General features: G+C 40.5%; 2 protein-coding genes and 1 long non-coding RNA gene across 11 annotated transcripts; 1 reads left to right on the top strand and 2 right to left on the bottom strand.

Annotated features, from left to right (window-relative positions):
• Positions 1 to 9,673: 9,673 nt before the first annotated feature.
• Positions 9,674 to 11,754, bottom strand: LOC141363177 (uncharacterized). The gene is made up of 4 exons (XR_012368648.1): positions 11,606 to 11,754; positions 11,429 to 11,529; positions 11,003 to 11,152; positions 9,674 to 9,958 (listed from the first exon to the last, which is right to left on the bottom strand). It is a non-coding gene; the product is annotated as an uncharacterized lncRNA (long non-coding RNA).
• Positions 11,755 to 17,677: 5,923 nt separating this feature from the next.
• On the bottom strand, positions 17,678 to 33,340 carry LOC129438722 (uncharacterized). 8 transcript variants are annotated; one of them, XM_055197589.2, is made up of 20 exons: positions 33,242 to 33,340; positions 32,719 to 32,777; positions 32,438 to 32,542; positions 32,214 to 32,273; positions 28,717 to 28,792; positions 25,943 to 26,019; positions 25,503 to 25,631; positions 25,315 to 25,428; positions 25,113 to 25,232; positions 23,746 to 23,781; positions 23,444 to 23,504; positions 23,242 to 23,351; positions 23,073 to 23,150; positions 22,891 to 22,995; positions 20,533 to 20,631; positions 20,341 to 20,448; positions 19,923 to 20,012; positions 19,764 to 19,841; positions 19,577 to 19,618; positions 17,678 to 18,258 (listed from the first exon to the last, which is right to left on the bottom strand). In XM_055197589.2, exons 1-20 carry the CDS (start codon positions 33,261 to 33,263, stop codon positions 17,947 to 17,949), a joined length of 1,881 nt encoding a protein of 626 aa, XP_055053564.2. In that variant the 5' UTR covers positions 33,264 to 33,340; the 3' UTR covers positions 17,678 to 17,946. The 8 variants fall into 8 exon arrangements, with proteins under 8 accessions (XP_055053564.2, XP_073721892.1, XP_055053565.2 ...); XM_073865791.1 differs by having other exon boundaries at positions 17,678 to 18,255; XM_055197590.2 differs by having other exon boundaries at positions 19,577 to 19,620; positions 19,769 to 19,841.
• Positions 33,341 to 35,707: 2,367 nt separating this feature from the next.
• On the top strand, positions 35,708 to 43,441 carry LOC129447318 (uncharacterized). Of its 2 annotated transcripts, none has more exons than XM_073865761.1 (2): positions 35,708 to 35,910; positions 36,235 to 43,441. In XM_073865761.1, exon 2 carries the CDS (start codon positions 36,703 to 36,705, stop codon positions 42,529 to 42,531), a length of 5,829 nt encoding a protein of 1,942 aa, XP_073721862.1. In that variant the 5' UTR covers positions 35,708 to 35,910; positions 36,235 to 36,702; the 3' UTR covers positions 42,532 to 43,441. The 2 variants fall into 2 exon arrangements, 1 of the variants encoding a protein (XP_073721862.1); XR_012368649.1 differs by lacking the exon at positions 35,708 to 35,910 and having other exon boundaries at positions 35,917 to 42,787; positions 43,112 to 43,441.
• Positions 43,442 to 65,340: the final 21,899 nt, after the last annotated feature.

Here is a 65,340-nt window from a genome sequence, read left to right as displayed (position 1 = left end):
TTGAACCGACAAGACTCCGACTTAAGCCAAGTCAAGACTGTGGTTGAGTCAGTCCATAAAGTAATGTGCTGAATGGGTAAGGTAAACTCAGTTTTAACAACTCTGGCAAGTTGAGCACCGGTAAGAGATGCACAAAGTTCTAGACGGGGGATGGACTGCTGCTTTTTGGGAGACACTTTCGATCTTGCTGTAATGAACGCTACTTCCACGTTTCCTTGCTGATCTTCTGTCCTTAAATAAGCAACCGAGCCATATGCTCGTTCAGAGGCATCACAAAAAATGTGTATGTCTCGCTTACTGGTTTCCTTGTCTTTTGCAGGACTTGTGTAAGATCTCGGAAGGGCAATGTGCGGTAGAGCTGACAACTCTGTCTCCCACTCTTTCCAAGTTTGCAGTAGTTCTGGGGGAAGGTTTGGATCATCCCAATCCCTTTTCTTATCCCACAAGCGCTGAACTATGAGCTTAGCTCTAGTGGTATATGGGATGAGGTAGCCAAGGGGATCGTATTGCCTTGCCAGGATTCTGTAAATGTTCCGCATGGTAGTCTCGGTATTGCCTGTGGGATGATGCTTGTAGGAAAGCGTGTCCTTTTGAGGGTTCCATAGCAGTCCCAAAGCAAATTCTGGCATCTCTGCCTGTCCATGAGTAATCCAGAGCTCAGTGCTTGCTGATTTCAACTCTGAGGGTAGATGATTGATGGTTGACAGCTGATTACTAGACCATTGTCTTAAGTCAAATCCTCCTTCTGCCAGTAAGGCTCTAAGCTTGTCAACGAAAGCTTTAGCTTCCTCTGTTGTCATGAAGCTTTGTAGGCAGTTGTCGACGTAAAAGCATTTCAGGACAGAATGCCTAACATCTTCCCCGGGTTGGCTGTGATCAAGGACATGCTTTTGAAGGGCGTACACAGCGCAACAGGGACTACAGGTGGTCCCAAAGGGCAGGACTTGCCACTCAAACACACTGGGTGTTTCCTGCACCTTGAGGTCTCTCCAGAGAAATCTCAGAAGTGGTCTGTCTTCGGGAAGCAATCGAATCTGGTGGAACATTCCACGTATATCACTGCTGACTGCAACTGAGTGTTCCCGAAATCTTAGCAGAACAGCGAGTAAAGATGGTCCCAAGACTGGCCCAGAGAGCAAGAGCTTGTTGAGGTTTTGGCCCTGATGTTGAAATGAGCAATTAAAAACCACTCTATTTTTGCCATTATGTTGGACCATGTGATGTGGGATGAACCATGAGTAAGTAGAGTCCTGTTCAACATGATGATCTACTTTAGTAACATACCCCGATCGTTCTAATTTATGAATCTCTTCTGTGTAGGCAGCTGCTTGGTCTGGATTTTAAGCCAATCTCTTTTCTGTAGATCTCAGCTGTGATATCACTGCTTCTTTATTTGCATGAAGCCGTGGCATGGTTTTGATCCGCAGCAGAGGGGTTGCATATCTTTTCACTCCATCTACTTCGACCCTGACTGTCTTGGTATCAAGGAGCTCAATTGCCTCATGATCTTGTCTGGATCTAGTGCTTGCCTTTTCACTGCGCCAAGGGAGCACATCCATCTGCCACAATCGTTCTACGTGCTTGAACAGATCTACATCAGAAGGTGAAGCTAAGGTAAAGTAACATGACTGTTCATTGAACTCATGCTGTAGATTCTGCACAGGGCCCTGTAATGTCCACCCAAGGCGTGTTTTGACAGCAGCAGGTCCCCCTGGGGGACCAAGGCGGACCGGCTCAACTGGAGTTATGAGATGGGGGTAGTCAGAGCCAATTAGCAATACAGGACATACAGTCTCTAGTTGCCGAAGTGGAAGTCCCCTTAGGTGTTGGTATTTCTCTTTCAACGCTTTGACTGGGTGTGTGTGCTCAGCCAGGCTTAGTTGTTGGGCCGTAAATGCTCCTTTAATGTGAAACACCTTTTTGGGTTGTGACAGTGGAGAGATGGAGAAGGACACTGTTGCACCACTTAGAACCTGAAGCTCTTGTCTGACAGTGCGGAGCGGTAAGTCCTCAGGTTTGCCTTTAAGCCCAAGCTGCTGAGCAGCACTGTGTAAAAGAATGGTTCTCTCTGATCCGTCATCTTGGATGGCATATGCAGTCATGTGGTGCTTTCCATTCCTAAGAATCACCTTGCTGATCTTCAAAAGAACCTTACGGCTGGCAGGAGGCTTCCGAATGAGAAGATGCTCCTTGGTAGTATTAAGAAGACAGGAGTTCGTTGTAGTAACAGCAGCTTCATTTGACACGGTCCGTGAGTTCTCAGATACTTTCACTGTAATGTCATGAAGAACTAGTAAATGACGGCTATTACACTGCTTGCAGCGCATTTTTAAGCTGCATTCTGCTGCTTGATGGTTCCTGCCACAGCGCCAACACCGGTTGTTCTCTTTGATCCAGCTACGTTTCTGATCTGTAGTAAGCTGCTTGAAATTGGCACAGTTATTCAAGGAGTGTTTAGTGTGATCGCAGTAAGGGCAGTACGGCTTTGGAGCAGCTTTCTCTGTAGAAGATGGTGTTGTTGTGTCAACCATTGCCTTTTCAGTGTTAAGTAGGATGTTAGCATTCTTGCTCGACAACTTGTGGTCTTTGAACACTTGTTGTGTCCGTTGAGCAGGCCCTCTGCGCTGATTGATTACAAACCTTGAAGTGTCATCCTGTACCTGGATCTCATACTCCAGCCATTCAGATAAATCCAAGAGGGTTGGAATGGGCACATGTTGGGGATGTATAAATCGACGGAAACTGGATCTGAAATCATGAGGTAATTTTCCCAACAGTCTGGAGACATGTGAGCCACACTGCAGTTCATTAGTACCTGTACTTCCAAGTTGGGTTAGCATACCAACGAGAGACCGGACTTTTAGCGCAAACATTCTGAAGGCTTTAATGTCCCCGCTGTTAATATTTGGGCCATCCATTAGTTCTGCTATTCTTTGTAATGCAAGCTGGTGGGGCTGACCATACTGCTGATCTAGCGCAGCCATTGTTCTGGTGAAGGGGTACTGAGAGTGGCAATATGAATCAGCGATCAGTAATGCCTCTTCTAGTTTGAGATGATCTGTTAAAATCTGAAATTTAAACATCTCTGTGGCATTTGCAGGAAGGGTGTTCTCTAGAGCAATCTTCAGCCTTGAAATTCTCGTGGATTTGGATGTACTAAGTCGGGTATGGTTGGCGTAGGACCTTTGTACATTGACACCTGTTCGACAGGAGGTACTTGACTCTGTGAGCTTTGAGTCACTTGGCGGCGCCACGTAGAAGTGTAAGGACCATATGTAGAATGCTCTGGCTGATATGGGGAATAATTGCGCCCATGACAGAAGCTTTCCTCCTCTTTAGGAACATCCCAACCGGTAAGATGAGCCTCTGGGGTTTGATAGACCAAGTCATCTTTTTCTTTAGCGCCCAATGGAGAATACGCAGAAGAGAGTCTGAAACGTGGTGCTGGCACAGGCCTGAATTCTCTTCCAGCAGTCTGTGTATTGCGTGGAGCAGGAATAGGTTGGTGTGCAGATGTAGCAGATAAAGGAGGTTGGGCTACGGGCCTCTGTTGTTCGACCTGAATCTGTAGTTGTTGCATCTGACGCTTTAGTTGAGAGAGCTCTTCAGCATACTGCCTATTTGTCTGTTGCAATATTTCTTTTTCCTGCTGAATCTTCTGCATAGAGTGAGACATGTACTCATTTGACTGACGAATATCCTTATTCCATTGTTTAAGTATGCCTGTTTCAGACCTACTTTGCTCAGTGTCAGACCACTCATCTGAACTAAGATGCTTTCCGCCTGGAGTCTGCAGTACACTGAATGCTGTTGCACCCTTCTGTTCGTCTTCATCATCTGGACGATTGGAAGGTATCTGAGTGTGTGATGACACGGGTACAGAATTTAACGTAGGCATGACGAAGCCTGTGAGATCATAATCTTCATATCGGACGGGAAGGGCTTTCTTCCTTCTGACACGCCCGGCTGGCTCTTTCTCTGCATGTATTGACATCTTAACCTGCAGTAAGTCTCTATCCGGCTCGAAGGACCATGAAATAATGTTTGGATAGATGTTCACTTTTAGAATAATATCTGGTTTAATTGAAACCCACCACAGGGTGTCTGGTAAGAGACTTAGTCGATTGATGTCTTATTTGGGAGTAACCCGTTTAATTGTCACCACACAACTCAAGCTTTGGATGAGCATCCATACACGTGTGTATATGTGTGATTTTTTTTGCATTTACGCACAAACACACATAATATGAAAGAATCGTCCTTAAAGCAACAGCAAAAAGTTAGAGTCTGTATAAGCGATCTGGCTCAACTCAACCCTGAGTTCTGTGGGCGGGATGCTCGCCTGCACGTAGATCGCGGATGCTGATTGGCTGCTGTGCTGTATGCTGTGCGTCAGTCAATCTCGGCAAGAAAAAGAGATCTTATTAGCGAACTTTTATTATAACTATATAACAAGTAACAGCCCTTTTAACATTGCCCGTTAAATTTACCCGAAATGAATTTTATCCACAGTTTAAACACTACATTGACGTCACAGCCAGCGGAGATTTTCAGAGACTGGCCGAGGTGAGGCGACGTTGACCGGTATATTTACGCGCGGAGCGCCGGCAGATTATCTGGAGCTCCCATCGCCACAAAACTCGAAGGAAATGTTTAAATAGGCGATATCTTTATGAACCTACTGCAGATTCTTGTTTAAAAAACATACATTCTCGACTGAAATGCTTTCAAAACTTTGAATGTTGGCACAATAACAGAAATATTTCCTAAATCCGTCTGCTCAGCGCTCACGACCTGCAATACAACCCGGAATGGTTTTTGATTTAAAACAGCTGATTAATATTACGTTGGATTTATTCAGTATTCGCTACATGCGCAGATACACAATAAGAATAGCTAAATCCTTCACAAAAACAATAAGTTGTTTTTATTCCAGTCATTTTTAAAGAATTTTAACACAAAAATAATAACAAACTACATGAAATTAATTTTATTAAATAAAGTTTACATATTCAATTTCATAAAATCTACAAGCCTGCAGAATGACTTTTTACAGTGTACTGAGACTGAACTTGACAAAATAGAGCATGACAGCTACGAAGCCAACACACACAAAAATACAGAATGGGCATTAAAACTTCTCAAAGACTGGCTAAAAGAGAAAAAATGGAGACAGACAAGTATGAAGCAGCGGATCTTAATAAGGTATTACGATCATTTTTATGCATCTGTGCAAAGTTTCGCGGAAGGATAAAAATGTTAATTGAAAACAAATATGCCAATAAAATGTTTAAAATTCATATTCATGTCCAGTTTTTTTTCTTATGTGGCAAGTAGCCGTGTAATAAGCGGGATAATGTAGAGGCAGCCGGTAGTTATTGGGAAATAAGCCCCTTCAGTGTGATACAAGACCCTCCGCTTCGCGTCGGGTCCTGATCACATTGTCGGGGCTTTTTTCCCAATAACTACCGGCTGCCTCTACATTATCCCTTACATAGATTTGCCCATCCTATCGAGTATATGGTAATCTCAGGGACTACTATGTCCCAAAACTATAATGAAACACACACAAATCTCTGTATACAGTTATACTGATTGACTTTAATATCAAACAGCCATTACACATTGCGCTATGATTTAGTTTTAATTTAAAGTGGTCAGAATGATAAATAAACGGATCAATAAACCAGTTTGTTGACTTAAATGACACACGCACACGCACACACACAGGCACACACACACACACACACACGCACACACACACACACGCACACGCACACGCACACACACACACACACACACACACACACACACACACACACACACACACACACACACACACACACACACACACACACACACACACACACACACACACACAGCTTTCGAGTTTTCTGCTGATGTTCAGATTTGTGATCAGACTTTTTCTCCTGATTAAACTTTCAGCATGTTCAGTACTCTGTTTGATGAAATATGCATGCTGAAGATTGACAGGGTGTGGCCGGAAAGAAGCGCAACATGGCTCTTTGCATTTTTCCTGCGGGCGTTTGGCACAGAATGAGAGAAAAGGATGTGTTACAGTCTGACGGACAGAGAGAGATTCACTTTAATTCGCCTCTGGGCAACGACCGGTCCGTTCTCATATCTCTGCCACACAGTTTGTTCTCAGCAAAGCAACAGAGATCCAAAACACAGCTTCAGGCACGTGCACACATAGACATCAAAGGGGGCTTGAGCACCTGCCCTTTTTATTCCTGGAGAGAAAGTGCCCTTTTTTTCTGGGGTGCTTTAAAAAAAAAAAATAACTTTATTCATATAACAACTGATGTCTGTCTGTTTCTTGTGTTTCTTACTTGTTGCTTATTTAATTTAACATGAATTTATTCAGGAATCATTTAAATGAGATTTAAATTCTTATATAAAGAAAAATAGCGCTATTTGTGGCACACAAACGGTTAACAGATGAGTCCCGCCTCCAAAATTCACATCGCTAATGTGATTGGCTATACCTTTCCTTAGTCCTGCCTCTCTAACTTACTTCGCTTTATGATTGGCTTGTCTACACTCGTGCTGCATCATTCGCGCTTCAAGCGCCAAAGCTCAGCCTGAACGAGACGCGATCATGTGCATGATTATGCAGGGCAGGCAGCTACCGGTAAGTGTGTGAGGAAGAAAGCATTCTTATATTAACAGTTTTATGCACAAAATATGGGACACGTTGTTACACATAACGATTCAGGGACATTGTTTTCCACGACAATCCCATATTAACCTGAAGAGTTGCAAACTTGTAACAGTGTAGTGTAGTTTAAACAGACTGCTCATAATAAAGCACAAACAATAAAATAATTGCTAACTGCCGTAGTAAGCTTTTTTGTTTGCGTTTTTTGTAATGTCTGTTAAATAAGTATAATGTGTTATACTGGAGTGCTGGAGTAGATTGGGAAGAAATCTGATGGTTCAGTATTTTACTTGCCCAGTCTGAATTTTCACTGACATCACAAAAAAGTAAAATATAAAATACAAATAAAATAGGCCTAATCTATATTTGTTGTTTCTGACATGTGTAACCCTAATAAATATGAAACCTAAGATTAAAGGTGCCATAGGATGTGTTGTCATAATATGTTAAATTGTTCTTTGACAATTACATAGAAGGTATGTTGCTTTATTAAGTGCAAAAATTATCCAGAAACGTTTTTACATGTCTATTTACAACCCTAGAATTTGTCATTTTATTTAAATGGTCTATTTTTGCCCTATTTGAAAGGGTCATGAATAATAATGTTGAGCTCTGCTCTGATTGGCTCTGCTCTGAGGCTCATGCCAGCAGCTCACATTAGTAAACAGACCTTATATTTTGAGCCGTTGTCTGACAAAAATACATTTTGAGTAACAACTAATCAGCTAAACGCTAGCATATGATATAGCATTTATTGGCATGTAGCGCTAACTCTGCAGTCACAACTTTGTTTTTAGCATTTTAACAAATTTGTAATTAATGTGTAATTTAATGTTTTCAAAACATGCACATTGTGTAATGGCTTCCTTTGCTGCTCTATAAACCTAGACTACTAAGGAGACCATGGTGTCTGTGTGAACTGATTATTTTGTAGACATCTTTTGAAAATTAAACAATTGCGTGAGTTTGAGGAAGATAAAATGAATTAACTTTTTTAATAATTTTTTAAAAAAGGAAGTCAGAATTGTGTTTATATATACTTTTTGTTTAAAAAAAAAGAAAAAATATACATAATTATGAAAGGTGCCCTTTATTTCACTTGAGCCCCTGCCCCTCAAAATGTCTGTGCACGTCCCTGCACAGCTTGTAAACTGAAGCTCTGTTGTTTAGAGGAATTATCAATGCGGTTCACAAACATTAACTTAAAACCCATACGAATTGTCCTCAAATAAGACAGATCTCTGTTGAAACCTCCAAAATGAAGCAGAAAAGCACTGTGTCAGATGAGGATAGTGTCGAGTCCACCGTTTTTGAATCTTCTTTGCTAAGGCGTGCACTTTAATTCAAACTCCTCACACAAATATTAAACTTCTGTTGCCATCAGAGGTATTTGAACTGTGGGATTGTGAGATCTCCAATCAACTTTTTTACATTATGTGGTGGTTTCGTGGACAGGGTTTAGGTTAATCCAGGACTAGGCCTTATTTATATTAAGAAGTTGTTACCTTACCAATAAAACTAACGTTACATGTGTACATCTTGACACAAATCAATGTCACTGATATATGTTAAAAAAAGGACTATAAGCCCTGTCCGGGAAACCGACCATATGTGTTTGTGTGTTTCTGTCTGCACTATAACTGCATTCAAAACCAAAAATTACTTGTACATAAAGTAAAACAAATAATCTTTATCTTATTTTTTTTTTTAGATATATTATCTTAAATGTAAACAGCACAGGACACAAATAAAGAAATATTCAGTACTATGGTATACAAAACAATCTGATATCATTTGTGTATTATGGAAGTGCCATCTTTATGTAAGGTAGCAATTCACAGCTTTTAAGATGTAAAATAAATCTATGGTGTCCCCAGAGTACGTATGTGAAGCTGTAGCTCAATATACCACATAGATAATTTATTATAACATGTTAAAATTGCCACTTTGTAGGTGTGAGCAAAAATGTACCGTTTTGGGTGTGTCTTTTAAATGCAATGAGTTGATAAAACAAACACTGATCACCATAATGGTGGTTTGTTGAGATTGAAACTCAATTGTGCTCTCAATTTTTTCTCAGCACTAAATGGCAGTGCCGTGTTGGGATAATACAGCCACTTAATCTGCACTATTATAATAAAATCCCCTTCTGACATCACAAGGGGAGCCAAATTTCAAAAAACATTTTTTTTCACATGCTCGCAGAGAATGATTTAATGATTTAAGTTACTATAGTTCCCATTTTCTAGGTTGATAAAATCACTGGGGACCCAATTACAGCACTTAAATATAGAAAGAGTCACATTTTCATAATATTTAATTTTTATATTTGCAGGCATCTAGTCAGCATGAATGATATTGACAATCTGGAGCTTCATAATTTCTTTATGTCAGAGGATAGAGAGCTTCACCAAACTGACTGCAGTGGTCACACACACACATACACAACTGATATCTGGTTATTAAATAAATTAACCCCCCCCTCCCACACACACACACTTACTTTATCAAAAGTGACATTAAGCAATGAGATAATGCTCAGTCATGCTGACTATAGACTTTACGTGTTGTGGGACACATGTTTGCTTTCTGTTACATTATTTATGCTTTGCATGACAAAAGAGAGGACAAACTCTGCTGTGTCATGCTGTCACAGCGGTTGTGTGTTTCCAAATGAACGGTTTTTAACCTCAACAAACTTCTGAACAGAAACTGAGCCCAGCGGTCTTGTGCCAGAAATTCGAGATGCTACGCTGAAAGTCAACAACTGAATACAATCCGTATTATTTTTATAATGTGATGTATACAACAAAACATAATGCACGGGACTTGATTTGATTGCAAAAAGTTAAGCAAGCACAAACTAAGGTCAATTCTGCATGCAGACAGTAAGTCTTTGAAGAAATCAATCAAAGGTAAGCTATATTCACATATTAAACCTCAACTGATCAGCTAGTTAAACTAAACTTTAAAGAAAACATAATGGATCCATTAGATTTAAGGAGTCATGTTTATTAAAGCAGGAAGCAGGTTTTACAGAAAATAATGATCTACCATTGGATCTTCAAAGAAGTTTGAGACAATGAAATTTTCACGTGTGAGCACCGCCATCTTGTGGAAGGTTTTTGAAGTGCATCCCATGACTTCATTCAAGGGTTCAATCAACTTCTACATCCTTTCTGCATTACCAAGATGTTGAGATCGTGTTCACTATATAACTTGCATTACAAAGCATTAATAATTTATTGTGTAAATGTCCTCAGTCTTGCTTCAGTCCTAGAAAAAAGATCAAAAGAGAGAGAAAGACAATGTCAACTTTCACGAAGTCAACAGCATTTTATATATAGAACTCAAACTATATTTGGAGGACCCCAAGTAACACCATCACGGCCCCCTGTTGAAGACCAATGCTGAATACAGCTCGGTCATTGCTTCTGCGGTCGGCAATGACAGACAGACACATGATTTTATTATTGGCACACCTGTCTGCTGTAATACTCTACATTAGTTCACTATAAATCATCCAAAATGCTGCGGATCACGCATTGACTGCTGAAAGAGCAAAAACTAAAACCAGTCTGAGATGGTGATAAATTTACAATTGATTTTAAAACTCTGACATTTGCATTTCTCCAAGTGACCTTGCACGTACATACACATTTAATATGCTGTGGAGGTTTATGCCAAATATATTCCTATTGATTTTTTTGTCTTTTGCAAAAGTGGTACACAGCAAGGTTGTTCAGGACACTTCGTTGTCACCTAATGTTCGTTTGTAGCTTATTAAAACACAGCTCTTTAACTCAAAATAATAAGCCTTTCCACTTTCTCTGTTTAGAAAACCAGCATGTCAACATTACCAGCGGTGAGACTCGACCATCGACTTCTGTCCTGTAACAAACTTTGCATACTCACAAAACAGGTTACTGTCCTGTTGACAAAGCTTTCTGAATCATTATTTAGCAGATTTGCATAAAGAACTGATCTGGATCTGTTAATCTAAATTAAGTGCAGTTATTTTGTTTCGGGTGTGTTTCAGAAATATATGGAATTTGTGTGATATGTAAACTCATCCAAAACACGTTATACGCCGTACCACACCTCCAAAGATCGGCCTGCACTATCATGTTGTTTTTATTGAGCCCAACCCAGGTGACTATAGGTTTCTACCTGCAGTCCATTATTTAGCATCTTACATGTGATTAGTGCTTATAAATGTAACACAAACTTTGAGCTGTCTTAGCATAGCTGCGACACAACTCTCTTTCTGATGCACTAATGACATCGAAATATTAACGTGTGTGTGCATGTGTGTATTACATCATCACTGGAGGAAGAGGAACTGTGGCCGCCCTTCTTCTTCTTCTTGTGCTCTTTATCTTTCTTCTTGTCCTTGTCTTTATGCTCCTTATGTTTGTCTTTGTCCTTCCCTTTGTCCTTGTCTTTATGCTCCTTGTCTTTGGAATCACTCTAACAATATTGATATAAATAATATATTTAATAAAAAAATACATAAGCTTTATAAATATATAAAACCCCTCCTTCTATTGACCATTGAGGTCTGACAAGCTAATACGATTATAAATAACTCTCACATTATCACATTCATGCCAACATGTCACAGCTTATATGACATAAAATGGAAGTATGACATATCTACCATTGTCTCTTGTTATTGCAGTGTTTATTTTTTTTCATTCTTTCTGATTTATTATTTTGATTAATTATAAAAATAAACATTCTCACCTTATCTTTGCTTTTGTCTTTGTCTTTATCCTTTTTTCCAAACCCAAATATCCCCTGCACCTCGTTGGCTTCAGCCTTCTTCACCTCATCTCCTCCAGCAGCTGCAGAGAAACTCAAAGTCAATCACATCATTCTAGTCAAAAATCAATCGATTAAAACACTGAATCATTAACTTACCTGCACTCAGATCGAAGGACATGATGAAAGCTTTCTGACTCAAACCTGATCGCTTGTAGCTCAGTATTTTTTCAGCTTGTGTTTTTCACTCGGATCCGCCCGTGACGTCACGGGAGCTCCTCCTCCCTCTACCTGCGCCGGTAGGCGTTCCGCTCATTAATATTCATTACGCAACGCTTTTTTGTTTGTTTGCTTAGCCACGTGATTGGCTAATGGCTAAAATGCGATGTCAAGTCAATCGGTTTATAAATTGTAAGCGCTTGATTAGATGGAATACTTGCATATTTATGAGCTGAGCTGCAATATAAACGTTTTTAAATCCTCTTTTATCTTGTGTGACGGTTTTTGATCTAGGAAATATCACAGGCTGTGCAAAGCAGAATTACACATTTACAAAATACAGTTTCTCTATAAAAGTCCTTACAAAGTCTTAAATAATAAAAAAAATTTTTCAAAATATTGTTAAAATAAAACATGCACCTCAAAAAATAATTTTGAAGAAAAAATGTTCTTAGTATTTTTGTCTTGTTTTCAGAAAAATATCTAAAAATAATTCTAGTTTTTGACCAAAAATAACAAATTTAAGTGGTTTTGTGCATAAAACAAGCAAAAAATCTGCCAATGGGTTAAGCAAAAAAATCTTGAACATTTTTCTTAAACACTGAATTCAAGAAAATTTCGATTTTTTTGCTTGTTTTATGCACAAAATCACTAAAATTTGATATTTGAGGTCTAGAAACTAAACTTATTTTCTTGGGTCGTTTTGCTCATCAAGAAAAAGCATCTTAATATAAGAATTTTTAGATATTTTTACTGAAAACAAGAAAAAATTACTAAGACTTTTTTTTGCAGTGTGGTCAGTGTTTATAGATATTTATGTTACAGTGGAACAAACTATATATCTCAGAAAGTTATTTAATCATTACATACATGCATCCTCACATGAGATACTGACAAAAACACAAATATGACTGAATTCTGTGTCATTAGATGTACATTATTCTGTCATTTCCTTATACTTCATGTTGAATAACATATCAACAGTTAACAATAAAAATGGTTTTAAAGATATAAACAAGCTGTGCAAAACTATAACATGAGCAATGTTTAAAGGACATCACTTATGATGTTCAGATTCTCCTCCACTGAGATTTAAGGTCTTTTCATTACAAATGTGCACAGAAGTACACATTTTCATAGTTTCATATTCTGCAAATGTAATCATCAAGCATTTTATATGTATTTTATATTATATATTTATGTGGTGTATATAAAAAACAAGAGAGACTGTGGCTAGTTGTCACACTTTTTATTCCAGGTATAATGCTTCTCAGAATAGATTTAAAAGTCAGTTTCTGTACAAACACAAAGTTAAAAAAAGCGTACATGTACTGAACATTTCACATTCACGGTTTTAACACGGTGACATGTGTGAGACATTGACCCATAGCAGTGCACGAGGTAAGTTGTCAAAATGGAAACCTACTGACCCGACCTGTTTAAAATTTTAAACATATGATGTACACACTTCCTCAACATATCTGTATTTTATATAAAGGCTTAATTAAATCCTAGTTAGAGAGTAACTTCCCCACGTGAGATGAGTTCAGTCTTGATTTAATCCTGTAGAAAAAGAGAAAGAGAGAAAATGTAAGTCATCGTTTTTTCTCACGTAGATAATCATGCATTTGTCTGCGTGGTTTCCTTACAGATTTATCAGCATAATCTGTTTTTTTCTCTCTCACAGATGTATGTTTGTTTCCTACTATAGACAACTTATTCAGAAGAAACCAGTTGTTCAGCATTATAGGGGCGAGTCCACAACAGGTTTACTAAACCGTACCAGGTAGTAACTAGATTTAGATTTAAACTATTTTAAAATCTATTCAAGTGATATACTGTAACACCACATAATTAAATCAACAAAAAACAACATTTAGCATCTTCCTTCATGGTGCATGTCACTGAGATATGCTAATATTTGTGTTATTATTATTATTTTTATGTTTAATACAGATATTGAATAAAGATGCATTACAGGCATTGGATTAAATGCATGCTAACAAACATGTTATGATTTTTTTCTCTCTCTCTTCTGTTGTATGTGTGACATTTCTGTAGGACTGGGCCTTATCGATTGTATGCAACAGACATAGAAGTATATGAAGAATTTATTAACAGGCCTAATGCAAGGTGAAGATGTTTATTGTTGCAAATGTTTTCACTTTCTGCAGTGTCACAGGTGTGTATATTATAGTATCTTCACACTATATCTTGACCTAAAACTCGTCCTACCAACCCTATCATTATGCTGGAATGTTGTGTGATAAGGAAACCCCTGTCCTAAAATACATGTCCTAGCGTATCTGAAATACTTTCGCCCTGTATGTTTGGACCACACCTCAGTTACCAGACAACATTATCAAACTATACATGAAGCCCAACCAACGTCCTTTTAGTAATAAAAGAAGAATCACCAATTAAGATAAACTTTACATCAGATCATGACTCACATAAACCCAGAGACATTGGTTCAGGTAATGAATCACAATGAAGTACAAGATTTACCCCATCACTGGATGAAGATGAAGATCTACGTCCCCTACCACGGCCGTGTCCATGCCCATGCCCATGTCCATGTCCGTGTCCATGCCCATGCCCATGCCCATGCCCATGTTCATGACCCTTTTTGTGTTCTTTGTCTTTCTTCTTGTCTTTGCACTTGTCTTTGTCTTTACACTTCTCCTTGTCTTTACACTTCTCTTTGTCTTTATCTTTGCAATCACCCTGAAGAAACATGCATAACAACAGCATTTATGTAAGCGGATGGTATTTCAGAAGCACGGTCACCTGCTCATAGTCAATTTTTTTGAGTTCTGACTGACAGCAAATGTTGGTGATAAGACAAAGTTAAGCAAAATCATTTATGCAAATAAACCAGCAGTTCTTAATTATACAAACAATGAATCGTAAATAGCTCAATGATTTTGTTATAGAAATAAGCTTTGTTTCTTAATTCAGTTTTTTTTAAAGATAAAAATGTATCTATGTGTTATTAGTTCATTTTGTTGACTAGTATGAGTTGCATACAGATCACCTCGTAGCTAACAGATGAATCAGTTTTAATATAATGGGGTCTTTAGAAAACACATTAATAACATTTGACATGAAAATGATGTTGATGTAATGTGACGAGAATTATGAAATCCTATCTGATGTTTTCAGCTCTGTTCATGTTATTATCTCTCATCACCACTGAACCTCTGTGTGAAATCTGATACTTTCATAGATTATTACAACGACTGATGCTATTATAATAGAAACATATTCTCACCTTGTCTTTGCACTCTTTGTCTTTGCTCTCTTTATCTTTATCTTCTTTTTCTTTGTCTTTCTTTCCAAAACCAAAGATGCCTTCCACCTCGTTCCCCTCCGCCTTTTTCAGCTCTCCTTCACCTCCAACAGCTGAAAAAAAAAACAGAAAATAAAAAAAGAGTAAAAATCTGTTTGACATTGAAATCAATTTATACAAAGATCATGTCACATATATGTTAAATCTGTTTACCTGCGCCCAGATCAAAGTCCATTATGAACAATTTCGCAATGCAATCTGATCTGTTTTACCACAGTACAGTATATAACAGTGTGCACCGTGTGTTTTTACTGAATCCACACCCGACTTCCTCCACCCATCTGTGTGTAAAAACATCCACACCCAGATACACCTGGGCAAGTAAATGAGGAAAGGCATAGAGTAGATCATGAAGTATTGTGACACTCATCGAGGTGATTGGCTGAAAGGAGGACATAGATTTACACTGTACTGTACTGTACTTTATAAAACCTTACAACAAACATGATGATCACTTAACTTCTTCCACCCTGAAGCTATTTTGGGGATTTTCGCCTGGATTTGGCCTACCCAATTTCAAAAGCTTCCCATACCCACATGCAGAGGTTTACATACAAATGTTTGGTATCATTTTACAGGAAACCCTTTGAAATTACATATAACACTGTTGAAAGTGCTAAACATGGTTGTATGTGATGTCAGTCCTCTAATAAACACAAAAATAAATAGGCGCTTTTTGATGTTTTTTTTCTAAAGTTTTTTTTTAAAAGTGTATAACTCTGGCCCTGAGTGCCTCAGCTCCCTGCAGACAGTTTTGTTTGATTCCAGCAATTGCCAGCTTACAGAGGAAAAAAGATTTTTTTCTCTATCATAATCTATGCAAAAGTTATTTTACTCCAACTGATGGGAGGAATAATACCCTTTTTGTATACAATTTCTGCCTAAAAACATTTGAAGTGCTCCCATAACCACATACAGTGGAATAAATGCAATTGCTTTATATCATTTTAAAGAAAACCCTTTGAAGTTACATAAAAAGCTGCTGTTTGTGACAAATATTGTTATTTATGTGGTTTTTCATATGATGAAACACCAAATTTTCTTTTTATATGTTGTAAATACTGCCTCTGATAGTGTATAACTCTGGTTCTGGGTGCTCTAGCAGACTGCAGAGAGTTCTGGTTGTTACCAGCAGCAGACAGTAAACACCCAAAAAAAGAATGATCTCTTTAGCATGTCGCATTCAAAAGTTATTTTCATTTTACTGAAGTGTGCGAAAATACATTTTTCATATAAATATTAATTTTTTGTTTTGGACATATAATAAATAACAAGGGATTATTCATGCACACAACCTAAGAAAATGCTGTGAATGGACTCATTTTTTAGAGTAGGACCTAAGAGAAAAGATGGTGTATCATTTGTGGCTATATGTGCTATCTGAGGCAGTCCACACTCAATTTTCCCATATGTTTACAAAAGACGATTTTTTACCTTATTATTCATTCAACTATTGTTGGATATGTGTTAATAATAGAACAAAAATAACGCTGTAGCCTTATTCCTGAGAATGAGAGCTTTCATTTGATATAAGACTTGCCCATGTTTGTCATACTTGAAAAATATGAAATATGTGAATATTAAATCATATAAAAAATTATGGGGGGGGTGATAGTGTAAATTAAGTGTAAATAACTTTCTTACAGTAAAAGATTTCTCAAAGTGATGCATATCTGGAGAAAGTAGAGAGTCTAAGCTTTCAAACAGTATCTCATATGTGTTACTGGGGTCCATGATGGACCATTAAAGATTAAAAGAATATTTTATTTGAGTCAAAATACGAAATTTTGTACCCGGGACTGGGTCCTCAGGGTTTAAGAGGTTAAATTATATACTCTTGCAAACACTACAAGTGCAGAGATGAACAAGTTTATACTCACAAAATATAAAACTCTTTCACAAAACTGGATTAACCAACAAAACCAGTTTATTTCCTTACTCCCCCATCAGCACAGTTCAGGTATCATTATGACATCTTTACACGTAAAAAGGGCTTGGGTGTGTCAAACGCTGCTTTTGTACAAACACTCTTTTAGTCAGAAAACTGTCTGATATCTGACAGGATTAACCAGTCACAGAGTTTCTATCAGACCTTACACCGTCTGTGATTTATCTGAAGATACAATCATTGTTCTAATAATGTCAAAGATTATGGGGGTCCCCCAGCTAAGAATTTAATTCATGTAGTATTTTAATTTGAATAAAACCAGGGGACCCCCTAATTTATATTTGTGTGTTTAATAGGGGTCCCCTCAATGCTTATATGTGGTCTGGGAACACCCCCCTACTCTCAATTCGAACACTGGATACAATACATAAGATTTAGATTGAACTAATTCATATTAAGTGACAATAATGTAACATCAGAAATGAGGTTTGTCTTAAACATTTACTGTAAAAACAGATTACATACTGTACTGTATATAACTACAGTAAGGTTTTAATGCAAATATTTATTATTTCTATTTCAGAAAACTCTTATGATTTTACCAGTCATATAGCTCTGTTAATCATTTATAAAAACTGCATATAGTTTACACTTTATATTTGAATGGTTTCTTCTACACAGAAAATGTTTTCTGAATAAAAACAGACATGCTGGCTTATTTTTTTCATAATGTTTTAATCTGCAATTTTTTCAAACACAAACAGATGTCAGGTTAAAATCGGGCTTGGATTTATTTTATTTGTGTTGCATCCAGAAATCTCATAAAAACACACAAATAAAAGATAGTTGTCAAAAACTTTCAGCGAATGATCTAAAAACAAATGCTTTGTGTTTTCTATTTAAACATACAGTTTAAATGGCACGTTTTGCAAGCTCACAAAACATCATTTGTTATGTTAATATGATCTTTCTTAAGGAATGAACAGGTGTGTCCAAACCTTTGACCTCTGGTGCAATACTATGTTATTTTGGTATGTATCTCTAAGATCTGTAAGGTTTAGGACCTCTGAGTATGTCATTAGATCTGTGTGAAGTATATCTGGAGGTGACAACAACAGGCACTCGCTCCGTCTCCAGTGTGATTCTCTGTGGATGACCCATCAGGCTTTCAATGGGTGTAAGATGCCTGGAGGAGGCGCTGCTGTTCTCCCGTTGAACTTCAGAGGACACAACCGGAGATCCTTGACTCTTATCTGTTGTACTGAGGGAGCCACCAAATCCTCCTCCATCCACTGAGAGCGACTGACCTCCATCAACCCCCAATGCAGATTTCTCTTCTTCATTTGATTTCTTCTAAAGTGAAATAAATGAACGAACAAGATAAATATACAGCCATCTATTAATGAGGGAAATCAGCAACTTTTAAATAGCTCAATATTTTACAATAAATGAGCAACACTGAAAGATTATGGACCCTATTTTAACGATCTAAAGCGCATGGTGCATGGTCTAAATTGGCGTGTCCGACGCCACTTTGCTAATTTAACAACGGGAAAAATGGTTTGTCCACCCGGTGCACGGTCAAAAAGGGTTTTCCTATTTTCCTAATGAGTAATGGGAGTGTTTTGGGTGTAATGTGCAATAAACCAATGAGAATCTCAGCTCTTTTCCCCTTTAAAAGCCAGTTGCGCTGGCGCTATGTCTAATCCCTATTTAGATGGCGAAATTTGTAAACTGAAAAACTAAGCGAAGGAAGAAGACACCAGTTTAAGATTAATGTTAAAAAATTGTGTTGTTTTCACTTTTATTGAAATTTTTATTTTTTAGATTAAAACCTTTAAAAGACGTTTTTTTTCCAGTCATAGAAGTAAAAACAGCAGGCTTTTAATTGCTGTAAATGTATTGATATCCCACATAATCATTGTAATCTCATAAAATAATTTTCAAATATGCAAGAAAAGGTTTGTACTCTAAAAATACTTTGTATATATTTGTAACAAACAGGAGATAAAGAATTTACAAACGTGCAGAGAGCCGAAGCATTTCAGCACTTGGACAGCGCCATGGGATTTTTAAAAAGCATTACTTAAAAACGTTTCCCATCTCATCATATCCACAGGTACAGAGTCATCATATACAATAAATCTGTAGGGTAGCATTTAAAAAACATTTAAAAACAGATGCATTTGTTTAAAGCAAAGCATTTTATACTTTACAGGCTACAGATGAAGCAGCTTTTTGCGCCTTCTAACGTCTCATAATTGGTCCTCATTTATGTCCATAAGACTCAATAATAATAATCTTTTACATTTGAATCCTTTAATTTTTCATATTTAAAAACAGTTGTGTGCTGCTGCGCATTCATGTGTGTGATAAGCAAATGCGTGGGGGCCCGGTTTATAGGCGCATATTACTAACACGCTCATTAAATAACAAAAACACTATTGCGTAGTCTATTTTGGTTGCAAACACACCTCGATTTCAGACCAGAACGCCCATGGGCGCAAAATTGGGCGCAAATGCATTTGCTATTTAAACAATGTGGCGCTAAACGTGAAAATGATCATTGCGCCGTATTGAAACTACCAAAAGACTCTTGCGTCTCGCATCGCACTGCCGGTTGTATAATAGAGCCCATAAGGTGTAAGTATAAGCTTAGATTGGTTTGTACCTGTTTGACATCATCATTATCTGAAGCTGATGGTTTAGAGTCCTGAATATAAACAAAAGCAGGAAGATTGAATTAAAACGGTATTATTATTATTATTAATAGAATAAAGGTACATGGATATTTTACTGTGAAATATTAGACATTGCTGTCTTATCCCTAAACCATCGGGGTTAATACTGATCATCACCTTCTTTTTCTTCTTCTTCTTGTCTTTCTTTTTATCCTTTTTCTTCTTGTCTTTGTCATTGTCAGATGAGCTGGAGTCCTGATGCACACACAAACATTTATGATTGACAGAACAAGAAAAAAATATTGCACAAATAAAAGGATCTTTATAGTAATTCACCTTCTTTTTCTTCTTCTTCTTCTTCTTCTTCTTCTCTTTATCACTGTCTGAGGACGAGCTGCTGTCGGATGATGAAGATGAGCTAGAATCCTGAGGTGAAAAGTCAAGAGGTCATGCCAATGAAAATAATTTTGGCATCTTTGGTATCTTACTAGGCATAATTCTGCTCGTCTCCTTTGGGAGAGGCTTATTTCAGGAACACATCAATGTTTCTGACTCAAACATACAGCAACTCAGTAAGATCTCAGTAAAAGCACAAATCTGTTTCATAAACACCAGCAAATCTCAGTCTGCGTCTCATTGTTAATGACATATGACACACTTCTCTTTAATTAGTACTTACTGTACTGTAAACAAATAACAACAATTACTTTTGGCCATGACCCTGCAGAGGATAATTAATGAATGGCATAATTACTTTTGCTGCCTTCTTCTTTTTCTTCTTCTTCTTTTTCTTCTTCTTCTTCTTCTTGTCCTTCTCGCTGTCAGATGACGAAGAGTCGCTGTCTGATGATGAAGATGAATCCTGCCAGGAATAAGAATATATACCCGTGTAAAATCTCAGGTAACGTAAATAAATTCAATAAATGAATAAATAAATAATTCTTACCTTTACTTTCTTTTTCTTCTTTTTCTTCTTCTTCTTTTTCTTCTTGTCCTCCTCACTGTCAGAGGATGAAGAGGATGTGTCTGATGATGACGATGAATGCTGTCAGGAACAAGAAAAGATTTCAGTCCAAGTTTTAAAATCAGCGGAGGCCGGTGACTTCTCTTGTGAGTGGCACAAATTCAAAATATTTGTTTGTTGCGTCATGTTAACCATGTGCATCAATGCATCATGTCAAAATACAAAAGGGTTCACGTTCAAAAAATACTCGCAACACTTAACACTACACTCTGATTACACATGAGATTAAAGGCGGGGTGCATGATCTCTGAAAGTCAATGTTGACATTTGAAATCACCTAAACAAACACGTCCCTACCCCAATAGAATCTGGACCATCTTTTGATAGACCCGCCCCCCATATACGCAACCCAGACAACAATGTTGGTTAGTAGACACACCCCTTAGTGCTGATTGGCTACAAGGGTGTTTTGGTACCCGGTCCAACGTTTTCCAAAGTGATTTTCAAAAATCATGCACCCCGCTTTTAAGTGAGTATCTGCCGTCTCTTTTATCATAAACCCCTCGAAACGTCTACAGCAGGCTCGTATTTTGACATCACACGTTTTGCACATAAGGTTACTTGGCGCGCCGAACACATATTTTGACATGACGAGCCACACACATGACGGGCTAAATACATGTTGTAAGGAGCCTCACACTGCGTGCCCTCAAAAAAGAAGTCATCGGCCGCCATCTTATTAAAATACAAGGTCTCATTCATGCGCGAAGTTGACAGAGCGTCACCCCAATCGGCCTATGGGGGGCGCTATAGCAATGGCAAACGCGTTGATGCTTCTAACTTTCACAGTTCTTGTCCAAATGTCAATTGTCTTATATCCCTGAATTCCTTGCATCAAGACGAACAAAATGCATATCTCCGATTTAATTTCCGTCATGAAACATTTTCCGCTACTTTCGATTTTGTCAAAAAAACAAAAACTAAAAAAACTAGTCCTAGGTTTTTTGCCCGATCGGAATCATTCCAGTGCTAAAATGTTCCTTGGAGTTCGAATATCAATAATTATTAAAAAAAAGTCGACTCACGGTAAACATGCCACGCCCCAAAGTCTGAAGTGTGCGCAGCCACTAGGATTTTATTGGCTATAACTGTGGACAGGAATGAAGTATCAACACGACACTTGGTACTTGTGATGAGAGTCATGGCCTGAGGTTGCATGCATCATTTCGTCACAGTGCCATCTAGTGGTCAGACAAATAATTTAAATGCTTATAACTTAGGCTGAGTTTGAAGTATTTTCATGCAATTTTTTTCCTTGGAGTCCTGAATTGTTGCCGAGTCCAACGATACCAAACATGCCAGGTTTCGCCTTACGGTTGGCTCTGCACAGGAAAATAGCGCTTAAAAAACACATACGAATAACTCCGTGGAGTTATTCCGATTGACTCGAAACTACCATAGGAAGAACATTACATTACCTTCTGAACAAAAAACGTTATTGCCTTTATGTTAAAATTTCCATCAGAAATGGTGGAAAATTGAAAAAAAAAAAAATTACATTCATTTTTTGTGTTTTTACACATAAATGGTTATAACTCCGCAACGACATGACATTTTTTCACCAGATTTGATACGCTGATGTCTGAGCAGAGTCTGAGGCAATAAAAAAAATAGTATGCCTGCACAACTAGTTGGCCTCATAATTGAACAAAACCTTTGACATTAAGTAAGCCCAATGGTCATACAACTGTTTTTTACTCAACTAAAGTGTATAGCCATGATACTAGCGACATGTAACAAAGTCATGACCTGAGGTTGCATGCATGAGTTTGTCATAGCACCACCTAGTGGTTTTTTGTTATTTTCACTTAAAAATACTGCAACCTTACATCTAAAATTATGGAATATTCCTTTCATGGCTTTGAGTATAATCATTGGTGGATTGCAATTCACTCCCTAGCAACCAATGAGAATACCCTAGCAACCATTTTGCAAGAGCTATATCTGTTTCAGAACATCGTAGAGATATGGGGTTCGGCTCTTTTGACTCATTAAGACTACTCTAAAATTTTGTCACCTGAGTTTTGCCACGGCAAGCACCACTCACATTTCATTCAGTGTTCTATTTGTCAATGCTCCGTGAAAAGAGAGGGAGACATTTCACTGAATGAGAGCAGGTTTTTTGCTGATAACTTTGAAAACATGTTTGTCTGGTAGCTTATTTTTCATCATGTGTTTTGTACAATGCAGAATATCTACAGGGGCATGTCCTTAAAGGTCTTGTGGTCCAAATCGCTTGAACCCCGGTAATCGCTGATTGCAGCTATATTTATTATTTACTTTCTTCTTCTTTGTTTTCTTTTTCTTCTTCTTTTTCTTCTTCTTCTTCTTGTCGTCTTCGCTATCAGAAGAGGAAGATGAGCTGTCTGATGATGAAGATGAATCCTGTCAAAAACAAGAATACAGGTTTGAAATCCTATGAATATGTAAATAAATACAACAAATAAGTAAATAATTCTTACCTTGACTTTCTTCTTTTTCTTTTTCTTCTTTTTCTTGTCATCCTCGCTGTCAGAAGAGAAGCTATCTGATGATGAATCCTACATGTCCACAAATGTACGTGAATAACAACATTCACAATCAGGTAGAATACATGAAATATTCTCGATAAATAAAGTAAATACAACACACCTTATCTTTCTTCTTTTCCTTCAGTTTCTTCTTTTTGTCTTTCTGTTTGTCTTTGACATCCTCTGTATTCTCATCAAACACGTGACCACTCGCAGACTCAACAGGAAGTGCTTGAAAAGACAGGAAGTAGATTTTTAATGATCATGATTATCCATTTTTAAAATAAAGAAACTTAAATATGAGATAAAAACACTGGGCTCACCAGATGAGGATGAAAAAGTTTCCAAACCGTCCCCTGATAGTTTCCCAGTTTCTTCATGTTTCTGTAACAGACAGAAAGTAAATCAATTAAATCATGTCTTATATTCTGACTCGAATTCGATACGATTTTATTTCTTAAAAGCTACAGCGCATCATTCAGTGGCTTTTTATTAAATCCATGAGCTATAGAGGAGTAACTCCTCAGCAATAACATCTCGTCTGAGAGTTTTCAGATGTTTTCTGTCTGCTGTTGCATGCTGGGATTGAAACTGTAAAGTTGTGTCAAAGCACTAATGTTCTTACCTTTTCATCTTTATCTCCATCACTGCCCTCCGAGTCCTGTGTAAAACAGCGATGTGTTAGAAAGACTTGTGAATTTGATTTTAACACTTTAGCACTAAAGCAGAGCCGAGCCATCAAGAGATGTGAGTCACACACACGATGAATGTTATAAAGACTTCAGCTCAGTCATTACTGTACAACACATCCAGATATAATAACTCTCTATAAAGAGAAAAATTTAATTTTTTTCCTTCCCTCGTTTCTGTAGGAATATTACTGGAAAACTTGTGCCTATTCCATGCTTATTTACTTTGATTATATTCATGGACAGGGCAACAACTCATTACTCCTGTCCTGGACTATATTTCTATAAAAATAATTTGTTTCACTTTGGAAATGAATGTCATTTCATATCAACTTTAAGTAACAAACAAAGATTTTTCATGCATCTAACCAGTGTTGGAATAATGTCAAAGCTTAAAGCGGTCCTTGTGCAAAGACTTTGATATTTCGAGATCATTTTGTGTTTGCAAGCTTTTTGAAAGCACCTCTCCGTGCGTACGTTTATGAGTGTGTGTGTTAATTTAAAAATGTATATGCATCTATGTGCACAGCTCAACATCTTGCACTCAAATTGTTTAAAAAAAAAAAACGATTGCATGTAAATGTTTGCAAGGTTTAGAAACATATGCAAATGATAAACTTTCTATAAATAGCTATTTATTTCTGAATGATGCATATTTCAGCGGTTAGTATTAAAGAGATTATAATTTATGCATGATTTCTTCTGCTTTCCCAATAAAATATTTTGTGTCTCTTCTGATTTGGTGGACTGGTGTGAAATAATACTAATTTTTTTTAAAGCCCCTAACCCTAAAGATTCTTGCTGTAAACGAGGTGAAAATAATCCATATGCCCACTGCACTACTTCCTGAACTTCAGCCAGCTCCTAGTTTCCTGTCTGCCAGTATTGGACAAACTGATTAATCCAGGTGTATCTGATTATTGTTGTTGTGACTACTGAGGTCAGGCACACCTGAATTAATCAGTTTGTCCAATAATGGCAGACAGGAAACAAGGAGCTGGCTGAAGTTCAGTAAGAAGTGCAGCTGGGCTTAAAGCCTATTCCTCCAGAACACAGCGTGAGGTGCACTTGAGAGTTTAATTTAATTTTAGACCGAAATATTTTGGACAAACAATGGACACTATGGCTTTGTACCAGGGCAGCACGAGAATTTTAAAGTCTTGTAGTATTTTAATTTTAATAAAAACCAGCGGACCCTCAATTTATATTTTTGTGCTTTATAGGGGGTCCGGAAACCCCGGCCCCCTCAATTCGACCATCCATCTAACCAAATCTTAATGAAATATAAATAACTACACTTCACCTTTTTGTCCTTTTTCTTCTTCTTGTCCTTCTTCTTTTTCTTCTTCTTGTCTTTCTTCTTTTTCTTCTTCTTCTTTTTCTCATCTTCACTCGAGCTGTCAGATGAACTGCTGCTGGAATCCTGACAGATAAACAAACAGATGAGGATGTTCAGCTTTCATGAATCAGCAGCAACATACAACAAATACTTTCTCTACATGAACCTTCTTCTTCTTCTTCTTGGTCTTCTTCTTTTTCTTCTTCTTCTTCTTTTTATCATCATCATCACTGTCAGAGGATGAAGATGAGCTATCAGAAGAGGAAGATGAGCTGGACTCCTGAAATACACACAAATGATGCTTTACAATCAGAGGAGATAAATATACTCTTTTATTCTTCTGTGGTTCCATACCTTCTTCTTTTTCTTCTTCTTTTCTTTCTTCTTCTTTTTCTTTTTATCTTTCTTTTTCTTATCTTTTTTCTTTTTCTTTTCTTTCATCTTCTGGTCATCTTCATTGTCTGATAGAGACGCTCCTGAATCCTGTGAGGATAAAGCAGGTTCATTTACCTATTAAAGCAAATTATTCAAGCCCAAATTTGGGTACATTATGTATTCAATGTCCACAGTATTATACAGTATCTTCATGTCTATCTGTCCTGTGGAGAATAACCGACTGTGTTCTGTATTTTGTGTCATAAGTGCTGCATTATCTTCCTAATGTATTTACAAACAAACATCTGACAACTACCATATCTTAAGACGAATAATATCTGCTAAATATTAAGGAATATTTAAGGGATATCACGCAAACGCTCTTTATTGATCTGTCAACACGAGAAATTAAAAATTACTTTATCTGTCTTTAATTTCTTCTTCTTCTCCTCTTTGGGTTCTCCTGCAGGAGTTAAATCAGCATCTCCCTCTAAACCTGATGAAGAACAAACATCACGTCATCAAAATACCAGTTATGAATACAGTACTAACATACTACACATACATTAGTATTACAACAATACAGAAAGCATCTGAGCGAAGTATGTAAATGTTATGCATGAAACGTCTGGCATGCAAAAAATACTTTATATTTCAACAGTGATAGATGAACTGGTAAATCAATACCATTATTAACCACAAGTGAAATGCTTTAGATGTTTAGCACTGCACAAATACATTATGCAGTAAAACAGTGTGTACATCTCAAATTGCACTCGTACTATTCCATTATGCCATTTTGTAGTATAAATAGTACAAAAGTAGTGTGATCACATTGGAAACATTAAAATTCAATCAACCCAATCAATGAATTGCGTAACACTGGTCACTTTCCCAAATGTCGCTCTTAATGTGGACTTGTGGTCTCTTGAACTTACAATGGCTGATGTGTACGTGTGTCCGTAAGTGTCATTTTAAGTTTAAAGGGTGCATACGGTCACTGCCTTTTCGGTCAATATGATGTGATTCCTTGACGCGCAATTTTCTTCCTGACAGCCACAGCAGCATTATATCCCGAAAGTGCAGACTTACAGGAAGACCATGGGTGCCTTTTGAGACAAGGCATTCATGCACTGAAATGTCTGTGTTATAATGTACGGCATTATATGGCACACCCCTATTGGAGACGAATACACTTCAGACTGATGAAGACTAAGTTTATGTTGGGTAAAACAAATAACACTGATATTAAAAGTCATCTGGGAAGCATATACTTCTGGTTAGGAAAAATAAGTGTTCGATTAGGGATAAAACTAAAATGTATATATATATATATATATATATATATATATATATATATATATATATATATATATATATATATATATATATGCTAAAAGCTGAGTACATAGTGCATACTGTAGTTTAAGTGTCTTAATAAATAGAGCTCAGATGCAAAAGCTGCTAAACTCAAAAAAATTAAGATAATTATATTGGCCAAATGCTCTTAGCATGCATTATATGTTCATTAAATACCTCCACTTCAAATTCCATTAAGAAATACCGCTTTGTTGTCAGAATCCACTAAATGCCACGTCGACTTTGTGCAATTATCCTCCAAGTGCACAACAGATTAATTACATGAACGACCAAGTGCAAAACGACCGTGGATTACATTCAAACTTGTGTCCCTTGTAAGTACTTGGACCTGAATATAACCTCAATGTGACAGTAACGTGGACCACAGCGCCATCTAATGTGTGCTTCAGTTTCTTCATTTTTACACTTTGCCTCTTTCTAGTTGCATCTTTTGCAATTGTCAAAAAAAGTGCATTTTTAATGAAAATAAGGCATTTCAATGACTGATTAATAACATTTTCATTGCCATTAAAGTAAAATTATTGAAACTAAACATAAGAGCCTGATAAAAAATGCTTAAAAAATATGACAAAAAAACATGCACTTAAAGGAATATTCCATTTTCTTAAAAGAAAAATCCAGATAATTTACTCACCACCATGTCATCCAAAATGTTGATGTCTTTCTTTGTTCAGTCGAGAAGAAATTATGTTTTTTGAGGAAAACATTGCAGGATTTTTCTCATTTTAATGGACTTTAATAGACACCAACAATTAACACTTAACTCAACACGTAACATTTTTTTTCAAAGGACTATAAACAATCCCAAACGAGGCATAAGGGTCTTATCTAGCAAAATGATTGTCATTTTTGACAAGAAAAATAAAAAATATGCTCTTTTAAACCACAACTTTTCGTCTAGATCCGGTCCAGCGCGACCTAACGTAAATGCGTAGTGACGTAGGGAGGTCACGTCACATATATAAAACGCATATTTGCGGACCATTGTAAACAATAAACTGACACAAAGACATTAATTAGTATCAGTTGACATACAACAATGTAGGAACGGTCCTCTTTCTCAACACTTGTAAACACTGGGGCGGAGTTTCGCGTTCTGTGACCTCTTGACGTGATGACGTATTGCGTGGGGTCACGCTAGCGCATCACGACCGGATTTAGACGAGAAGTTGTGCTTTAAAGTATATTTGTTATTTTTATTGTCAAAAATGACAATCGTTTTGCTAGATAAGACCCTTATGCCTCGTTTGGGATCGTTTATAGTCCTTTGAAACTCCGTTGAAAAAAACTGTTAAGTGTTGAGTTAAGTATTAATTGTTGGTGTCTATTAAAGTCCATTAAAATGAGAAAAATCCTGCAATGTTTTCCTCAAAAAACAATTTCTCCTCGACTGAACAAAGAAAGACATCAACATTTTGGATGACATGGTGGTGAGTAAATTATCTGGATTTTTCTTTTAAGAAAATGGAATATTCCTTTAAGAAGGTTTTGCATCTGGCCTCTTCATATACTATTTAGTGTATTAATTTAGTACCCACTAAATTCGTTTTTTAAAAGGGTATTGGCCCAGTGACAGCTACCTTTATTTCCTCATTAACAAAGTGTACGTCATTTGGCACACAGCTAGTGTTTCATTCTGAACATGTGAGACACACTGAGTACAAAGAGCCCAATGCATGATGGGTAACGGATTCCAGGCGTTGAGTCACCAACAGAAGGAAGTTAAAATGAACTGAAATAATTCAATGAATGTTGTTCTTATTCAGGTCACAAACTCACAAGTATGTACACACATGTACTAAATCTGTCATACCTGTCTCTACGAGATTCACACACTCTTTCGTCACGTTCTCAGCTTTCTTCTTCTTTATCTTTTTCTTCTGTTCATCCTGTAGAAAAGCATGTGCGTTATAAGCTGCTGGTGTTTTGCATGACACAGTTATGTCATGAATCAGACGTTGTTGTTATGTGATAAATACAGTGGCAAGAACAGGAATGAGCTGGTTTTCTACAGTGATTTGCCATAAAATGTGATCTGATCCTCATCTAGGTCACAACAATGGACAAACACAATGTGTATAAGCTGACAACACACAAATAATTCAAGTTTCTTGTGTCTTTTTTAAAAAGTTTAACAAAATATCCTAGGATAATGTCAGGGTGTCTGTCCACCAGTTGAAGATCGGTAGAAGTTGGTTGATGCATGCATGACAATGACCTTAAAGTGCACCTATATCATAAAAACAATGTTATTTTGTGTATTTGATATAATACAATGTGTTCTCGTGGTTAAAAAACACATTATTATCCACATACAATACATTTTTGTAGCTCCAGATCTCACTCCCTTCCTTAAACGTACGAATTTGAAAAGCGCTGTGTCCCTGATTGGCCAGCTAATATGTATGTTGTGATTGCTCTGAATACTTCTGACGTCAGATGGCAATGTGACGCTCCTTACCATGTTTGAAAGATTCGCTCACAATGCAATGCTAACAGGAGTTAACTTACAGGGAAAGTAATTATGATTATTTTCTCAAAGTCATCCGGCCTAGGAAGAAAACTGTTGCCTACAATCTGTGTGTTTGTTGTAGTCCAAGAAAAGAGATTTAAACTCACGTCATCGTTTACTTTGGGGTTTGTACCTTTTGCATATCGTTAACATGAACTAATACACACTTAGACACCAAAGGAAATGTAAAATCGTGTGGGATAGGTGCACTGTAAGCATCGAAGTAAATCCACCACAAACTGGCTTAACCTCAAGACCTGAGTTTTGGTTTGTCTTTTTTCAGATTTCTACCAGCTATTTTGGTGTTAGGAAGAACCGATAAATGGGCGATTCTCATGAAACCATTGAAACACTACGGCACTAATGATTTTAGCTTTAAAATGTGTAATATAGTAGCATTAAAAAGCCTCAGAATTAACACAATACTGTGTTCTACCTTGCACAATGTGTGATTTTAACATAAGAATTTATAATTGTACATTTTATCTCATTTTCTGCTGAAATTCTCATTACCGCAATGTGTCCGGCTGTGTTTGAACATGCGTTATGTTGTAATTTAATCAAATTAACACAAAAATATTAAGAAATAAAATAAATGGATGTTTTGCTGGACTACTTTAGAAGACAGAAAAAATATTTACTGAATATTCATGTATAATAATGAAGAAAAATTAGGAAAATGATGTGTCCATGCCTGATGTTCTCATCCTCCGCAACACTTTTTGAGAACAGTTTAAGCACACATACAGAATTTTAATAAAGTTTGATTTTGAGTGACCAAGCACATGGACCAGTTACTTCAAGATGGCTACCAGGTAAGATCATTTTTTTACAGTTAATTTGAAATATTGTCTTGTCAGAATGCTTACACGACATTTTGATTATCATTACCGCAACAGATGCTTATTAAATGTTAATTTAATTAATAGAAGCATAATACTTTGATTTTAAATGCATGTGCAGAATCTCCAAATTATGTTCTTTCAGGTTTGTCATGTCATTTTGAAAATATGTCAGTGTTGATGTTTTCTGACTGTTGCGGTAATGAGATTTTTTAGGATTAATTTTTTAAATTATGTTACAAAAAGTGTTAAATGATAAGTAAAAGTTTTTTAAATTAATGTTCCCATTTACTCCAGACATTGTTTTTCTACGTCTGGTTGCAAAAAAAGTAAATTTAAGCAATTTTTACATTTTCATGCTTGACATTCTTAAAACCAAGTTTTCGTGAGAATCACCCAAATATAATAACCAAATATTTTCTAAGAACATGAAGCAATGTATTTGTCCATGTTTGTGTACAACAGGTTCCAGTTACACAGAATTAAGTATTATGGTGCAAACATCAAAAAATTTGATGTCCACATATGGAGGTTAAGAAAAACAAAATGCGTCATTTGGAGTGACCTAGTCAAGCCCAGACCTTAACATGTGGAATGACCTAAAGGGAGCGGTTCACACCAGAAATCCGACAAATTTGTTTGATGAACCGGTTTTGTAAAGGGGAATGGGGAAAAATTCCTTCTGAACAATGTGCAGGTCTGATTCATAACTACTTAAAGTGCTTGCCTGAAGTAATTGCTTCTTAAGGAGGTTCAACAAGCTGCTGGGTGTTTTCAAAAACGACACAAGAAACTAGAAATACTTGTGTGTTGTCAGCTTATGCACATTTTATTTGTCTACTATTGTGGTCTAGATCAGGGGTTTTCAAACTGGGGGGCGGGGCCCCCAGGGGGCCGCGAGAGGGTGCCAGGGGGGCCCCAGTTTTATGACATTTTATAAAATACATTAATTTATCGTGAATTCTGTGTAATTAAACATAACAAAATAAAGCTACTAACCAAAAGCACTACTTTTTTGTATAATTTAATATGTGTTTTAGTAAAATGTTGAGTTTAGAACAGTTTTTTGTCACAAATTTTCTTTGGGGGGCCGCGAAGGAGTGCACCATACACAAGGGGGGCCGCACGCTGAAAAAGTCAGATCAGATCACATTTTATGGCAAATCACTGTAGAAAACCAGCTCATTTCTAAGGGTTCACATACTTTTTCTTGCCGCTGTACATGTTTCATAATTCAAAATCAGTCATAAGACACGCGACAACTTTGTACTGAGGTGTTTGTGTGCCACACGGCGTGACTCACAGTCACATTTACTTCCTCAAAACGTCCTTCATTTTAAAGTTTAGTAGTCAAACCTATTTGACTCAACATAACCCATAACAGAGGTTTTACCAAACACTGATGCTGTTTTTTATTTCAGTAAAGAATGACATGAATATTTCTTAGGAAAAAGAAAGTCATACAGGTTTGGTGAGAAAAGCAGGTGTAGCAGCTGCTTACAAATGTGTTTTTGCTTTGGGGTCAATATGTGCTGTTAAATCCTCAAAGCAAAGCAGAAGTTCTCGTAAAACCGCAGGTATTGTGTTTGATTATTTGTCATTCTTAATGTCAGCATTTTAACACAGGTGCATTATGGGTAATGTCTAACAGCATGGATTAAAACATCGACACAAACAGAAGATGTTTCCAAAACAGAAGAATGAATAAATATTTATATATACATATATAAGATTTATAATATATCAATAACCCTAAGGCTAGTTTGCTTAGATTATTTGCCCTGAGTACATATAACTACAGTTATGTTAGTGATTAAAACATGATCTGATATGTTTATTAAGTACTGTACTAAAGCCTTATGAAATAACTTGAGAAACCACACTTGTACTATCTCATTATGCTTCAGTGTATAAGCAAACATATCATTGAACGTAAAAGTAGAAAATAACATTTACCTCACTGCTGTCGGTATCTGAGGATGAGGAAGATGATGATGAAGAAGATGAGCTGGATTTCTGTGTGAAGAAGCAATAATTATTGTACAGGTTAGCATGAATGATGGTTGCAAGGATGTAGAGGTGATACCAGGCTCACTATGCACGGCTAAAACAATTTTACTGATGATTGATGAATTAGTAAACTAATCTTTCATGTAATTTTACAGAAAGCATTATGCCACCTTGCTTTTTTTCTTTTTTAACTTCTTTTTCTTCTTCTTCTTGTCTCTATCATCATCCTCACTGTCAGATGAAGACGCAGAGCTGTCACGTGACCATGGGTCATCCTGGAGAAGAGAATACAATGCTTATATCACAGACTGACCTGATCATGTTACAGTTTGCTTTGGAGCCCCAGATTACATTTTACAGAAGTCTTGAAATTAAAATTGTAGAGGTTTTAATTTACTGTATATATTTATTAACTTTGATGTCCACCCTGCACCTGTCTATGTTTATGTACCTTTACACCTGGAACTGGAACCAGCTGAGACACAACCACGCCCCCTTCTGGCAGCTCACCTGAAAAAGAGTTATAGTTGCTGCATTAAAACAATAAACAAATAATTTGGCAACTGTGTTCATTGGAAAAGTACTGAGTTATAAATGACAACTCTACCAATTTATTTTAAATGATCTTGCTGCGTGACAAATTAAAGTTAATATAAGCTCATTTAAATGGAAAGCACATTAACAACGAAATATTTATTTAATTCTGTTAAAATAACTGCTGGAGTATCACATATTAACTGCTAGATATTTTTTAACTTCCTGTAAACACGGCATGTAAAAAAAACTTTTTAATTAAGCTAAGTCACATTGAGTGATATCATTATTTTAAATAATAAAGTAAATCGATAAAAATGTTTAAATCCACGGTTTACATTGGATTACAATTCCACTTTTGTGTAGCCTATTATTGAATTAGCATAAGAAATGAACACTCGTGCCACTACAGTTCTTTAGTTTTATTATTTTAAAATTACCTGAGAGCTGACTGGACTCCATCTTTCCTTCAGGTGAGTTTATCACACGATCTCAATGCAACCATTTCATTTATAGCTGTGCGGCGCGTGTCTAATGAATATTCATTACGCAGGGAGACGTTCCTGAGTGAGTGTGGCTCAGCTGTCGAATCAACGAACGCAGCTGTATGAATATTAATGAGGATGCCGATCTAGACATGCAGGCATGTGACCAAGCAACGTCGTCAGCGCATATAATATTCATTAGTTAAGACTTGGTGAGGGTTACACAGATACACACAGACAGAAATACACTAAACAGCTTTAGTATCACGTAATCATCATGTTAATAATATTTTTCACACACCCTTTATAAACACAGAGAGCTGGTTTGACTGTAAACACGATTAAACATGCTGTAACATACGCGTCAGAAGCAAAAAATGTGGGTGGGTCCAAAACTGGAGTAGATGCCATTCATTTGTATTCTGGTGCCTTTTAATTTTTGCTTTTTGCCAATTGCTTTTTTAGCCTAAAAACTTTGTTTATCTTGTTCTGGTGTGGTCGTGAAGCAGACGAAAGTAGTAAAACATGAAATGGAGTTTAATATCGACTTGAGGCAAGTGAAATGGATTTGAGGAAGCAGCAGTGTGGAAGTCAAGGCTGCAGCTAAAACGTGGAACGGAGTTTAATTAATTATGACATTTTTCTAGTGGAATGGATTTGACTGACGGCGCTCTAAGACGTAAACAGACATATTCGCTAAACTAGAGAAAAAGTGAGTGGGTCTTGCATGGGTGTATTCACACCAGGCACGAATAAAGCGAATACATCGCACTTTTCGCACATAGTTGTACACTTGAACATTTTAAGTTAACTTGCTTTGCATCATTTGTGCGTGAAATTTAGACGTGAATATGTTAAAGCTACCGCTTTAGCTAGCTTGTAGTCTCAAATTAACAGCAAAGTTCAGATTTTTAAACTTGCATGGGAATCACAAGTTACGCGTGTAAAATGCCCAAAAATGCTTAATTGGCACTACATCATTCTCGCCACCTCAATCGCATGAAACGCCGCAAGATGTTTATCACTTCTTTGCATTGACTTAACATGTAAATCACTAGCTCTTAACGCTTCATTTACGTCTGCTGTGAACGCACCGTAATGGTTCCAACGCCCATGCTGTTAAACTATAACAGAGCTGATTGACGTGTAATGTGTCACTTTTGAAGTTATTAATGTAAAATTATAGAAAAAACTTATTTTTGTATTATGGAAAATTTTATTTATTGTTCCCATTATTTTATGGGATTTTTCTGGCACCCCAGCTGGCGTAATAAAAAAACTGATTTTTTTACAGTGTTAATGTAAAATTACAGAAAAAAAAAATTATTTTTATATTACGGAAAATTTCTGTAATTTATTGTGCCCGTTATTTTATGGTATTTTTCCGGCACCCCAGCTGCCGGAATTTTTCAGTTTTTTTTACAGATTTTTTTACAGTGTTAATGTAAAATTACAGAAAAAAACTCTATTTTTGTATTTGTATTTCTGTAATTTATCGTGCCCGTTATTTTACAGTATTTTTGCGGCACCCCAGCTTCCGGAATTTTGCTGTTTTTTACTGATTGTTTTGCAGTGTTAATGTAAAATTACTGAAAAAACTCAATTTTTGTATTTGTATTTCTGTGATTTATTGTGCCGGAATTTTACCGTTTTTTTTACGTTTTTTTTTTTACAGTGTGTGAGCAGTAATGAGTCCCAACCATTAACAATCCTATTTTATCCCTTACCTGAATTTATTACATACAGTATAATGACCATCCATCTCATAAAAACACAGACCGCAGCCCAGAGGTAGTGATGCAGTCCTACTGTAACGTGCCATTTAACATACGTCTCACATCCTGCTATTGTACTTTAGGGTGATTTGGATAATAATGCTGTGCTTTAGCATATTTTAATGCCAATTAGTGCTAATGGTTCAGTAATGAAATGCAAAGCAGCGGTATTTACACACGAGACCTCTTTGTTTTCACTGCACTTGAACCCTAAGGGGTGATTTCATGGACAGGGTTTATTCTAGTCCCAAATAAAAATGCATGTTTGAGCTGCCTTAAATCAAAATCACTTTGCACTGACATATCTTAACATATATCCATGCTGTTGTTTTGTCTCAAGATGCATGTTTGCATTAAGGTTTGGTACTACTTAAATGTCCTAATATATCTAAACCCGGTTCGGGAAACCGCCCCCTAAATCTTGCAAAACTTCTCTGCTTATTCTGTGAGGTCCTCCATCTCCTTTCGGTGCATTATTAACTTATGCCAGCATGATTTTAAGTGAAGATGTGCAAGCGTTTCCAACCCACTCATTCTATGTGAGACCGAGCTTTGTGCACTCGAGGTGAATTGTGGGATTGACAGTGCTGTAGGGAAAGAGCTTATCAAGGTCATCGATAAACTTCACATTTGGGCATTGTGCAAAAGACTCAGACGGAAGAGGACTTTTATTTTGATAGTGATGATCGCTCATACGGCGCACCGGCGGAAGAGCGCTAGTTCTAAAACGGTGCTGCATATTAATGCATGTTTGTTTCGCTGTGTTAAGAATTCTGGACACATGAATCGGTTTGCTGTTGAGACAAGCACCAGATTGTGATGCTGTGTGTTCATGTGCGTGTGATCAGAGTGAGTACAGTTTGATGTGTATATGTTTTCACGTTAAATGTCCGTCATTAATAGTGCTCACGTGCTAACAGCTAAACAGTCATACTAAGCTGTATCTAACTCACTTTATATTAATGTTCATCAATGTGTTCATACTAAATAATGTCAGTTATATTATATATGATGTATAAATACTGATAATGATGTAAATGTGTCATCTGAGACACGTCTGTTTATATGCTATTGTTATAATATATGAGGGGAGAAGCTATAGCTATTTCTTAATGTAATGAATGTTTAAGTGCAGTAGTGTTACTCTGGGAATCCTGTGATTGTGTGTTGCAGGGAAACCACATCTCACACCTCTACCTGCATTAATCTGGAAAAACTCTCAAATACAGCCACTCTTTCATCTCCATTTCTACATGCCATGCAACAAAGCCCATGCATACAGCTCTGACTTGCCTCTATTAAAGGAGCATCCCTCAGCCTGTGCCCTGCCCTGTTAAAGGACCACTGCAACCATTATCATTACCCACAATAACGCCTGCTCTGCTCTTCTTTAAGCTGTACTCTCATACAGAGTTTTGCTGTGTGCTACCTCTTACAGAGTGAATGTTGGCTCTCCCCTCTGATACATGTTCTCTGGTGTGCCGAATAAAAGGCTCAAGTTGATTAATCTCTCTGTCTGTTGTGTTCTGACCGACACCCTGGTACACTGTTATATCCATACGCAACTAGCCCCCTACACTTCAGGTCAGCCTTCGCTACATTTTATGGTCCTTCGAGCCGGATAACAGCTGTGCTGGGACTATGCAGCCGAGTGATGAAGCATCATGGGCCACGCCAGTCAGGCCTAAACGGCATATAAGACAACCAACATACTTACAAGATTATGTCACCGGAGTAAAGCCACCAACAAGGTCTAGCCCAGCACCACACAGTATGCCCCCCTTCACACCTGGAGGGGCTGAGTGGATCCCACGGTCTCATGTAAGAGGGACTGCAACCACTGGCACAAGAAATGAGTTTGTCCCTGGCTCGAATGAGAGCCTCAGAGGCACGAGCCTATCATTGTCACAACCACAAACTTCCACGCCCTGTAATGAAGCGCGTTACACTGATGATGAAAGAGACTACAGTCAGTGGTATGAAGGAAGTCAGCAGGACTGTTTTGACAATTCAACAGAGGTCAGAAGGCAGACGCCACAACAATGGACCACCTCTACCAAAGCTCAGAGATTAGAACAGCAGAAATCGTACACAGATCGGTGGCCCATTCCCCCTCCTGCAATGACAGATGACTACTCAGCTATGGATGAAGATGAGTACTATAGAGATCCACCGCCTCCGCCATGGCCCACTGCTGAGTACCCTCCTATGCCCAGGAGGGACCAAGAGGAGCACAGAGTCATCACCATCATAGACAGGATGATGAAAGAGCTACAGCTCATGAGAAATCAAACCGTACTTAGCACCCCAGCTCACGCTCGCCAGCACTCTGCCCCACAAGACTCTTCTCAGTACAAAGAAAGCAGGGCTCCAGGTTATGCTCAGCCTCGTCCTCAAAGGTCAGAATATCACTTACCTACAACCAATACTGGAGTTCGATCCTATGCTCAGTTTCCTGCCCAGGCCGACACGAGCCCCCCTCACTGCTCATCAGGCCTACCATACTCACCTGGATCCATGTCACTGGGTCGAGTTCAATACCAGGGACCAGCGCCAAGGATCCCCCTCTTCGTCCATAAGGACCCGATGGAGTTCTCCAGGCTCAAACTGGCTCTAACAAACCTGCTACCTGCTGATGCCCCTGAGCTCTATAAGTACCAGATTCTTGTGGATCATGTGAAACTTGAGGATGCCTGTCTCATCGCCGACTCCTTTATTAACTCACCCCTGCCTTACACAGACACAATGGCAGCCCTGACAGAGAAGTTTGGCCAACCACATCATGTAGCCTTAAAGAGGATTGCATCCATCATGGACACGCCTGAGATCAAGAGAGGAGACGTCACTGCCTTTGAAAAGTTCTCACTGAATGTGCAGTCACTGGTGGGCATGCTACAGACGTTGGGACCAGACGGTGATGTGGAGCTAAGATGTGGCTCTCATGTGGCTCGGCTTCTCACTAAGCTTCCTACGGAGATGAGAGCAAACTTCAGACGACAGATGTTGCATGGTCCTGGGCACACTCATACTTTACGAGATTTAGCAGAATGGCTAAGACATGAGTCCTGGTGTCAAGACTATGACAACCTCTCTGATGGCCATACCGCCACAGGGCCCACAGGCTACCGCGCAGAGAAGCGGCGCAGCCGGCCGGCAGCTACCGTACTTCATGGTGCAGAGGGTCGTGTACCTGGTCAGACGGGGAAGCAAGAGAGTCACAGCTCATTTAAACCAACAAAGAAAGGCAAGGCGAACCCGTATTGCCCTTATTGCGAGAACAACGACCACTTCCTAAATAAGTGTCCTGAAATTCAGAAACTCAGCAGAGAGGAAATCAGAGAGTGGATAAGAGTAAACAAGAGATGCTGGAAGTGTGGGCGAGCCCATCAGGCAGCCCAGTGTGACCTCAAGAGGCTCTGCGACTTGTGTCAGGAGAGGCACCTAAGGATACTGCACGATGCCAACATGCGTCCCAGGGTAGAACCGCCAAAGACCGAGAGTTGCCTGGTAAGCTCTGGAGCAGACATACTCTACCTGGACAGACCATCGGTGCATTCACGTGTTCTGCTGAAAGTCGTCAGGGTTCTTCTGCGCAACAGAGACAAGACACTAGACACGTATGCTGTTCTGGACGACGGCTCCGAGCGAACAATGCTCCTCGCCGAGGCTGCTCACAAACTAGGCCTACAAAGAAAGCCTGAGGACCTGGCTCTCCGCACAATCAGACATGAGGTTCAAACTCTGAAGGGATCCTCTGTCTCATTCAGTATCTCCATCCCTTCCTGTCCTAAGAGGACCTTTCGTATTGCAGACGCCTTTACCTCCCCATGCTTGGCTCTGGCAGATCACACCTACCCCATTGCTCGACTGAAGAAAGGGTACAAGCATCTGGCAGATATTCCCCTAGAGCCCTTAGAGCATGTGAAGCCACTCATACTTATAGGTGCGGATCACCCCCATCTCCTAACACCAATCGAGCCGGTGATACTTGGCCCACCAGGAGGACCAGCAGCTGTTCACACAAGGCTGGGGTGGACCCTACAAGGACCTGCTCATCTCATGCAGTGTACAACGAGTACCAGGCAGTGTCTTTTCACCAGTATCTCCCCTCAGACAGAGCTGGCACAGAATGTAGAAAGGCTTTGGAAGATGGACGTGCTGCCCTACCAAAACAGCAAAGTGGTTGTACGTTCAAGGCAAGATATGGAAGCAGTGGAGATCCTTGAGAATAAGACGAGACGAGTAAATGTTGCAGGCGTTCTCAGGTACGCAACCCCACTGCTGAGGAAACGGGAACATCCCTCCCTCAGAGCACCGAAAGAGGCCGTCCTATCAAGTCTCAGAAGTCTGGAAAGGCGGCTGGAAAAGAACCCCCAAAGGGCTAGCGAGTACTGTGAGGCAATCCACAAGCTGGTGGAGACTGGAGCCGTCAGAAAGGTGGATCCACAGGAAGCCCCACTCACGGAGGAATCGTGGTACATACCCCACCACCTAGTGAGCCATAATGAGAAAAGTCGTCTGGTCTTCAACTGTTCATACCAGTTCCAGGGTCGAAGCCTGAATGACGCTCTTCTTCCGGGACCTACACTAAGACCCTCTTTGCTTGGAGTCCTGCTACGCTTCAGGGAGCATGCGGTGGCAGTCAGTGGAGATATTCGCAGTATGTTCCACCAAGTTCGGCTCCTCCCAGAAGACTGTTCGCTCCTTAGATTCCTCTGGAGGGACATGAAGCGTAACGAACCCCCAGACATCTTTGAGTGGCAGGTTCTGCCTTTCGGCACTGCATGTTCACCTTGTTGCGCCATCTTTGCTCTCCAGAAGCATGCAAGAGAACATGGTGAACCAGACGAAAGGGTCAGGAATTCGGTGGAGCAGTGTTTCTACGTGGACAACTGTCTTCAGAGTGTGCCCACAGCAGAAGAGGCTAAAGAGCTGGTGGATCAGATCAGGGAAGTCTTGGCTGCAGGAGGATTCGAGGTCCGCCAATGGGCCTGCAATGTTCCCGACGTCCTTAAGCACCTACCTGGAGAAGCAAGGTCTGACGGGATGGAGAGGTGGCTGTCACACAATGAGTCTGGCATGGCGGAACCAACCCTTGGACTCAGCTGGCACTGGGAAACAGACACCTTAGGCTACAAGAGCCGGCCCCTGGACTATGGATCGTTAACCATGAGAAACGTCTATAAGGTGCTGGCCTGGCAATACGATCCGCTGGGGTTCATCTCGCCCTTTACAACGCGTGCTAAGCTGATTGTCCAGAGCATGTGGGATGGACCGCGAGATTGGGATGACCCAATTATTCCCCCAGATTTGCAGAAAGCGTGGATGGAATGGGAGTCGGAGTTACCTCTGCTGTCACGCATCACCCTACCACGTCCATATGCTCCAGCTCATACAGAACAGAGCGTGGTCTCTAGACAAATCCATGTCTTTAGTGACGCCTCCGAAAAGGCTTATGGGGCTGTGTCTTATCTGAGAACTGAAGATGGGGAGGGACGAGTCTACCTAGGGTTCCTAGCAGCAAGATCCAGGGTGGCCCCCAGACGGCAATGCTCAATCCCCCGCCTCGAACTCTGTGGCGCCTTGTCAGCTGCTCAGCTTGCACAGACAATCGAGAAGGAACTGAGCATCAAGACAGATCAGACGATTCTCTGGAGTGACTCCACAACGGTGCTTACTTGGTTGAAATCAGAGTCATGCCGCTTCAAGGTCTTCGTTGGCACTCGTATAGCGGAAATTCAGGAGCTTACAGAGCAAAGTGAGTGGCGTTACGTAGACTCAGCGCAGAACCCAGCTGACGATGTCACCCGAGGGAAGACCTTAGCAGAGCTGGCTATGCCTAATCGTTGGAGCCAAGGGCCAACTTTCCTTCTCAAGGAACCCGATAAATGGCCATCCTGGCCGTGCAGTGAAACCAACCAGGATCTGTCGGAGTATAAGAAGGTGACAACTTGCGGGGTGATGAACCGTGCAGATCGACCAGATACCTTACCAGTGCGCTCCTATCTGACATGGAAGGACATGGTGAAGTCCGTAGCTCAGCAGTCTCATGGGGCGGCAAATCAGGAGCCCTTGACTGCAGCCGACTACAAGAAAGCAGAGATGACGATCTTCAGGAAAGTCCAGTCTGAGTGTTTCCCAGAGGAGATGCATCACCTAAAGGCAGGCAAGGCACTGCTCAAGAGTAGCCGTATACTTAGCCTCTCACCGGAGCTAGATCCTGACGAGGACATTATATGGGTAGGAGGAAGACTCAGACGGGCTGAGGAGTTAGATCCTTCTTTCAAGCATCCCATTGTGCTGGACCCCTCTCATTCAGCTACAAAGCTCCTTATACAGGATTATGATTCCCGTCTCTGTCATCCGGGCTCCGAGCGAGTATTCGCAGAGTTGCGCCGTACCTTTTGGGTTCTTCGTGGCAGAGAGGCCATTCGGAAAGTGCAACATCAATGTGAAGAGTGCCGGAGGTGGAAGTCCAAGCCGAGTATTCCGAAGATGTCCGACCTACCTGCAGCCCGTCTACGACTACACAAGCCCCCGTTCTTCTCTACGGGTGTCGACTGCTTCGGACCTTTCCATGTCAAGTTGGGACGGCGTTCAGAAAAGAGATGGGGGATTATCTATAAGTGCCTCACCACCCGTGCAGTGCACCTGGATATCCTACACAGTATGGATGTGGATTCATTCTTAATGAGCCTCAGACGGTTTGTTGCACGCAGAGGAAATCCAGCAGAGCTTTATTCAGACCAGGGGACAAACTTTCGAGCTGGCGAAAGGGAGCTCTATGAGTCCTTTAATAGCATGTCCTCAGATCTCCAACGAATTCTGGCTGCGCAGAAGATTGACTTTCGCTTCAACCCCCCTGCAGCTCCTCACTTCGGGGGGACGTGGGAGAGAGAGATCAAGTCTGTAAAGTCCGCTTTGAATACTGTTATAGGAGCTCAATCCATCTCTGAAGAGGTGCTTCATACGACTCTGCTGGAGGTCGAGGCCATCTTAAATGCCAAACCGTTAGGTTACACCTCATCTGACGTGGCTGACTTGGATGCAGTAACGCCAAATGTTCTTCTGATGGGGCGGCTTGACGGATCACTGCCACCCGTGGTGTATCAGAAGAGTGAGAAACTAAGTAAGCGGAGGTGGAGGCACTGTCAAGTTATGGCCGATCATTTCTGGTCAAGATTCATTCGGGATTACTTACCATCCTTGCAGAAAAGAGGGAAGTGGCATGACACCCCTTTGGATCTTACAGTGGATTCAGTTGTGTTGCTGATGGACCCCCAGTTTCCCAGGGCTCTCTGGCCAGTTGGCAGAGTGGTTAAAGTGCATCAAAGTGCGGATGGTCACGTGAGGTCTGCAGACGTGCAAGTCAAGGATAAGATCTACACTCGTCCAGTGGCCAGACTTATCACGCTTCCTGTGATCTCTGATGACGATGATATTCATGGTGCCAAACCCTCTTCAGATTAGGAATGAGTCTTTGCAGGAACAAATTGCAAGCAATTTGGGGGCGGCTGTGCAAAAGACTCAGACGGAAGAGGACTTTTATTTTGATAGTGATGATCGCTCATACGGCGCACCGGCGGAAGAGCGCTAGTTCTAAAACGGTGCTGCATATTAATGCATGTTTGTTTCGCTGTGTTAAGAATTCTGGACACATGAATCGGTTTGCTGTTGAGACAAGCACCAGATTGTGATGCTGTGTGTTCATGTGCGTGTGATCAGAGTGAGTACAGTTCGATGTGTATATGTTTTCACGTTAAATGTCCGTCATTAATAGTGCTCACGTGCTAACAGCTAAACAGTCATACTAAGCTGTATCTAACTCACTTTATATTAATGTTCATCAATGTGTTCATACTAAATAATGTCAGTTATATTATATATGATGTATAAATACTGATAATGATGTAAATGTGTCATCTGAGACACGTCTGTTTATATGCTATTGTTATAATATATGAGGGGAGAAGCTATAGCTATTTCTTAATGTAATGAATGTTTAAGTGCAGTAGTGTTACTCTGGGAATCCTGTGATTGTGTGTTGCAGGGAAACCACATCTCACACCTCTACCTGCATTAATCTGGAAAAACTCTCAAATACAGCCACTCTTTCATCTCCATTTCTACATGCCATGCAACAAAGCCCATGCATACAGCTCTGACTTGCCTCTATTAAAGGAGCATCCCTCAGCCTGTGCCCTGCCCTGTTAAAGGACCACTGCAACCATTATCATTACCCACAATAACGCCTGCTCTGCTCTTCTTTAAGCTGTACTCTCATACAGAGTTTTGCTGTGTGCTACCTCTTACAGAGTGAATGTTGGCTCTCCCCTCTGATACATGTTCTCTGGTGTGCCGAATAAAAGGCTCAAGTTGATTAATCTCTCTGTCTGTTGTGTTCTGACCGACACCCTGGTACACTGTTATATCCATACGCAACTAGCCCCCTACACTTCAGGTCAGCCTTCGCTACAGGCATGAAGGAATATAAAACATCTATTTCAGATACTGGGGTTTGGATTAAGGCAGAAGTCACATTTAAGCTCTATGTTATAAATGGCAGTATACTGGCAGCGATTTAAATATTGTGCTTCATGTGTAATGTTTTTTAATAAGATTTATTTGATGAAATATGACTTTCTTTTATTTGGTTATGTTTTGTGTTTTGCTCCCTATACGGCAAAAAATATATATATTTTCAAATATCATTTTGAATATATTTCAAAATGTACAAAATAGTCAAAAAATATATGTACTGAAATATATTTTCAAATATGTTGTAAAAAACAAATTTCACCAATATATTTTTTGGCCATTTTTTGTATATTTTGAAATATATTACAAAAAAATAGTTTAAAGCATTTATATTTGTGTCACATTGAAAGAAATACTTTGTCAGTTACAAATCTAAACATAAGATATTTTAAAAGATTAAAATTAAATAAATTTCCAACTACAGAAATATACTTATAATTTTATACTTATACATTTTAAACAAACTTTTATATTTTGGCCCAAATATAAAAGTTTGTTTAAAATGTATAAGTATATGTGGGTTGTATATATATTTGCCTTGTTGTAAAATTGAAATGCATTTGTTGCCCCTGAAATACATTTTGAAATATATATTAATAAATGAAGGTTAAAACTAAATATAATTTTAAATTTAAAAAATATTTATTCAAGCATTAATTTCTACAAAATGTAGTATATGTTTAAAACATATTTTTGCAAATAAATAAATAAATAAATAAATAAGTAAATAAACAAACAAACAAACAAATAATATTTTTTTGGTGTATGGGTTACTGTTAGGACGTCAGTTTGATTGGTTGCTTTGTTTCTGTGTTTTCATTGTCTGTGTTTGTTTTACAGCTCTGCTCATGCGCGTTTGTCATTTGGGTTCTTCATCAGCGTGATTTCCTACACCTGCGTCACCACACCTGTTAATTATTTACCCCTCGTTTGATTGTTATATTAGTGCCCTTAGCCCTTTGTTCTCTGCCTTGCCATATCTCCTGTCCTGTCTTGTCTAGTCGGTCTAGTACCCAGTATCGTATAACTCTAGTTATCTGTTCATTTTGTTATTTTATTTTCTCTTCCAAGTCTAGTTATTAATCATAGCTCCTGTTGATTTCTTTAGTTATTTTCCGTATTTTACCTGAGTTCTCTGCTGTCGCCATCTGCCAGGTTACCCACCGCACTGCTTTCTCTGAGTGGTTGACATCTCACTCTCCGCTGCAGCTTCGGCTGTTGTGCTGCCCGAGGCGCTGTCCAGCGTACCTACGCAGGGTCTGAAGCCGCGGTCCGGCAAGCTCGGTTAAATTCTCCGTGGAAGTTAAATTATTCACCCTGTCATCGCGCAGTGGATTACTCACCCTGACATCGCTCTGTGGATCTGTCACCCTGTCTACAAGCAGTGGATTTCTCAGCTGGCCTTCGCTCATTGAAACTCTCACCCTGTCTACGCACAGCGGATAATCTCACCCTGTCTACGCACAGCGGATAATCTCACCCTGTCTACGCACAGCGGATAATCTCACCCTGTCTACGCACAGCGGATAATCTCACCCTGTCTACGCACAGCGGATAATCTCACCCTGTCTACGCACAGCGGATAATCTCACCCTGTCTACGCACAGCGGATAATCTCACCCTGTCTACGCACAGCGGATCTTTCTCTCTCTTTGATTTATTCTCTTCATTATTCACCCAAGCTCAGCCTTGTGGACATTGACTGCCTTATTAAATTATTATTTTTCTGCAATTGGATCCTGTCTCAGTCTCCCTCTGTAACCCTGACAGACGAACTCGCCAACTAAATGGATCCAGCAGATGTCGAGTCAGTGCGTACTGCCATCGCCCAGCAGGGAGCCTGGCTGGGTCAGCACACGGCACAGATTACCTCTGCGTCCCGTGAAGTCGAGGATCTTTCGTCTCGTTTCACTGAGCTTAGCGCTCAGCTCGACCAGGTCCGTCGAGAGGTCAGTCAACCCCGCCAGCCTTTGGAGGCGGAACCCCATGCCACCAGCCCTCCGCCGTATGACGGCGATCCCAACTCCTGCCGGGCATTCCTTTCCCAGTGTTCTTTAGTGTTTGCACTTCAGCCTCGACGATATGCTACAGAACAGACCCGAGTAGCTTTCTGTATTACCCTGCTCACCGGGCGAGCGCGTGAGTGGGGCACTGCGGTCTGGGATGCCCGCGCACCCTGCTGTCAGTCTTATGATGCCTTTCGGCGTGAGATGGAAAAGTTGTTTGACCGGTCGGTTCAGGGTGACGCTGCAGCCGCCCGTTTAGTGCGTCTGGTTCAGGACAGACACTCAGTCACGGATTACTCCATAAAATTCAAGACTCTGGCCACAGCGTGCGGTTGGAATGACTCAGCTCTACGTGCTCAGTTTGTGGACGGTCTCAATGATGAAATCCAGGATGAAATCGCTTCCCACGATCTGCCTAGTTCTCTCGATGATATCATCAAGCTCGCGCTCAAGGTTGAGGCTCGGATGCTTCTTCGCCAACACCGCCGCACGCTGCGTCACCGTGTTCTTCAGCATGAGTCGGCCAGTTCTACCACGCCCACCTCGTTGTCTTCGCTCACTGAGGCTGAACCTATGCAGCTCGGTCGCATGCGTCTCTCTCAGAAGGAGAGAGAGCGACGTCTACTAAATTCTCTCTGCCTTTACTGTGGCAAGTCGGGGCATTTCGCTAAAGGGTGTCCGTTAAAAGATCCAGCCCGCCGGTGAGACCGGGAGTCCTGGTGGGCGTGGCTACTGAAGAAATCTCCCGTGTGTCTAGCTCTCATCTGCCTGTTATTCTGTCCTTTGGGGGCATGGATCATCCCACCTCGGCTCTTCTCGACTCCGGTGCCGAGGGTAATTTCTTGGACGAGGAGCTGGCTCGCTCGTTGGGCATTCCCGCTGTTCCCCTCAAGATTCCTCTCGTGGTTTGGACTCTCAAAGGACAGCAGACAGCGCAGGTCACTCACTGTACACCCCCGGTTAGTCTTTTTGTTTCCGGCAACCACCGTGAGGAGATTGTGCTGTACCTTCTAGGCTCCTCTCTTTCGCCCATCATTTTGGGTCATGCCTGGTTGGCACAGCACAATCCTCACGTGGATTGGCGTAATAGTGTTATTTTATCTTGGTCATCGTCATGTCATGTGTCGTGTCTTGGTGCTGCTTCTTCTGGTTCTGTTTCCTCTGTCTCTCAGGTTTCTGCAGCCGATCTGACCGGGGTCCCGGCGGAGTATGGAGATCTTCATCAGGTGTTCAATAAAGCCCGGGCCACCTCCCTTCCTCCCCACCGGCCGTATGATTGCGCTATCGATCTCCTCCCAGGCACTTCTCCGCCTAAAGGTAGACTTTTTTCTTTGTCCGGTCCCGAGAGAGAGGCGATGGACCGTTATATTAATGATTCCCTTCGTGCCGGTCTCATCCGTCCCTCCACTTCCCCTGCGGGGGCAGGTTTCTTTTTTGTTAAAAAGAAGGACGGCTCCCTACGTCCATGCATTGATTACAGAGGTCTCAATGACATTACCATTAAAAATAGGTATCCCCTGCCTTTAATGTCGTCGGCCTTTGAATTATTGCAGGGAGCGCGCGTCTTCAACAAATTAGATCTGCGCAATGCTTACCATCTGGTGCGCATTAGGGAGGGAGATGAGTGGAAGACAGCTTTTAATACACCTTCCGGACACTTTGAATATTCCGTTTTACCGTTCGGTCTTTGTAACGCTCCGTCTGTCTTCCAGACTCTGGTCAATGACGTGCTGAGAGACATGATCAATAAATTCGTGTTTGTGTACATTGATGATATTCTCATCTTTTCTCCCTCTATGCAGGTACACACTCAGCACGTTCGCAGAGTTCTCAGGCGTCTTCTTGAAAATCAGCTCTTTGTTAAGGCGGAGAAGTGCGAGTTTCATAGGGATTCGGTTTCGTTCCTTGGTTTTGTTATTGCCGCGGGCGAGATCCGTCCAGACCCTTCTAAGATTAAGGCGGTAGCCGAGTGGCCAGTCCCCGACACTCGTAAGGAGTTGCAACGGTTTCTGGGTTTTGCCAATTTTTATCGGCGATTCATTAGGAACTTTGGTCAGATTGCTAAACCTCTCACTGCTCTCACTTCCACTAAAGAATGTTTCCGTTGGAATAATGATGCTCAGGAGGCCTTTGATAATTTAAAGTTCCGGTTTATCTCTGCTCCTGTTCTTTCTATTCCAGATCCGGAGGCTCAGTTTATTGTGGAGGTAGATGCTTCTGATGTCGGGGTAGGCGCCGTGCTTTCTCAGCGGTCTGCGAAAGACGGAAAGGTGCATCCTTGCGCTTTCTTTTCTCACCGGTTGAGCCCTGCTGAACGAAACTACGACATTGGTAACCGGGAGCTGCTGGCGGTTCGATTGGCTTTGGGTGAGTGGCGTCACTGGTTAGAGGGGACCTCGGAGCCCTTCTTGGTTTGGACGGACCACAAAAATTTGGAATATGTCCGTTCAGCCAAGAGGGTGACATCGCGGCAGGCTCGTTGGGCACTCTTCTTTGACCGTTTTAACTTTACTCTCTCGTACCGGCCAGGTTCAAAGAATACAAAGCCTGATGCCCTCTCTCGCTTGTTTGGTAGTCCTGACGTCGAGAGGGACGAAACCATCCTCCCTGAGGGGCGGGTGGTGGGAGCCCTCTGTTGGGGCATCGAGCAGCGAGTGAGGGAGGCCGGACGAGAGAGTGAAGTGCCAGAGGGGTGCCCGGCGGGTCGGCTTTGGGTTCCGGCAGCGCTTCGCTCTGAGGTCATCCGGTGGGGTCACGAGTCCAAGTTTTTCGGCCATCCGGGAGTTCGGAGAACGTTGGCTACCGTCCGTCAACGTTTTTGGTGGCCCGCTATGGGCTCCGACGTCAGACAGTTCGTTTTAGCCTGTCATGTATGCGCTCGTAATAAAGCGTCTCATCAGCCTCCCATTGGTCTGCTTAAATCTCTCCCCATACCCACCCGTCCTTGGTCACACATAGCCATTGATTTTGTCACCGGCTTACCAGCTTCTAAGGGTAACACCGTCATCCTCACGGTGGTGGATCGTTTCTCCAAAGCGGTTCATTTTATTCCCCTACCTAAGCTTCCCTCTGCCAAAGCGATGTCTCAGATATTAGTGGAACACGTCTTCCGTCTCCATGGTTTACCCACAGACGTGGTATCCGACAGGGGTCCCCAATTTATCTCTCGATTTTGGCAAGAATTCTGTAAGCAGATCGGTGCCACTGCCAGCCTGTCTTCAGGTTATCACCCTCAGACCAATGGGCAATGTGAACGGGCTAATCAGGATCTTGGTCGTACGCTCCGCTGTCTGACGTCTCAATGTCCGAACTCTTGGTGCCAACAGCTTCCGTGGGTAGAATATGCACATAATTCCCTGCCTGTATCATCCACTAATATGTCCCCTTTCGAAGCCTCGATGGGTTTTCAGCCTCCTTTGTTTCCCACGCAGGAATCCGATGCGGCGGTTCCGTCTGCTCTGGCCTTCGTCCAACGCTGCAAACGCATCTGGAATAGGGCCAGAAACGCTTTAATTCAGACTTCCAGACGAACCCAAGTCGCGGCCGACCGGCCCCGGCGACCCGCCCCTCGCTATATTTGTGGGCAGAAAGTATGGCTCTCTTCCAAGGATCTGCCTCTCCGAGAGCCTTCACGTAAACTGGCTCCTCGCTTCCTTGGTCCATACAGTATAGTTAAGGTCATTAGTCCGGTTGCGGTCAAGCTCAGATTGCCTTTAGCATTCGGTCGGATTCACCCGGTTTTTCATGTTTCCAAGATCAAACCTGTTTTTTTTCCCGTATTAATCCTGTCCCCTCTGCTCCCACCCCTCCCACCCCTCATCTAGTGGACGGTTCTCCTGCTTATTCAGTTAAGCGGTTATTAGATTCACGTCGGCGGGGCAGAGGTTTTCAGTATCTCGTGGATTGGGAGGGCTACGGTCCGGAGGAGAGGTGTTGGGTACCGGCCCGGGACATTTTGGACCCTGAGTTGATCAACGATCTCCGTCGGCGACAAGGTGAGCCCCTTCTGGGACCGCCCGGTGGCGGTTTTGGGAGGGGGGATTCTGTTAGGACGTCAGTTTGATTGGTTGCTTTGTTTCTGTGTTTTCATTGTCTGTGTTTGTTTTACAGCTCTGCTCATGCGCGTTTGTCATTTGGGTTCTTCATCAGCGTGATTTCCTACACCTGCGTCACCACACCTGTTAATTATTTACCCCTCGTTTGATTGTTATATTAGTGCCCTTAGCCCTTTGTTCTCTGCCTTGCCATATCTCCTGTCCTGTCTTGTCTAGTCGGTCTAGTACCCAGTATCGTATAACTCTAGTTATCTGTTCATTTTGTTATTTTATTTTCTCTTCCAAGTCTAGTTATTAATCATAGCTCCTGTTGATTTCTTTAGTTATTTTCCGTATTTTACCTGAGTTCTCTGCTGTCGCCATCTGCCAGGTTACCCACCGCACTGCTTTCTCTGAGTGGTTGACATCTCACTCTCCGCTGCAGCTTCGGCTGTTGTGCTGCCCGAGGCGCTGTCCAGCGTACCTACGCAGGGTCTGAAGCCGCGGTCCGGCAAGCTCGGTTAAATTCTCCGTGGAAGTTAAATTATTCACCCTGTCATCGCGCAGTGGATTACTCACCCTGACATCGCTCTGTGGATCTGTCACCCTGTCTACAAGCAGTGGATTTCTCAGCTGGCCTTCGCTCATTGAAACTCTCACCCTGTCTACGCACAGCGGATAATCTCACCCTGTCTACGCACAGCAGATAATCTCACCCTGTCTACGCACAGCGGATAATCTCACCCTGTCTACGCACAGCGGATAATCTCACCCTGTCTACGCACAGCGGATCTTTCTCTCTCTTTGATTTATTCTCTTCATTATTCACCCAAGCTCAGCCTTGTGGACATTGACTGCCTTATTAAATTATTATTTTTCTGCAATTGGATCCTGTCTCAGTCTCCCTCTGTAACCCTGACAGTTACATTGTAATACATTTCAGTGTTGATCTGTGCACAGCCCCGGGGCTCATTTTGGTTTGTTTGCTCATATGGTTGTTTAGTATTAATAATCTGATCATTAACTGTATTGGTTGACCTTTGTTTATGGGGAAAAACCTCTAAAACTGACGCTCGGATGAATGACTGTACTATCATGTTGATGATATTTTTAATTAATTTTGACATAAAAATTCTGGCCTGACATGTAAAACGAAATGCTAATGTAAGTGTACATAAAACAATATGAAACATGAATTATGCAAGAATGAATCAGTATGCTATACTGCACGTTGTTGTCACATGACAAGTGTCACCTAAATGTCATCCATGAGAAAAAAAATGGTAGTACAGGTAGTATGTTAGTATGCTGTTGTGAAATGTGTTGCGTTATAGACATCAAAAACTGAACTATGAATCTATCATCTACAGCTCATGTTATTGTAACTAGACGACGTCTTGTGTGAATTCTAGGAATGAAATATAATGCAGATGTATCATCTTTCACACATTGTGTTTTCCAACACATCCCCACGTTTAGATCGGATGATGATTTTTATATCTCTCTCTCTACAGTATGTAAAAAGCGTGCAGTTTGTGTGGTTATAATGTTATCCAGAGCAGACACTTCAGTGCAATTCTCCTTTAAAGAGATGTTGAAAGCCACAATTATGTGTGCGTGTGTGTGTAATTTGTGGTTGATTTTATAATATATATGTTGTGTTTGATAAATCATTGCACACCACCCACAGAGACCAACAAACATTAACTTCAGTTCACATGTCAGGGAACTGTTGGCCAAAGAAAGATTTGCAGAAAAAAATCATAATCTGAATGTTTGTGCCCTTTATTATTTTCCAACTGGTGTCTGTTGGAATACACTGGAATACAATGCATTGAAAAAGCATATCAAAATTTAAGCACAGTGAATGATCGCTCGTTTACAATAAATCAGACTGGATGGGGAAAAGCTCCTTTCACAATGTGCAGCATAATGTATTTTAAAGAAAACACACAAAGCTCCTTTCAGAAGACTTGAGGTTAAAGTTTAGATGCTAAAAGCAAAGGAAATGCTGAGTCTTAATGTTTGAAAGATGGAGGCCAAAACCTTTAGTGTTATTATTTTTCTTATAAGGTTGAGAAGAAAATGTTGTTTGAAACATTTCTGATGGGAACACACACACACAATAATAATACACAATCCTCAACACATTCACTACCTATTTCCAAAGTCTGCCCTGCGGGCCACATTCATAACACAAAACAACAAAAAAAGCTGGTAATGTTTTCTGTGCTCAAAAATATGAATTCAATCACCTCCAAACACACAGCTGTCGTCTGAATTATAAAACAGTTCACCCATAAATGAAAATACTGTCATTATTCATTCATGCTTATGTCATTCAGTGTGACTTCTCTTTTTCAATGTACTGCAAGCTCTTTGAATTAGATTTGTAGATATGTTAAAGGTCCAGTGTGTAGATTTTTAGCGGCATATAGTGGTAAGATTGTGAACCGCAACCAACGACTCAGTCTACATATCACCCCTCCCTTTCGAAACACGTCGTGAAATTACAGTCAGTGTTGCCAACTTGGTGACTTTGTCACTAGATTTTGTGAAGTTCCAGATCCTTCAGAGACTTTCAAAAAAAGCAACTAGCAACAAATCTAGCGACTTTTTCTGGCGTTGTCGGAAACTTTTAGAGACTCTGACGTAAAGGCACGTATTGTTCACTCTTCTCAACGAGCAGCTGCCGCTGCTGCCGTGGGCCCCACTTTGTCCCAAAGCACTCACAGGCGGCCCAGCCTTCGTGCAGCAGGAGATGTTGTTCATCTCTCCGCATCCAGACTGCATTTGAAGCATGCATGCGGGAAGCCGCCGGAGACTGCTGATCCTGCGATGGCTTACATTCAGAGTGGGATGTAAATGTAAAATGTTTTTTGAATAAAATGAATCACTGTACAAAAATAAATGAATTTGAGTGAGCTGGGCAGCAGCACATTCAGATCGGAAAAACTGTATGGAGCTGACTCTGTAATGTTGGTAAGAGGTAGAGGATCCAAGTGCAGTATTTAATATATAAAAGTAAATCCAAACGAACAGGTGCAAAACATAATTCAGAAACAGGCACGGGCGAACACAGAAAGAACATTACGTTTTAACAACAACGACATCCGACTATGCAAACACTGGGATTATATACACGTGCCCTGCATCCCAAACTGCATACTTCCATACTATATAGTAGGCGAAAAGCACACTTCTTTTTGCCTACTATTTAGTATGAAAGTAGGCGGTTTGGGATGCAGCGATGGCTTGGGTAGCAAGATAACAAGACACACCTCGGAAACAATCAAGACACAGACCAAAGAAACTACAGACATGGGAGACAATGACAGGACTTCAAAATAAAAGTCTTGACAAGGGATAAAGGACAGACTCATGACAGACGCGATAATAATCTGCAAACCTTCAAAATGTATATAAATGTATATTTACTGTATTAGCTTGTCTGCTGCTCATGCAGCTAGTTTGAAGGCTAACTGCTGCGTACTGCTGCAAAGGAAGCTCCGCCTACCGCTCCACCTCCATATTTATATATTTTTTGTTGTATTATTATTGTTGTTAAAAGGACACTTCCCTTTTTTTTGAAAAATGCTAATTTTTCAGCTCCCCTAGAGTTAAACATTTGATTTTTACCATTTTGGAATCCATTCAGCTAATCTCCGGGTCTGGCGCTAGCACTTTTAGCATAGCTTAGCATAATCCATTGAATCTGATTAGACCATTAGCATCGGGCAAAAAAATTACCAAAGAGTTTTGATTTTTTTTCCTATTTAACACTTGACTCTTTTGTAGTTACATCATGTAATAAGACCGACTGAAAATTTAAAGTTGTGATTTTCTAGGTAGATATTGCCAGGAACTATACTCTCATTCTGGCGTAATAATCATTGACTTAGCTGCTGTAACATGGCTGCAGGAGGCGCAATGATATTACGCAGCGCCTGAAAATAGTTCCCTTGGTAATTTTTAATAGCAGGGGACTATTTTCAGGCACTGGGTTATATCATTGCAATACCATATTTTTTTTTAAAAAGTGGAGTGTCCCTTTAATGGCAGTTGTATATATGCGTATTGATATTTATTATAATATTTATAATAACAATCATTATTTACTATTACTGGAGAGGGGCACATAAAATGCAAAAATGCATAAAATGCTTCTCCTATGCATGCCACTGCTCTTCATGTTTTGAAACTCGACTGTTTGGACATATAGACCATTTCATCGGACGCACGTGTGGTGACGCGATTACGCGTCTGGTCTGAACTTTATTTCCAGTTTCTGTTTGTTTAATGGCTGGACTAGTTGCTGATAGTTTCCCATAAATATATACACTAGACGTCGCCTTGGGGTTCTAAGCATGCGTCAAAACCACCGCCATCTTAGAACAGGGGTTTTGTCATTGGAAGTAGCTAGGTAACACTGCTATCACCGCCTGTACTTCAAATTCATGGACGATGCCGAAGTTTTGTGCTGCGTATGAATGTTAGGGCTACTAGCAATATGCATAATAGTTAGAAAAAGTAGATTTTCAAAATATAAAGTTTTTTATTTCAATGCTAAATACATGTCTGACTGTTGAAACGAACCAAAAGAAAACCAAGAAAATCACATTCATGACGATTTATGGTGATTTCATTTCCGTTACACCAAGATGTTTCAAGATGGCGGTTCTATTTGACGCATTCCGTCCAATGAACTAGCCAAGGCGACATCTAATGCACATATCTATGATAGTTTCCTAGGTAATCTATGTGTTGTTTATTTCGCTTGTTATATAAATAAACTACTTTAAAGGACTTTGTTGTTATTTATTCTTAGCGGAGTTTACCGGAAGTTACGTGTTGACCACAAAAGCCGCTTGTTTAGGTTGTTACTGCTGAAACCGTCTATAAATATGAACATACATTCTTGGGAAACATGAAACAGATTTGAAGGGGCAAAGCAAATACAACGTAAATACATCACTGTTATGCTAATGACGTAATGACGTAATCTAACAACATTTTGCGACTTTTCAAGCAAGTTTTAGCTTCTTTCCATTGAAAATAGTTGGCAACACTGGCTACGGCAGCCACCACAAAACAAACATGCCATCGTCTGAGACAACGTAGTGGTGAAACGCACTTTGTAGAGCGGTTTGTCCATTTAGGGCTACTGTAGAAACATGATGCCGACTTCCATGTTAGGAGACCTGTAACTTATGTAGATAGAAGCGGCTCTTGCCAATGTAATAAAACAATACAGTTCATTATTATTGCATTTCTGTCGTGAGATCCTTCTAAAAGTTACACAATGAACCTTTTAATTTCAATTTGTTTTGTCACTATGTATTGAATCAATTATGTTAACAATCTCTTCATCCATATTTTCCCACCGAGCTTTAAGATCAAGAAGGTAACTTATATAGCAGCAGATATATTGACACCCTTATGGAAGAGACTTTCCCTTAAAATGCTGTCTAGTCAGCTGATGTTTTGGCTCATCTCTTGAGTGGAGCTGACGCCTGTGTTAAGTCTTTTATGTTTGAGATGTTCCTGTATTTTCAGTCTCTCTCTCTCTGTCAGCAGACACAGGCGACCTCACAGCTGATAGATACTGGGGTGATTGCCAAGGGAACAGATGTTGAGAACAACTGCACAAACAGCTGGACGACAACACACCGGGTGGAAAAACCGCACGTGTGTGATCTTCCAAAGGGGGAGGATAAGGAAAGAGCATGTAATTTGTGTGATAAATCTTTCGAGGGAACAAAACACTTGCAGAATTTTAAATGAGACTCCTCCGGTGAAATGAAAGCTGTCGTGCCACATCTCCAACATGCAACCATATTGCTAATACTCAAACCTGTAACTCTTATAACCTGATCCTGATGAGTTTGTGCTTCAGATATGAATGAAGAGATATCACGGATTCCTCTGAGACCTCAGTTGTCTTCAGTCTCGTATTCTCACAGGACTAATCTTCTGTCACATTAAACTTGTGTATCCTGCTGGCAAACCTGCTGTCCTTGTAAAAAAACCTATTTAATATGTGCAATGTATTCATTCATGTATTTACAGAGGGTTTAGCAGACACGGCAGCATTATCTGAATGAGACATGAGCGTGATGGCTTATTTACTCTTTGGGCTTATATAGGCTGACAGATTCATTATAAACCTCTGTTATCAGCATTTACTTTTTGTATTACTGAATTACTGCTAAACATATTTTCACGCTAACAGAACTGCATTAATTTTTGTTTAAAACTGCTGCCGTGCTCGGCATTAACTGGCTATTTAATTTTTTAGATTGTAATTGTTATTTGGAGAAGTGTCATCTAACATCACCCCTGAACTACCATCTCTCTGGGGTTGCTCAAACATTACAGATTTTACTAACAAGCATAACATAGTATTAATCCCATGGCATAAACTATATAATAATCTCACGAATGCTCAGGAGAATACCCTGTTATTATTTAAAATACATTAGAAGGCCACGACATGATGGTAACGTTCTGTGCATTTCTATATATCACAGTACCATAGCATAACCTTTTGACACCTCAGTTGTACTATGATTTCGCAGCCCAGAAAACCATCATTGTTTTGTTACTTTTTTGAGAATATATATGGGCCTATATTATATGTATGGGGTGACAAGCGACACAAAATGTGAACAGATATGAAGCTAGGTTCATCCAAACAATCACTACAAGAGTCTTGGTGTCTAAATCCACTTTTGCAAATTTAACGACGGGAAAAATGGTTTGTGCGTCCGGCACACAGTCTGAAAGAGTTGTTCTTATTCTCGTAATGAGTAATAGTGTTTTGGGCGTAACGTGCTATAAACCTATAAGAGTCTCATCTTTCATCCCCTTTATAAGCCAGTTGCACTCGCGCCTGTAATGATGCACCATGAGGCTGAGGATCCATTTGCAGTATTTATTGTCTCTCAATATAAAACAGAACAGGTTAAACACCAACAGTGCAATGCAAGGGACAGGCAAACTCGTAGTCGTAAATCAGGCAGGAAATCAGGGCAGGCAGCAAACACTCGTAAATAATGGATAAACAGATCAAAGTCACAAACCAGAATATACACAGACAGGATAAACGCTCAGAAATGACAGCCGTGGCAAATCAAGACTTCGCACTGAATGAAAGTCCAAGTGGAGTTTAAATAGGGTACATAATGAGGTGCAGGTGAAGAGTAATCAGTCCCGGTATGTGGAATCATGGGAAATGAAGTCCAAAATGATACTTAAAACTCAGGAGATGGCTCCCTCTGGTGGTGATCGGAGGACGAGGCAGGCGCCTCATTCACCACAGAGCCCCCCCCCTGCGAGCGGCTCCCGAAGCGAGGATGCGTGTGACGCCGAGGTCTTCCACGAGGTCGAGGGGCCGGTTTGTCCGGATGATTCCGATGGAACTCGGCGGTGAGTGAAGGGTCAAGGATGTCTCTCGCCCTTACCCAAGAGCGTTCCTCTGGACCATACCCCTCCCAGTCGACCAGATACTCCAGAAAACCACCTCGGCGTCTGGAATCAAGGATGTCGTGGACCTGATACGCCTCCTCGCCGCCGACCAGCAAGGGCGGTGGACCCGATGAACCGGCAGCCTCCTCTCGCTCTCCTCTCGGACCACCAGCGGGTTTTAACAGAGAAACATGAAAAGTGGGAGAAATACGGTAAGTGGCAGGTAAATCCAATCGATAAGAAACAGGGTTAATTTGTCTAATGATTTTGAATGGACCCACATACCTGGGACTGAGTTTCTTGCAGGGAAGACGGAGACGGATGTCTCGGGTGGACAGCCATACCCACTGACCGGGCTGATAGTCGGGATGAGCTCTGCGGCGGCGATCAGCTTGGAGTTTCTGTCTGCGAATGGCTCTCTGTAAGTGATGGTAAGCTTCATTCCAAGTTTCCTCACACCTCTGAACCCAGTCGTCGACAGCAGGCAGTTCTGAAGGATTCCCGGACCATGGAAAGAGAGGAGGTTGATAGCCTAGTATACACATGAAAGGGGAGATTCCTGTAGCTGGTTTGACGAGTGAATTTTGTGCATATTCTGCCCACATGAGGTACCGACTCCAATCTGCTTGATTTTGGTGACAAAATGAACGAAGAAAGCGTGTGATTTCCTGATTTAGCCTTTCTGTCTGGCCGTTGGCTTGTGGATGATACCCGGACGTTAGACTGATATTGATGTTGAGTTGTTTGAAAAATGCTGACCATACTCTTGAGGTGAATTGTGGACCTCGATCTGACACAATATCTTCAGGTAGACCGTAAAATCTGAATACTTGGTTACATAAGGTCTCAGCTGTTTCAAAGGCTGTAGGAAGTTTGGGCAGTGGTATTAGTCTGCATGCTTTGGAGAATCGATCAACGACAGTGAGAATGACTGTATTATTGTTGGATTTAGGAAGATCTGTAATGAAGTCTATGGCAATGTGAGACCAGGGTCGCTGCGGAACGGGTAGAGGTTGTAATAATCCTGCTGGTAGCTGATGGGAGGCCTTGGAAATATTGCAAGTGTTGCAGTTCTTTACGAAATTACTGACATCATTGGTTAAAGTGGACCACCAGAAAGTATTTTGAGTAAGATGGATGGTACCTGTGATGCCTGGATGACCGGTGCTGGGTGAGGAGTGAATTTGGTCCATTAGTGCGGCTCGAAGATTCTCAGGAACATAAGTCTTGGTTGGTGGGCAATCTTCCGGAGGAGGAGAGAGAGTGTTGGCCTGATTGATTTCCGTCATAATATCCCACTGGATAGGTGCAATGATATGAGTTTCTGGGATGATGGGTTCAGTATTGGTGTATTCGTTTGGCTCGTTGTGGAGGCGAGATAGGGCATCAGCCTTGGTATTTTTGGAACCTGGCCTGTACGTGACTGTAAACTGGAATCTGGTGAAGAACATAGCCCACCTAGCTTGTCGGGTATTCATGCGTTTGGCAGATCGTAGGTATTCAAGGTTCTTGTGGTCAGTGAGTACAGTGAATGGGTGTTGTGCGCCTTCTAACCAATGTCGCCATTCTTCAAAAGCAGCTTTCATGGCCAGTAATTCCCGATCCCCTACGTCATAGTTCCGTTCTGTTGGAGACAATTTGCGTGAGAAATAAGCACAGGGAAACATTTTATTACTGGGACCTTGACGCTGAGATAGCACCGCTCCGAGTCCTGTGCTGGAGGCGTCCACTTCCACGATGAAAGGCTGTGTAGGATCAGGGTGATGGAGAATGGGAGCTGAAGTGAAACTTTCTTTGAGTTGCTGGAAAGCTTGTAGGGCTGTAGGAGACCAAGTTAGGCGGGTTGACCCCTTCTTTGTCATGGAGGTTAATGGTGCGGCTATGGTGCTGAAGCCCCGAATGAATCGGCGGTAAAAATTAGCAAATCCAAGGAAGCGTTGAAGTTCTTTGACTGTATTGGGTCTTGGCCAGGAAATAACTGCTCGTACCTTTGAATCGTCCATGGCAACACCTTCTGCTGAAATTATATATCCAAGAAACGACGTGGAGGTCTGGTGAAATTCACATTTTTCAGCCTTGGCGTAGAGTTGGTATTGAATTAGGCGTTTCAGAACAGCTCTCACGTGTTGAATGTGTTCCTCCATGGTTTCTGAGTGAATGAGGATGTCGTCAATGTAGACAATGACCCACCGATCTAGCATGTCCCGGAAAACATCGTTTATGAATGATTGGAACACTGACGGACTGTTAGATAGACCGAAGGGCATCACCAAATATTCATAGTGACCAGACTGAGTAGAGAAAGCTGTCTTCCATTCATCCCCTTCCTTAATGCGAATGAGATTGTAGGCGTTCCGGAGGTCTAATTTAGTGAAGTATTTAGCCTTCCGAAGTTGTTCTAATGCAGATGGTACAAGGGGTAACGGATAACGAAACTTAACTGTAATCTCGTTCAAAGCACGGTAGTCGATGCATGGGCGTAACCCTCCATCCTTTTTCTTCACGAAGAAGAAGCCTGATGAGGCAGGTGAAACGGAGTGATGAATGAATCCTTTCTTCAGCTCTTCCTCTATATATTTCTTCATAGCCTCAGATTCTGGTTGTGACAAAGGGAAAATTCGACCTTTAGGTGGCGTCGTGTTGGGTAGGAGTTCGATGGAGCAGTCGCTAGGGCGATGTGGTGGTAAACTGGTAGCTTTCGTCTTACTGAATGCTTCAGATAGATCATGATATACTTCAGGAAGACCAGGTATTTCAGGAGTTTGTGGATTGGTAATGGTGGAATTTATTTGGAGTGGTACCTCAGTGGGTTGACAGCGTAGTGAGCATGAACTATCCCAGTGAATAATCTGATGATCCCTCCAGGAAATTACAGGGTTGTGAAGCTGTAGCCAGGGCAGACCCAAAATGAGAGAATGATGCGGAGAGGAGATAATGTGGAAACAAATTTCTTCTTGGTGATCCGAACCTATTTGTAAACGGAGGCCAGCTGTGCTGAACTGAATTTTCCCTTCTCCTAAGGGACGACCGTCTATCGCCTCCACTGCCAAATGAGAGAGACATTCTGTTAATGGAACATCATTCAGCTTAGCGAACTTTTCCGACATGAAATTTCCTGCTGCCCCAGAGTCAATGAGAGCCAGCGTATCGATCATCTTCCCCTGTATCATTAGCTGTACTTGAATTTGCACAGTGTTTTGAGAGCGTGAAGTGAAAATGTTGGAACTCACCATAGTATTTCGTTTGTTGGGTGGTCGGGTAGGGCAAGTAGATAGCAGATGTCCAGGTTTACCACAGTACAAGCAGAGTTGGTTGTGAATTCGGCGCTCTCTCTCTTCAGGAGTGAGATGGGTATATCCAAGTTGCATTGGTTCGGTAGATTCCGTCGACTGGGGTTGTATTGGTGAACGACGGGTTCTGAGTAAATTATCAATTTGAATGGACAGGTCGATAAATGCAGATAGATCTCTTCCCTCGTCACGGCAGGCCAACTCTGATTGTAACTCACGATTAAGTCCCTTGCGGTAAATCAGCTTTAGCGGCTTCTCCTCCCAGCCTGCTTGAGCAGCGAGTGTGCGGAAAGCCAATGCGTAGTCTGCTGCCGAACGATTTCCTTGCGATATCTGTAGCAAGCGTTCCTCTGCATTCTCTCCTCCAACGGCGTGTTCGAATACGCTGCGAAACTGAGCAAGGAAATGGTTAAACGAAGTAAACATAGATCCATCATCCTTCCAGACAGCGGTAGCCCAATCCAATGCCTTACCGGTAAGTAATGAGCAAACAAAAGCAATTTTACTGTCATCGGTGGGGTAGAGAGACTGTTGTTGAGTTACAAAGAGAGAGCATTGCATTAAGAAGCCCTTACATCTTCCAGGATCACCATTAAACTTGTCCGGAAGCGCTAAGCGGGGATTAGCATTCATGGTGGCTGCCGCGATGGGAGGCGGAGCTGGAGAAACAACAGTAGGATTAGCAGTGGTGGAAATACCTCTTAGACCTTGCAAAGCAGCTACTAATTCCTCCGTGATGTTGGTAAGTCGCGCCAGTTGTTGTTGATAGCCTGCTAACTGTTGAGCTTGTGCAGAGAGTTCCATGGAAAGTTGAGAGACAGCCGCTGGATCACTGTGTGGCGAAGTCTTCTGTAATGATGCACCATGAGGCTGAGGATCCATTTGCAGTATTTATTGTCTCTCAATATAAAACAGAACAGGTTAAACACCAACAGTGCAATGCAAGGGACAGGCAAACTCGTAGTCGTAAATCAGGCAGGAAATCAGGGCAGGCAGCAAACACTCGTAAATAATGGATAAACAGATCAAAGTCACAAACCAGAATATACACAGACAGGATAAACGCTCAGAAATGACAGCCGTGGCAAATCAAGACTTCGCACTGAATGAAAGTCCAAGTGGAGTTTAAATAGGGTACATAATGAGGTGCAGGTGAAGAGTAATCAGTCCCGGTATGTGGAATCATGGGAAATGAAGTCCAAAATGATACTTAAAACTCAGGAGATGGCTCCCTCTGGTGGTGATCGGAGGACGAGGCAGGCGCCTCATTCACCACAGCGCCAAGCCGATTCCCTATTTAGGCAGTGTCATGGTTGGATAGTGCAGATTAACTCTTTCATCGCCATTGATGAGATTATTGTCAATTAAAAGAAAAGGCTTCCCTGCCAATGATGAGAATTTCCGGCTTTCCGCAATACCGCTATTATACTTCCACAAATTATACAACCTGGAAGTAACGCCTCAATTGAAAGAGAAAGAACTCCATGTATGTTTTAAAGATCGCTCTGCATCTGATCTCTCTCAAAATTTCTGCGTTTTGCTTTAAACTGGGTGTTTTTGAAAAAAAAAAACATGTTTGAGAGGTGATAAAAAGAGAACTAATGAAGGTAGGATGAAACTCTCTTTTTTTGAGAGCAGAGGGTTTGTTCTTTCTTTTGATATATTTTTTGTTTATATATTTACCGATGAACATTTTCTGGAAGGCATTAAACTTTTGTGAAAATCATGAAAAATGCTGGTGCTGGCTGGCAACTTCTTTTTTTTAATGCTGGCGGGGAAAGAGTTAAGAGGTGTTATTATCCCCTTCTGACTTCACAAAGAGAGCCAAATTTCAAATGACCTATTTTTTTCCCATGCATGTGGAAAATGGTTTACCAAAATTAAGTTACTGGGTTGATCTTTTTCACATTTTCTAGGTTGATAGAAGCACTGAGGACCCAATTATAGCACGTTGACATGGAAAAGTCAGATTTTCATGGTATGTCCCCTTTAAAAATTGCGTTGTTTTATTCATTTTAATGGTTATTTGTGTAATTAAAGCTTTGGTTCTTTATAAAAGTCGTTATATCAGTCATGGAGTGATAAGTAAACTAAGCTGATAAAGTGTGAAAGGTTTATAAGTTATTACAAATATGAAAAAAAAGGTTTGCAAAAGTAAAAATACTTTATATTTGTAAAAAACAGGAGAATTTACAAACACCTGGGGAGCCGTTTCAGCACTGTGACAGAGCCGTGAGTGTTTTAAAAAATATTATTAAATAAAAACCCTGTGGGAAAAGTCCTAGGAAGGAAAAAACCCATGGGAGAGAGCCAGACATTGCTGATTCTACACTGTAAAAAAATACTTTGTTGCCTTAAAAATTTTTGTTGAATCAACTCGGATTTACAAGTCATTTCAACTTACTATTATATATTTTGACTAGAGATTAGTTGTTATAACTACAGGTGAGTTGTTATAACTTATAAAATATAGTTGAGAAAAGTCAACTTAATTTTATAAGTTGTGACAACTCATCTCTGTTGACATGACTTGTAAATCTGAGTTGATTTAACAAAAATTTTTAAGGCAGCAAAGTATTTTTTACAGTGTATTGAAGATATATTATATAATAGGTACGATAATATACAATTTCATGGGAATTAAAAAACTTAAAATAATTATATATACACGAATAAGTAGATTAAACAGGGGCAGCCAGTGGTCGTTGGTCAGACACCAGGGAAATACAAGCAAAATCTTATAAGCGTAGGGGGCCGTTCGCATGTAATGCAAGCATCATACAGTATTGTGATTTAATATCCGCTCGGTTCCAGACAGGCTATTGCGGCATATTTACTTTAGACCAGGTTTTAGTTGGTCAATGGCCTCAAAATAGCAACGCGCCAACAATGCGCCTTAACACACCTCGTTTTCAGTCCAGCATGCCCATGGGCGCAAATGCATTTGCTATTTAAATAATGTGGTGCTGGACGTAAAAATAGTTATTGCATCGGGCAGAAACAAGCAAAAAACTCCTTGCTCCACATATCGCTGGGTGTATGATAGGGCCCAAAACGTCAAATCATCAATTGCATTTTATTTTTTCAATCACCTTGATTTGTTGGCACATGTAGCGTACACTGTTTTATAATGAAATGTTAAATCTGGTATATAAGTATTCATTTTTATCATTTAATTAATTTATTGGCACAAAACCTTCCATAATTTGGAACAACACAAGGATAAATAAACCAGACGTTTGGAAAAACTATGACAAAAAACATCCAACTCAAGTCAGACATGAGAGTTTGTATAAAAGAGCTGTTGTCGTGTGTAAGCAGAAGGGGGCGCTGTTGACACAGCCGATGATGGGTGCAGTGAGGATTTTTGGCATCTGGGCATGATGACCTTGATGAAGCCGTGTGTGAAAGAGCAGGAGAAATAAAGGAGGGGGAGCCTGCGGCGTGAAACACATAATCCAGCTCTGAATTGAACATATTGATTGAGAGAGAGAGAGAGAGAGAGAGAGAGAGAGAGAGAGAGAGAGAGAGAGAGAGAGAGAGAGAGAGAGAGAGAGAGAGAGAGAGAGAGAGAGAGAGAGAGAGAGAAGCTTGTGTTTAGTCAATGGAAACATGATTCTCTTCCGCATAGCACCACACCCACATCAGGACACAACCTTCACCTTCTGAAAGTCTGCAAGCATCATTACATCTACAGTATATGATGATGCTGAACATAAAGAGGAGAAACAGTGCACTGTTCAAATTCAAATAATGAATGCAGACAAACTTTCAAACTGAAGATTATTTCCCCAAACACAGAGCAGGGAATGATGTGTACCCACTGATATGAAATTATGCAAAACAAACAAATAATTAAACACTATTCAATGCTTGAAGGTTGTCATGAGGCAGAATTTTAAAAGGAATATCATAAAACAAAATCATATCTAGTTGATACATTTCGGCACACTAGCATCATGTTTCTGGTTCGCAGATGTTTCATTAGTATGAGGAACTGAACTGCAGCGCAGACATCACCTTTACGGCACTTTAGCTGGCGGATCATTGGGGTGTTGAGGGTAATTAGTCACGTCGGATGGGGTCCATTGATCACACGTAATGACTGACAACCAATGACATTCCAGTAATCAGCTTAGGAACCTGCCGGTAACCTCAGAGGTCGAACCTGAGTGCCGAGTCTGCGTTCTGTCCTCGGGCCGTTCTCCTTTGCTAAAGCTCTCGGTTACATTTGCTTTTCGCCAACACAATTGTGGAGCTGCCGAGTGAAATAATGCCTGGGATTTTTGTGAGCGGAGACATTGATTTCCTGAACTCTCAATCCGTGTGTTGTATTGCAAACACGTATCGGTCCCTCTATTGAATTTTACAGGCTATTAACACCAGAACAAGGAGAAAAGATGTTAAACATCTCAGACGTTGTGGTCGCTGCGACTTTTCTATATAGAATTTAGCATAACGATGTTTGCCTTGTCTCAAAACCTACACTACGGCTGACTCACTGTCTGCTGCCTACACGGACAGCATCTCTACACTAATGCAACTTTTGTTCCCTTTATATGGAGCTATGTGAAATGGCACATCATGCCATACAGGTTCATATATGACGTTAATGTATGCCCTTAATAGCAGCAACAGCATGATGAAGACACATATGTGCAGTAATAAATATTTAAGTGTATTAGCAATGAATGCATGCCAAGTAAAAAGATTTATTAGTTGGTTTATGCCCTTGCAGGTGTGTACGTGAGTGCTGGCATTTTACAGATGCAATCCCATTTTTGTAACAGTTCAAAATGTCATTGCATTCTGCAGTGCATCCTGGGATTGCTTTTGCTTTGTACATGAACATAACATTAATCTTGGTAGATTTCAGGTTTTACTTTATGCTGGCATGCATGTTTTTTTTTGGGAGTCTTGCGTCTGTTGTTAGCACTTTCCTCT

Source organism: Misgurnus anguillicaudatus, unplaced genomic scaffold, assembly GCF_027580225.2.
Source record: "Misgurnus anguillicaudatus unplaced genomic scaffold, ASM2758022v2 HiC_scaffold_33, whole genome shotgun sequence".
Classification (NCBI taxonomy): domain Eukaryota; kingdom Metazoa; phylum Chordata; class Actinopteri; order Cypriniformes; family Cobitidae; genus Misgurnus; species Misgurnus anguillicaudatus.
The sequence above is the reverse complement of the archived record's forward strand: the minus strand, read 5'-3'. Positions and strand labels throughout refer to the sequence as shown.

Bases quoted from the DNA above. Each gene is read 5' to 3' on its own strand.
- LOC129438722 (XM_055197589.2), bottom strand. From the start codon at position 33,263: ATGGAGTCCAGTCAGCTCTCAG. The intron at 32,274-32,437 runs GTGGCATAATGC...TTCTTCACACAG, and splicing joins TAAAAAAGAAAAAAAGCAAG to AAATCCAGCTCATCTTCTTC. The intron at 23,352-23,443 runs GTGAGCCCAGTG...TGTCTTTTCAAG, and splicing joins AACTTTTTCATCCTCATCTG to CACTTCCTGTTGAGTCTGCG.
- LOC129447318 (XM_073865761.1), top strand. From the start codon at position 36,703: ATGCAGCCGAGTGATGAAGCATCATGGGCCACGCCAGTCAGGCCTAAA.